This window comes from Dermacentor variabilis, chromosome 1, assembly GCF_050947875.1.
Source record: "Dermacentor variabilis isolate Ectoservices chromosome 1, ASM5094787v1, whole genome shotgun sequence".
Classification (NCBI taxonomy): Eukaryota; Metazoa; Arthropoda; class Arachnida; order Ixodida; family Ixodidae; genus Dermacentor; species Dermacentor variabilis.
This window is the reverse complement of record NC_134568.1, coordinates 38,201,390-38,273,478: the sequence shown is the minus strand read 5'-3', so window position 1 is coordinate 38,273,478 and position 72,089 is coordinate 38,201,390. Positions and strand designations below refer to the sequence as shown.

The window sequence follows — 72,089 nt, the reverse complement described above, 5'->3', positions numbered from 1 at the left end:
ACGCGTCTACAAAATTTGCCCGAACCGTTTCAGGGGCCCTTTAAGGCCTGTCAGTGGTGTTTCTTCTTCGAATAGTATTGGACGGTTTGCAAAAATACTGTCGCGCATGCGCAAACACGGCTGTCACGAGCGCCCTCTACATGGTTAGGTAGGAGAAGAAGACGAACAACCAACCAGCGCCCCTTGAGACGCCAGTTTGTGGTGGTTTTGATCGCGGTATTTTCGTGAAAAGGCCGGCTAGTTGTGTTGCGTATAGTGCACAAATTGCTTCGCTGGCAAACGGAGCATGAGTTTATTTCGGTTTCCATCCGAGAAGAGCTATCCGGAGAGGTAAGCAGCATGGATAAGCGACGGCAGGAGATGCCACCGCAGCACACAACTTGCTCGCCCCTCGTAGAGCCGGTTCTCATCGCGCTACTTGCGGTTACTGAATTGTCATATGTCATTGCCATTGTCATTGCCAGTGCCGCGAGCTTATTTCGGCCTGTACGCTTCGAGACGCCTTTAACGCAGCCGCATTTTGCCGGAATGTGGAAAGCTCGTGATGGGTGACGACGGACAGCGCTTGCCAAAGCGCAGTGGTGTCACTCAGTTGTCGCTGACATGTAATTATAATAAATGTAATTAAGTTATGTCGAAAGTTCGCCTCATATGACAATCAGTGTCCAGTCCTACGCCACTGAAGTGACCAAAACACACCATCCGAGAGCAGCTTGTGTCACCGACGGGCAGCGCGGAGCGACCACCGTGCGACGGAGTTCGCCTGGTTTGCTCGTTTCTGCCGACGGTGTACAGATATCCAAATGTATTTTTTTATTTAGCCTCTTAATATTCATGCATGCATTGCAGAGTTCGCAAAAGACTACGCGTTCAATCGCTAGCAGAAGTTTCTTCGTAACCGGCGAAACCCACGGCCAGCGAGCAAGACCTGCCGTTTTCATCGAAGGCCGTTAGTGCATACAGTCGAGAGAACGGCGCGCCGTTTGAGACTTTTCCGTATTTACAGTACGCGAAAATGGGCCGTCGAAATAAGGCAAACACCTTTGTGACACTTTGCCTTGTTGCAGATCGGCCATATTAGTACGGTAAACTCTCCTAAGCGGAGCATCACGTTCGGCGCGCTCACTTTGTCGGCAGCCGCCGATAGCTCGGGCCCGTAGGCCTAGCTCCCGGTTGTCGAAGCAGCAGCCGACGGCGCTTGTAATGAAAACGCCGCGAGTCATAAAGCGTTTATTTTCGTGAGCATTTTAGCGTATAGACAATTATGTCGCGGTTAAATGAACACAGAGTTAGTTCTCTCTATGCTATGTCGGCAGCAAAAAGCAAATAACGCGAGCTGTCTTCCACGGTGATCTGTCTTCCACGGTGAGACTGGCCGCGGCCAGTCTGCGAAACCAAGTGTGGACACTGGGCCACACATCGGCACTGTTTTTCGACGACGTGCATTCCGCTCTTTGTTGAAAGAGTGCATGTCGCTCGCACTGCAGTCCCGTACGTGCTGGCCGCAGCAGCCTCCGCATATTTTTTTAACGTAATTTTGAAACAGTGCCGAGCCTCGATGAACCTGACGAAAAGTGGCAGTAAGCAGATATAGTGCCACACGCGATCAGTTTGAATGATACGCTTCGAGAAGTCGGAGGTCCATGTCAGGTACGAAAATTGGAACGGAGTGACGGCGCCTTCAATTATTTTTGCCACAGTGAACATACGCGATTGCCGCGGCAGAGGCCATGCAGGCAGAAGCCGAGAAACGAAAGGCGCTTTATAGCCACATCATGGCCACATACTCTCGCACGCAGAGCGCTGCAGCTTTGCTTGTTGTGCGCCAGATGGCGCTCACTATTTTGCAAACCGTCCATTGGTGCTATAGCTAAGACTAGTTTGAACAGCTCTGAACTGCAACCCAAAACTGGCGATAGAGAAGCGACGTTCTTGTTTGTCTCCCTTTGTCCCCTGTTTCAGTTCAGCTTCTCATACTTGTCCTGGTCTTTCTTGTACTGTACATGCTTCTCGTGGTCCGTAGGTTTTGTGCACAACGGTAAGATGGTTTCAGCGGTTCTGGGACACGTTTTCGATAGTGGTGCTCGATGTTGTGAGGTACTCACCGTTCATGTATTGCTTTTGTTCTGCCTGCCGGTGGAGTTCTGTTGTAATAAGGGCTGTCTGTAGAGCTACGTGATATTTTGCACGGTTTGTTGGTCCTCTGTATGCTTACGTAGCTCCTGTGTATAGCGTGCAGTATTACATGCTTGTATCATTTGTAGGCACGAACCATGTACTTTCACGCGTTCTTGAACAGTAGATCTCTTTGCACATTATATAAAGCTTTGCTCTGCTCTACTGCTTGCAAGGACAAATTTTATTGTCAGTGCTACTATTTAAGCAGATGCCTTAGATCTGCCTCCATGATAAAGATGCTATAGGTATGGATTTATACTCTGGGATTTTAATCTAATCACTGAATTTAGAGAAGCTGAAAACTGATTACTTTGGGCAAGCTACCTTGTATGTCTTACCCATGCATTCAGAAATGTGCCTTAACTCGAAGCCCATGCTTGATTTGGTCACGATAAAGCTCGATGCGAACGCGCCCAAGGAGAGACAGTGAGGGTCTAGGGCACGTTCGTACCTGTCATTATAGTGACAGTCAAGCATGGGCTTCAAGTAAGGGCGAATATCTGAATGCGGGGTAAGTAATAAGCAATGTGGTTGCATAGTTGTAAAGGTTATGTCCTCTTTTTCAGGTTTAGGATGCTCAAGCCAGCCACCCAAGCAACCTTGGCCAACTGCCGCTGCTTGGCCGATCGTCGGGAAATGATCGTCAAACGACTATATTGGCCAGCGAAGGTTGGCGAGAGGTCGGTATGACAACGGCCGCCGCCTTTACCGGCGGGCAGTCGGCAGAGGGCGTCTTGCCAACCTCTCTGTCAGACTGACTCCCGACCCACCAGTTGGTCGCCGGCTCGGTACGATGGCAACGCGTCGGGCCAATGCCCGAGGCCGGTGAGTAGCATAATTTAATTTTTATATCAATTCCTGTCTGTCGGTCTATACTTATAAAATTATCACTATGGAAATTTATTATAGGTGAAGGTAATACATTGTTATGCTTACAGAATTTATACTTTTCGTGACTATTACATATACACAGCTGCATTATAGCGCAATGCGTTCAGAAACAGCGATATATGTGTGTGGGACCGTTTTCTGAAGCAATATGAAACTCGTCGAACGCGTACATATGTGAATTAACCTGCCATGCTTCTTTAAGGGAAATTCTCGGGATGCTTGCAAGGATTAATTCTGTAAACATGCGGAATTTCACGTGGGCTGTGGTATATATTATGAATTTTCGCTAATTCTTTTTTACTGTAATTTAAACACTAACCTTCTAGAAATATTTGGGGTTTAACAAAGCAAACGTCACTAAATTAAACTTGTACCTACCGCCCTAAACATGGCCTCCGAGATGCCATCATAGAGCGCCGACGAATCTCTGGGGCGGAGCGCTGAAGCGGTTAGTGCGACCAGACATCGCATCGCTCTGTTAGAGCTGCCCTCGGCGCGCTGCACGCGCTGCCACGTTCGCTGCACTGCTAGTTTTCCTCCTACTCCCTCCCACAAGCGTCTCCTCTCCACAAACGTCACCCCCCTCTTCCACCCGGACTCTCCGCCTCCGCGCCAAGAGCTGCAACACAGAGGCGCCTTCCCCACCCACTGCATTCAGCCACCACTAAAAAGAGACGCGTTTTACGATGATTGGCATCTTTCTTTGCCTCCCTCAAGCTCCTTTTTGCATCAACTAATAGCGCTTTCACTCGTGTGAACGACAAGTGCACCAGAACATACGTATGCTCAGCCTGAAGTTAACTTATGCGAATTATTACAGACTGTGGAGCTAGGAGTCCTTGAATTCCGCTCAGCAGGCAGTACCGAGCGGTGATGCTTTCATTCCCAAACAGAAAAAACTAATGTAGGCCTTGCTCCACAGTGAATTTTTTCTATTTCATTTATCACGGCAAGACTATTCGTATCCTCCTCTTTTGGATATTTGACGTAAGGAAAGTGTCAGAAAACTAGTTAAACATCTATTTACTACAGCTGGCGCAGATATATTGTTTACTCAAAATGAATTGGTCCGATATGAATTCACAATTTAAAATTTCGGAAGAACATGCGCGACGAGGTGATAACACTGAACGCACGCTGAGCATTTGCCAAAAGGCGAACGCGAATTGTATTGAACCAAGAATAGAACTACGGTTAGGAAAATGCATATTATGTGGAAACCGCTGGAAACAAAAAAACAGTGGCGCAAGAAAAAAAGAGGACTAGAAACAGAATGAGCCCTGTGTCCTCGTCTTTCACGCCATGATGTTTCCCATGAGCCAAATAGCCCAAGCAAACGTTATGCGACATACTAAGAATTAACTTCCCCTAATAAAAGTGCTGATGCCTTCATTTTGCAGGAGATGACTGGGGAGCGCCAGCGGTTTTCTGTTCCTGCTTTGCTACGGGACTGTGAAACGTAAATGCATCAATAGTATAACTTCGGTGTTGCACCTACAGCAACACAATCTCGAAATCTTCTCAGCCAATCTTTTCTTCCTTTTAGTAGAAATGATTTGGCTGCTACGACGGCGCAATTCATCTGCTACGGCACCGAGTCCCACTACCCATTCTCTAAATTTTTGTTTCTTCTTTCAAGAAATGGTTTGCCAAAGGCTCGAGGATCCCTTTTTACGAGTGCGTCCCAGCAAGACTTTCTCTGTTGCACGCTTCTGCAGCAGCACTTCGCGCTCGCCTAGGTTTTCTCGCATAGTTTCCGCGTGGGCGATTTTCAAATAGCAATGCAAGGTTTTCCCTCATGGTGCGGGCTGCCGATTTGACACTCGGCACGCCGCATGCCGGTTTTCCATTTGGGCTGGCAAGCGCTCTGTTAGGCACTCATACATAACAGACAACTGTATCCTCGCAGTAAGCGCGTTTCTCTTCGGTGCAACAAAAAATACGTTCCTTCATAAAAAATCTAACACGTATGATTTCGGCTCATATGTATATCTACAGCACACCGACCTCTTAATGGAATAGTGCTTTATGTTCAGATTCATGATTTATCATTCGCTATGTGCCACTGGCTGCGCGCAATTCAGTCTAATCCTTCAGACTGAGCATGTGCCATCTTCTTCGGGTGATTCGTGACGGACGGCGCGGCGCTGCTCAAGACTGTGAAGTCTCCTTTCGTTTCGAACTCGCGCTGCTGCTTGCGGACGGAATGCTTTTCTCCGGAGCCTAAGGGGACGAAACTTGTTCTGGCCTTTTTTTTTCTTTCTTTTTCAGCTTCTTCTTGGATCACTGGTAAAGAAAGTTGTGAGTTCGGCGGCAAGCGAACCGCCTGGTTTCCGCGACCCCGAATGTAAAGACGAACACAGCCCCCTCACTCCCCCCACCAACACGTCGCGCGAGAGCAGGCGGGGTCCATTCATGCCGTGCAGGCGGCGATCATGTTACAGCGGGGCTGGGGAGAGGAGCGGGCTCCCTGCCGCCGAAACGCGCCGGCGCGCGTATACTACTCCTTGCCCCGCAAAACACACAGTGGAAAGTGCGTGATATATCCTAAGAATTTGAAAAGGCGGTAGCGCAAGAAGACACGGACGGAGACGAGAGGACAAGGATGGGTGCTGAACTTCCAAAAACATTTATTGTGAATGAATCAAGAATATATACATGCTGTCCGAGCCCGGTGTAATCATCTGCGCATTCGTTAATATGCCAACTATTTGTCTGACAGCGTGATGGATGCCATGTTGACACATCCCCATGCTTACACAGCTTTTTTTTCTCTCCTCCATCGATGATGGAAATAAAGTTCAAGTTCACTTCTAGAAATCGGTTCAGATTCTGCGATTTCCCGTATAACACGAGTTTTACTCTTCTTAATAACGAAAGTGTTTACAAGGTCGGGCGAACAGTCCCTGCAAGTCAGACAATGACTTGCCAGAAAACCTTCGAAATCTTTTCCTTCACGCGGATTTTTTTACATTGTTTGCGTGCTTCCTTAACCTATCATTAACACATCTCCCAGTATGGCCAATGTACACTATTCCGCACCTTAAAAGAATTTCATAGACTACCCCTTATGCGTATTCAATAAAAGGCGGCCTGTGCTTTATGCCGCAGTCACGTTACTGGCTTGCTTCCGGGTCGGTCATTCTACAAAGCTTTTACAGCTTATGGGGAGCAGCGAACACTCGTAACGCTGAGCCACCTTTTCCAAACTGTGGGATAGTGTGTGAACGTAAGGTATCACAGCTACATTCTGCCTACGCTGTGCGCGGGTTTCGCACGTTTGTGGCTTTGTGCGCATATTTCTCAGCAGGTTCCCTGCAGTGTTCTTAGCAAAAAAAAAAAAGTAAAGCCCTCCTCCATTGCACCCTGTGAAAGTGGATGTACAACGAAACGATTGTCGACGTTAGACGACGTTACTCAGGAACCAACCACCACTACACCACAAGCGACGTACGTAACGCGGGCACGCATGTATACGGAAGTGCAGCATACATGGCCCCCGCCAAGCGCAAGAGCCTTATGGAACTAAATGAATCTTTGAGGGTAAATTGTCAGAAAATGCGTAAAATACAACTTAAGCACAAGCTTCAGACATGATAACTTCGGATTGCAAATCGAGTATGCGGGAAAACATAATTCTGTTGCGCGGAAACTGAAAGTCAAAGCCCTTTTCTAGCTGCCATTTGAGGTCTGTCTGAGTGGCCACGGCCGGTAGGTGGCGGTACCTCAGATTAGTACCACAGAGAAAGGTGGAAAAAAAATGCGAGCTCGCCATGCAATAGGCTGCATAAACATGCAGGGCGCCAGAAGAAAGGAAAAGCGCTTTTAAATTGAGGAGCAGTTAAATAGAGAACAAATCGGGGTGTATGCGATTATAAAAAACGCACCTTAGAGACTTAAAAGATGCACCAGTCATTGAGAATTATGTTTGGGAAGGTTGCAACAGAACTAAATCGAAAGGAAAGGGAGGGGGGCCGGAATGTTCAAATGGGAAAAAGCATATTCAAAGTGTCAAGGGCATCTTTGGTTTTCAGGCACAATGAGTGGAAATAAAACTTGGCTGGGCTTAACGTATTTATGAACGAGAAAACATTGCAGAGAGAAGAACCAAGGCTTAGCGGAATGCCTAAGTGCTGATATTAGGCGTTTTCCGAAATAATGCCGAAATTACCCTGTTAGATGACATGAATGCCCACATACAGGATCTAGACGTTTATACCGACAACAGGAAGTTATTGCTGGACCTTTGTGAGCAACGTAACCTCGTTATCGTAATTACGGGCCGTAAATCTGATGGTCAGATCAGATGGGAAGTTGGAAATAGGCAATCGACTATTGGTTACTGTCTGATAACGGAAGATATTTATGATAAGTTCAGATCAGTTGAGATAAGTTGAGCCATTGGCGAGTAAGACTGTAGTAACACAAGGACTGGCCATAAACGCACCATTTTGAAAATGGGATATGTAGTTGTGAAGGAGAGCACGGAGCGAAGAATGGCCAGTCCAACTTTGAACGCTCAACAAATAACAAATATAGTCGCGGCAGTCGAGAAAGAACACGGCAAATGGCCAAGCAAAAAGTGGGAATACAGTGAGCTTCTAAATGTAATGACGAGAGAAATTAGGAAGGAGAAGCAACACGTTTGTTGGAAAACAAAAAGGAAGTCAAAAAAGCTGGTGGAACAGCGTGATACCCGAAGCATGATGCATGATGCGCATGCATCATGCATCATGCTTGTGCGCATGCGCACTTCGTGTAATATATATATATATATATATATATATATATATATATATATATATATATATATATATATATATATATATATATATATATATATCGTTTTTTTTTTTGTGAGACCGAAAGTCCCCTCTCATGTTATATTAGTGGTCGCGTCATTTTGTGCATATACGCTAAGCGTTTAATTGGTTTTTTAGTGACGTGCCACAAGGGACCATGCACACTGTCCGACAGCCGCTGAGCCAATTCGTATATTTAAGAAGCTGTGTTGGTGCAGCTTAGTCTTGCAGAGGCCGCCAAATTTAATGTCTTGTCATCGGTCACAAGAAAAGCTAGCATAATAAAGTAACGGGGCACGAAAGGTCTTCACGAGTGGTTCAGGCAGCAATTGAACAACACTTTGAAATTGAACCTTCAGGCCATGCGTTCACACGCGCCAGTGCGTTCCGACAGGCTGCGCAGTGCTTCGAAGAAGTGAGAGGTAGCAATTTTTTTTTGTTGTTGCTTTTGCGTAACAAATGTTGAAGGACGAATATATATAATGACGGAATATATACCAGCTATACAAAAGCGATGACGGCGGTTCATCACACGGGGAAAAACAGCAACCATCACATACAGACGTTAGTGACAGTTCATCTGGCAGTTAGATCACCTTCCGGCTAAAGGATGGTTCTGTGTTTTCTTCTGGACTGATAGAACTCTAGTAATTAGAGTGAATAATGAAATCAGAATCAAATTTATTTTCGCCATATATGCGGGTGCGCATGCAACGACCACTATTATGAGAGCAAGAGTACGTGGAGACCAGTGTGCAAGTCGCAAGAAGAAGACATATCGCGTAAGTATTACATTTGCTTTATCAAAAAGCACAAGATTTCAATACTTCAAAAACGGATATGTTTGCAACACTATTGTGTCGTTCATTATTGCTTTCTTCTTTTGTAGTTAAACTATCGAGAAAATAACTATTTAACGGGGAACAAAATTTAATCAAGTGGATATTGCATTAGACAGTTCTCGTAATAGTCATCTGAACTGCAGAAAGAGTCAAGCAAAATTGTTCGCGAACGGCGCGTTAATTGTAAACGGCCCTGTCGCAGCACAGAAAAAATCTTCAAACGAACTAAGCGCAGGCGACTCGTGGACTGTACAGTTCTAGGAAACATTTCAGTTAGATGTTTTCTCTGGGAAGGGTGAAAGAAGCGATTATACGAAGGCGAATTGTGAAGAGATGTCAAAATCTGCAATTTTTCTAGCTATTGTCGATTCGTCTAAGAATAATTAAGGCTGCATGCCAATCAATGTAAATCATAAAATAGAGCATTTCTGCTGTCGACGTGGATTTGATTGGGAAGAACTAGAGTTAGATCAAATTCTTCCAATTTTCGCTCAATTAACTAATGACGTTCAACAATCAAGCAGTTAAGAATTAATAAATTCATGGTATATCATGAGTGTTTTTTCAAGCGCCGTCTCCTGTGAAGCATATCTACCATTTTCGTGCAAAGCTCTCTGGAAAGCGTATTGACTGTGTATGCATGCATGCACCTATCGAACTTCGTGCACATATAGACGTGATGCTTTGACGATAAATACTTATTAAAATTCAAATTATTTATTTCTGCCTTGTAAAGGTACAGACAGCAGAGGCGCAGAAAAAGCTGTCAGATACAGATTGACAAAGCCGCAGCCCCCTTTCGCTTGGCAGAGCCTTTACAGCGACACTTTTAAAACAAAGACAATTGCACCCGGTAATAACAGGTATACAATACTGAGCAAGTACGAAAGGAAACCAATCAAGATTATACGATATTTGTACAATACTCCCAAACAAGAAAACAGAACCTACATGCTAACGTACATAGCACCCAAAGTACTGTTCGACGCGTTGAAGAGGTCAAAATTATTGTTCACATAAGGTATATACATATTCGTATAGAGCTACCAATCCCTGCAAAATATAGAACGCAGATTTTCATTACACACACGCACGCACGCACGTGCACAGCACACACACCAAAAGGAAACGGCAACGCGCTCACAGGAAGCGCCTCAAAAAAGAAAAAAAAGGAAAAGTGTGGGGAACCGAGGTCGTCTTGGGCTGTCGCCTCTCCCAGAAGGAATGAAGAGGTTCTTGGAAAGCAGGGACGGGCGATTCTCTCTGTCAGCATCAGCTCCCACCAGCGAGGACGGGGCGAGAAAGCGAAACGGGGCTTTCCTTGCTGTCTATTTTTTCTTCGTCAGGCCAACGCCGCCTGCTCACAGGGGCGCAGGCGAGTTCCCGCCAAATGGCGCGGGGGCGCAAGCAGTTGCGTGAGTTGCCGCCAAATAGCTCTGGATGCCAGCTCGTTCCGCGTCTCTTGGTAGACTAGTTGGTGCATTTCTGCTATCATGGACTGCGCATATAAACGCAAACTACACAAAAGTGACAAGAACAGCGCAAGCCCTTTCCATGCAGTGGAGCCGCCGTATCTCGCCGTTCAAGATATGCGTACTCGTAAGTGGCATTTTAATTTCACGTTGTGTAATGCATGACTGTCTTTTTCAAGTGAACAAAGGTCGCTTTGTATTGTGTAAATGGTTTTGCAACGTATGATAAACTCCTTGTTTTTCGGGCTTATTTTTTCTGACAGGAAGAAAAAAAAAGAGGCTTTACATGAGAACGGATCAAGCGTTCGACAGTTGGGACAGGGAAATGTGAGACGTACTTTCATGTATATATTTCGAATATTATTTTTTCGTCTTGTATTCTCGTCAATTTTTCTCTAGGAAACACTGGAACGACAAAATTGAAGCACAGTGTGCGAATGACCTGCTACGCTCGGAACTGTTATCACCATTCGGGAAGAAATCGGGTAAGACGCTCGTCTGGTTATTATTGCGGAAAAGTCATAATTAATTAGAAGTTGCTTTCGTTCCTTCCCACAGATGAAAAAGCATAACTGTAAATACCTGTATGATATACGTCTGGTGCATTGCAGGTAAGAATGGATTGTGTGTGGCGCGCTTCACCGCATGTGGACTAGAGTAGATCTAGGAACATCAGACAAGAAGACACGTATGTGAAACCCTGCGGATAGCCCATATGTAAGTTCTTCCTCAATTTTTCTTTTGTTGCCTTTTCGTAGTTTACGTGTAATACTTTGTCACCGCGGTCTCGACGTTATGTATACCTATACATTTGTCTCGTGGCAGTCTGCGTGCTATTTTGTTTGTGCAACTGTGTGTTGTATTCATTTATCGCGCTGCCTGGATGGTTTTTTTTTCACTGATATTCCGACCAAAGTCGGTAAACCTATCCTTCCTGTCCTCATGTTTCCTTGGGCGGCTCTAAAGCGTATCTTAGAGGAATACTTAGCTTCAGATTCCCGCATGGAACAGATGGTGAATAACATGCTGTGTTTTCTTTTTAGAGAAACTATGTATTCATGTTTAATATTTGGTTTATTTTCATTTTGTCATTCATACAATACCGCAGCCATATGCCATTCTGTCATAGAACGTTGTTTCTAGATATATTTGTTTTATGTGGTTAAAACATTTAAAACGAGAGCGTTTCTTATCCTGGCCATTATTTTTTACAGACCACGATAACCACGTATTTGGATGTCTGGTTTAACTCTACGTGCGCTGGTTCGTGCAGGTGAACTTTTTTTCCAGATACGGAGGAACGGACACCGGTCGTGCCGTGAGCACTATTCTGCAGGGCATACTTACAAATGAAGCTGCACTGCAGTTCAGCTGGAAAGGGTCGCAGGGGAGGAAGCACGCCTTCGTGAAGCTCATGGCCATCACGAATATAAGTAAGAAATATGGCATAACAATCAGCTTTCTAGTGCACGTTGCGAACATCGGTACCAACTGCATGCTTAGTTTTTTTTTCTTCATTCAAACAAGCTGCTGCTTATTGCATCTTGCTGCGTCCAGTATTAGCATTTTCTTTAATAAAATAATGCCGTAATAAGTGAGTTCTACTTGCGGCGTCCATATTTTGCCACTGCTTTTGAGGAGTTTGTTTTGCTTCACCATATAATATATGCTGTATATGCTGTTTCTGCTTTAACCCATGTATGCTAACTGTTTTCTGCAAAACATAGACCTATCATCGTTGCCATCATGTCAGCAAGTATATGTATCATGCCATAAGCTTCCCCTCTTGCCTCTCCACATTTACCTATTCACCTCCTTGTGCCGCTTGGCGCGCTCCGGGCTCCGGCGCGTTCTTTGTCTCAGCGTTTCAACTCGGCTGTTTCATACAGTGCTCACGGGAAGCAACAAGACCTATCGTGGTGTAAATAGCCGCGCTACCTATAGACACAGTAGCCACTGTGTATGCGTGTTTTGCTATGGTTCCGTGTTCAGTTCCCGCTATTGCTAACGACATATAAATTACCAACTATCCGGTACTTACACGATTTGTGTCGTCCAGCCACTCTTCCTGACAGCTTCGATACTGATTTGCACGTCACTAATATTGCTTTGTTGTCGTTTCTTTAATGTTTCGTGAATATCTGACTTATGATCTTTTTGATTGTTTCACTTCTTCAAATGGAATGCGACTCACCAACTGAACTATAAAGCGGGGGCAGCTTTCTTATATGTGCCGCTTTTTTGCAGCATTTGTGAGGAGCACGTTCCCTGACGCTTCACTAGCATCAGTGGCTAGAGTCGCAAAACGCTGGTTGGTTGGAGCAGCTGACAGGGATGGAGGCCGGAATGAAAGAAGGCGCCGTGACCCTGCTTCAAGCCCACCAAATATGAACTAGTGTTTGAAACTTGTGAACGTGTCGGTGTACATATCCAATTTAAGACAATTACAAGAAATAAAGACCTGTATCAGAATCTTTTGCCTGGCATTTATGTGGCATGAAAAGTACAAAAAAGCGTTCGCTTTCGTGTGGTACTTCTATGACGGCCACCACACAAGCATGATGCATGATGCACATGCTGTTGTAAATGCATGATGCAAAAGCTACGATTATTCGGGGCGTCAAAAGCAACGTCGGCTTTCAGCACCGGGCCGGTGCAATGCCGACCATTATTGTCGTCAGGGCCATGGCTGGCCCGCGTGTGGCAAGCGCTCGGCTGCGTTGGCCAAATAGAATGGCCCTACGGCTGGCCGACTGACTACGAACCTAAAGCCTTGGTAGGCCCTCGTATGGGACGCCGTCGGCCAAGTCGGCCACAGTGGTCGGGCCTACATCGATTGCCGACGATCGGCCGACGTTAGGCCAATGTCAATCCCCAAAGCTGGGCCGCCCTTGGTTGCCGAGGTCGGGCCAACCGTTTTGCAGTCGGCCGGAGACGTCGGGCCGACTTTTTGCCACGGTCTTTTTGTTGCTTGGGCAGCAAGAGAGTGATTTTCCAAGTACGATTCGCCCTCCAGCCCCACATAGCATCGTACCGTGTGCCTTTAGGAGTGCTGACAAATTTTCTTCCTCTTTTGAAACTGGTAGCGGTCTAACCTGTAGTCACGGTAATGACTACAAGGCTAAACCTCACTATCTTCAGCGCCCAAAAATAATGTCTCCTTTGAAGTGGCAACCTTAAGATGACCACTAACTGCAACATGTTTCCTTGGTAGTACTGCTGCGGGGGCCAATGCAATTAACCACTGCTGCTATGTTGAGTCCAGTGTACGAACACCAACCAGATAATGCTACAGAGATGTAGATGTATTAGATCGTCTCCAGCATTGGCTGAATCAATGCTTTGGCCTTTCATGGCACTTGATTGCATTTTAAGTAGTGCTGTATATTTTCAAAATGTGACAAATGTAGAATCCTGTCACCTGGTGTCAGGCTGAGTGTACGGAAAGCAGCGAGACGGTTTAAAAGGTAAAGGCCGATTTGATACTGCTACAAGTGGCTCAGCACTCTCAGCAGCATGGTGTGGCCTGGTACCACTGCATTTGGTTGACTAGTGCATGCCAAGTGTGCTGTGGTACCAGGTAACCACTAACTGCAACTACATTGACATTCCTTATGATCCATGAACCTACACACGAATTCGCTGTAGTCTCACTCGTGTGGAAATATGGTATAGTTGTTCTACTCACGTAATTTATAGAGCATAGCATTTTTTGTACTTATACTGCATGCTTACTTATTCGAGGAAAATGACTTCCTCGTTATAACAGTCTTCATTTCTAAGAGTGAGAACAATATGTTAAGGCTATTTTTTTTATATACAGCAGCTGCGTTCCGAATTTTTCTCCTTTATGGAGAAGCTAATTTGGCACCCTTTTCCTGCAGGGGGTTGCCTGCTTCTCTTACAGAATTGTATCATTGTGCTAACATATTGGTGGTTTTCAGATTGTTTTTCCTATAGGATATATTGCTCTTTTGGGCCTTCAGTGGTTGCTCTGCTTTATGTTCCACTGCATTGTTTCTATTCTTTTTTTTTTCTTTTGCTGAATACAAGGCTAGTCAACTAGTGCTTTGATGTTTCCATATGTGAATTATGCTTTTGTTTTTGTTCATGAGAATTAGGTCTTGCAATGCATAATTTGTGTGTTATCTTACTGGAGAGAATGCAACTAACACTGCGCTTTGAGAAGTGTTCCTTTGCAAGCATTGCTTTTAATGTCTCATTTATCCTTTAGTATGTTTATGCTTAGCTGTTATGCATATGTGGTATTTTTTTATTTGTTTGTGCGTTAAGTGCTCATTGTGCCTTTCAGAAACCAAGAGATGGCATTATCTTGCATTTTTACTGTTCACTTTATTTTCATGAGTCAGCCATAGTCTGCCATTGTCTTTCACTGCAAATATTGTGTACATCATTACGTACCTGTCAAACGGTTGATACCAATAAGAAGTTCCACAATAAAGATACTGGTGGTGACAACGGAGTTTTTCTTCTATTATTAACAGTGGCACTTTGATTTGTTGTCCCAAACAGTCTAGGACTGTCTGAGAAGCTGCATACGCCAATAATCACTGACTGTAGTAGCGTCTCAAGCAGTCTGGGACTGCAAATTGAGAGGCCCAGTGCATGCATGCATAACGAATAAAATAAACGGCCAAAAATAGTACCAGGCACATTCAGTGGATGTATATTAGATGTTGCAGATGCAGCCATATGTAGTACAATGGATGTAAGTGGGGTTAATATGGGTATCTGTTAGATATAGTAAATATTTATTGGATGTTGTGGATATCTATTAGATGTAATCAATATATCTACAGAATGTTGTGGACGTCTATTAGATGTTGTATATATCCAGCCCTGACATCCCCACAACCTACCACTTACATTTGCGATGATCCATAGTACATCCATACAATGTTTTCTGGAAATATCTGGATGTCTAATGGATGTATTGAATGTCCAAGGTGTACGATATTATGCACATCTAATAGATGTGCCTGGCTATCCAGCTGGGAGAGAACGTGGCAGTCAGCAATTAAGTGGTGACACAGGTAAATGTAGTCCTGCAGCATATTTAGAATTTACACATGTTGCACAATTATGAATTGAAATCGAAAGTTCAGTTAAACCATCTCATTTTTTCAAAGCTTTTGAGCATGTAACTTAACAAAACAATGTTAGAAAAGCCAAAATACCTTGACCTGATGCAGATGTTTAATGAGCTAATAAAGAACTAAAGTGTTGCAATAACTGCTTACCACATGTCCATAATACTCAGCACTTGTATTTTTTCCAGCCTTTTGAAGTCTTCCTTTGTTTTATTGCCGCAGTAACTTTATTTGAGCTTTTCTAGGGTGGCCACTGACTTCGTCTTTTGCAATAATCAAACTTGAAGGAACGACTGTTACATCCTCACTGTCGTGAAGGTATACAATACTAATTTTCTTCCACCTGAATAAGATAAGAAAGAAAAATAGTCTACGACTAACATGCTTGGAAGTCAACACTTACAAAAATACAGTGTGGCTATATCTTCAGTCTCTACAAAAATTTTTTGCTCGGCAATGCTCTATACGCGTGAACAGTGTCAGCGTGCAATATATCAATATGCATCATTGTATGCATGTAGAAGTGAAAACATTGCGGAACTTCGCGGTCCATTCGGCAGGCGCACACACTTGTGCTGAATGGCTTCAACACTCCAGACTGAAAATTCTTGAGATAGTCCTTGCACAGAAAAAATAATCAATTCCGAATATGGCACAAATACAAGTTCTCCAATGTTGAGTAAAAGTGGCCGCAGACGGAAATTCCTGGCGAGCACATAAAATTTGGCATTAGCACAGCACGCCCGTTCTTCAATTTTACACAACTGTCAAGTTTATTAAGCTTCTGCACAGTGCCTTTCATTGCAAGTGGAGAGAACTGGTCACCATAAAAAAACCTGGTGGTACAGGTCCATCACAGTGGTGCCCAGAAAGCTCTGGGTGGTTTTGTGAGAGTGGTGCAACGTTGCCACTTAGACCTTGTTCCAGTGGTGCCCAGAAAGCTCTGGGTGGTTTTGTGAGAGTGGTGCAACGTTGCCACTTAGACCTTGTTCCCTTAAGACACCTAACAATTTGCTGAAGGGCTCGAGAAGGTGGCTTAATTAGCTTTTTTATTTAATACAAAAATTTTCAAAATGAAAGCTGGAAAGTCATTGAGTGAACTAAATTTTCTAGCGTCTCCAGCAAGATGCAGCAGAGAGTGCATGTTATGTGCACAGATGCCTCTGTCATACAGTGAGCCAGCTTCGGTAGCAAATCCTTAGAGACGCTCTGCAGTGTCCACGTCACGCATGGTGTAATTAGGGCAGACACGTATGGTAACCGCAGTGCTCAGCTTAAGAAATAATCGAAGAATTTGTCTTCTAGGTTTCATTTTAAGGCAAATGGTCAATAATAAAGCAAGACATTCCTGAGCTCCACTGCTTTCTAGTGCTTTAGAAATTGCAGTCCGCGAGTCCCACTTCATGTCACTCGAAGCTGCCTCTCTAACGGTCATAAGTTTTGCAGAGACGCGAAGCTTTGTCGCAACGGGCATTCCAAACCATCACAACCATCACCATCCAAGCATTCCAACCATCACAAAATAGCAAACTAATTGCTTTCGGAGCTGGGAATCAGATATTACAAATATTAGGATTATTTTCGCTTGGGTTTTAAATTCGCGGGTCGTTGCTTTAGTTGATGTTGTTCACCTTCTCCTTCCTAGGATTCTTAGATACAATTTTTCTCTCGCTTTGGCATGCTACTTTTTAGGTCGACGCCGTCCCATCTCGCCACCAAAGTCAACGACATCGCCCTTGACAACGCGGCCCTCGTCGCCTTTGATTGCGCACGTGACCGACCAAACCATAAAAAAAACGCCCTCGCTGCGATGACTAGGATTTATTTGTTGTGTAATTGTAGCTTTTAATTTCTTTCTTGTTTTTTCGTGTCTTCTAAAAACTCAAGTAACGTGAAAAAATGCTACCGGCCCTTTCGGAAGTGTAGCAGACGACGAATTCAAAGGAGCGGCGTCTCCAAGTCGGCAACAATCTCATGGCGTGAAGCCAAAGCCAAAGCGGCCAAAGGGCCAAATGTTGATAGCTGTCGTATCCAAAGACTCTTCGTTGCCGCCTGTTGCAAACTTTTGTGGTGCGACAGGGGTCTGCTTGCTCTCAAGTAACTGCAATTGTTGAATAGTAACTGTTGCTGTTAATCGTTCCTGAAGGCACGCAGCTATTTACACGTGCACTTTTGTTTTGATTTCCTTTCAGCAATCTGTCGCCGCGATCGAAGCCTAAAATCTTTAGACCGTTGACAGCGGCGACAATGAGACCGGTGGAGATCTTCGTGCTCGAGCATGCTCTCAAATACCAGATGGGCAATGCCGTGAAAGGTGACGCACCACGAGTTTTCATTCAGCTATAAGTCGGATGGTGTATGAAACTGGTGTTTTTATTTCTTTCCGCTTGGCAGCATTGGTACCCGCATGCTGTCGTGTTCTCGTTGCACCCCGTTTTACCAAGCGCGACTTACCTGAACGTTTTACTTCACCATGGCGGAAGCTTCGCGTTGTTGCTTTGCATCAGTGGAGTGCTCGTAGAGCGGGCTCGGTGTGCATTAGTCTTTAGCCTCGTCCGCTTGTACGACGGCGCCAGCACAAGGGAAAATAACGTTGATTACTTCAGACGGAGTATTTTGGTTCCACTAATCATGTATTGCTGAGGGAAGAAATCAGCAGTACCGTCGCTATGTCGGAAAACTTCGCAAAGTGCGTGTGACAAAAAAAAAAAAAAACTGAAAAATTCGTAAGAGCCCCACGATGACTGTCGACGGTGATGCAATTAGTGTTCAAGCACTGTAGCCACACACTGTATTGCAGGCGACACATACTTAATCTCTCGAGGTCGTTGTCAGACTCCTGTTGCTTCAGCTATATGCTCATATAATATCCCCCGGTATTTAGCTATGTTGCTATAACGCTTGTCAATGTCAGCCATGAGCATGATGGCATGACAACCACACCATGGCGATGGTAGAATGATGAGGAGCGTATGACAACAATGGTATGAAGACTGTACGATGGCTTGACAGCGGCTGTATCATGAAGCAACGCCGAGACGGCAAGATGAAAATCGGGTGACAAAGCTGGAGTGGTGACGATGCAACCACTACAATGGCAAAACAAGTACATACCTAGAGGCCCAAACTTTTAAACACCTTGCTTCACTGGACCAGCGGGACAATGGCGGCACCATGAGAGCCAGATGACGAAGCTGGAATGAGGACAATGGAATGACCACGATGTTGTCATGACGTCACAACAGCGAATGCATGACTATTACAAGGATGGTGCCATGACAAAAGTCGGCTGATAAAGTTGGCATTGCAACTACCAACTACCACCACGGCATCACAAGCACAGACCTAGTGGCCCAAGCTATTAGAGATCTTGGTCCACTTGGCGTAAAAGGTGTGGCAAGAATATAATTATGAAGCTGGAATAATGACAATGGGATGACCAAAATGGCTTCACAACGATGGTATGACAATGAATGCAGGGCAATTGCTGACAATGATGGTGTGATGACGAGAGCATTACGAAAATGGGATGGTGAAGCTGGAATCGCGATATTGTAACGACCACAAATGCCTCACAACCTTGAGTACACACCTAATGACCTAAGTAAGCTATTGTAGAACTTGGTCAACTCGGTCAGTGTAAAAGGTGTGATGATGACAGTATGGCGAGAGTCGGATGACGAAGCCGGAATGACAACAGTATGACAATGACAATGAATTCATGACGAATGTTGATGATGAGAGTCATATAACGAAGCTGAAATCTCGACGATGCAATGACCACGATGGCATCACAGCGATGAGCGCACACCTATTGGTTTAAGCTATTGGAGAACTTGGTTCGCTCTGTTACTGTGAAAAGTCTGACAATGGCAACATGATGAGAGTCGGATGACAAAGCTGGAATGACCATGATGGCATCATGACAATGGTATGACAAGCATAACTGTATAACGACAATGTCATGATGACAAGAGCATGACGAGAATCGGATGATAAAGTTAGAATCCCGAACATGCAATGACCACATCAGCGTCACAACCAAGAGCGCCCACTTAGTGGTCCAAGCTATTAGAGGAATTGATCCACTTGGTTGGTGTAGAAGGCATGACGAAAGCATGATGAGAGTCGGATGACGAAGCTTGAAGACGATAGAATGACCACAGTTGGATCCTGAATAGGAGCACATAACTAGTGGCCCAAGCTGGTAGTCAACTTCGGTCACTGGGTCGGCGTAAGAGGCTACATAGATTGATCGGCTCAAAATGCCTTGGCAAAAAGTGCTAATCACATTTAAAAAGACCGTGGAGGATGATGTGCACATAGATGTAAGCCCCATGCTGTTTTCTTGCTACTCATTTCAGTTATAATCGTAACACTGTATTGCAGTGCTTGCATTTTAGAAACCTACATTTTATAGCCGGCTTGGTGCATGCCGCGGCTGGCACTACAGCTCTGCATGTGCCACAGTTTCGCACTCCAGCCTGGGTCTGACGCTAGCAGAAAGAGCGCCAAGCAAGAACTGGCTGCCCGAGTCCGGCTGGAACTCGTCAGTCTTCTTGTTCATAAGTGCTCTTTGTTGTCTGCCACCCGCCATTGCTAATAACTGTTAGGCATTGTAGTTATCGGCTGGAATTTGCTTTTATGAAAATTCTAGCGTAAGAAGTTTTTGTGAATACTGGCCGAGCTTAAAAGCGAGCTCGCGGTGTTAGATAAGGCCTTAAACGGAAGTAGATACAGCAAACTGAACTCCAGTTTTTGCTTAGTGCACTTGCATGGAGTGGCTTGTGTTGTGATTCGTTACGCATTCACTAACAATAAGTGTATGCAATGGGCTCATTTATGTCCTAATAATATCTGAGAGAGTGAGCAGAAGTGAAGAAAAGATGTTTGTTTACCTTGTACCTCACACGATTTTCAGAAAAATCAATAAAATTACACTTTCGCCAGCTTCCAGGTGGTGTAATTATAGCCATTGTGACATTTATGCATCTAAACAGTAGACAGATGTTTTTTTTTCACTGCGTACACAGGTTTGCATCAGTAGTGGGCACCCTCACCCCTGAGGGGCAGCAAGCAGGGAACACAGATCTTTTGCCAGCATTTGTCACAGTTGCACTGCGTATCTGATTTGACGCGGCAGTGCACGAGACCTATAGCTGTATGGTGGTGTTTACAAGCTACTGCCATCATCGTTCTTGCCGATGCTGTTTCCACTGGCCTCGGCATCAAAGCATGAAACTTTGTCAACATTTTGGGCACACGTTCCTTTGATTTGATAGTTTATTGTACATAGTAAACACAGTGGAAGAACTAAGAGGGGATACGTGAGCGATGGGCATACAGGAGAAAGACTGGAGCCCACTGGAACGGGTGTGTGCTTGCCAAAAAAAAAAAAGATAAAGAAGTTTAATGAAATTAACGCGCATCTACCATCCAGGAATTGCAGTCAGAATGGGGTTGGATACAAAGTTGAGCTAGTCGGTGACGGGTTATTATGAAAAAAAATAAAAAATGTGATAATGGGACAAGAAAGACACAGAAGATGCGCTATGTCTGTGTTTGCTTTCTTGTCCCGTCTTTGGTCTGGTAATATATACACACGTATGTACTTACATACATACCGGGTGTCCCAGCTAATTTTAGCCAGAGTTTAAAAATATACAAATGCCACGTAGCTGGGCAAAACCGCGGTAATGTTGTTCGTTGTCGCTTGGAGATACTCAAATTATTTTTCATTCTGCCTAATTATATAATTCTTAATTAATCAACTTGAATATTATAATTAGATGAAAAGTGTCAAGGAGAAGATTGTAGAGCGACATGAAAAACTCCCGATAAAGCTCTCTGTTGCTCAATACGTGCTACATAAAAGTGTTTTACCGAGCGTAAAAGAAGCCCGCAAATGCAAGCAAAATTGCCACGTGACTGACCACTCGAGGCACTTTGCGTGTGTTCGCAGGCTTCTTTCACGCTCAGAAAAACGCTTTTATGTAGCACATATTGAGCAACAGAAAGCTGTATCGGGAGCTTTCTATGTTGCTGTACAATTTTCTTATTGACACTTTTCATACGATTATAATATTTGAGAAGTTGTTTAATTCAGACTAAGTAACGAGGTAGAATGAAAAAAATTTGAGTATCTCCAAGCTACGGCAAACAACATTACCTTGGTTCTGTCCAGCTACGTGGCATTGGCATACTTTTAACCTCTGGCTGAAGTTAGCTGGGACACCTTGTATATATAATAAATTGGAGTGTGACCTTTTGCTCACCTAAAGTTTGAATTTTACATGCATTGGCTAGTGCTGACGTAGCAGTGCTTATGCATTGCACACATAAAACAACCACTACATGGTCGTATTCACTTCAAATTGTACGACTTCCCATATGTTTAATAATATCGCACAAGCATCGCAAGGCATGTTAGCACCTTATAACAGCGAGTTTGGCGGTAGTATGTACGAGCACTCAAGGCACTCTCCGATGCAAGCATCGGCTGCTATGCTGTTCCCTTCAGGACGATGCGCACGCTGTCATGGTTATCTATGCAATCCCGTTTACGAAAAACCAGTGTGAAGACACGTGTATGACTTGGGACACGTGTATGATATGCTGTCACGAGGCCACTGCCGTAAACTTCAGGGATGCTCTTGGCAACTACAGATGCTACTTAGAGCTTTCTTTACTCAACCGTTGCTGTGGCTTGGCATTTGTGGTTCTTCCGGCTGTCTATTGTTGGCTCTAGTAGCCGTCAAGCCTTTCCTAGTCGGCTGTTGGTGGTACCATAAGCAGCAAATGAGTGCTGCTTATGGTAGCATGTGCTCTCGCTTTCTATTTTTTAGAGGTGGCGTGTGTATGTATGCATTCACAGTGTGAAAAATGTTCATGTTCCATTAGAGCGGAGCTTTGTTTTAGAGATATTTCGGCACCATCAAAGCTATTTTTTCATGCTTTTGGTGTGTCCGAAACCAATCATTCATTATTGATGTCTCCTACACAGCTCTACGTGGCCGGGGTAACAAGCAGACCATTGTGTACAATTTGAGCTCACCATACATCTGCCTCATGTACTTGGTGCACATCTTCAGTGGCTACCTGACCTCATCGTACCAAACAATCTCCACTTGGGATCCTGCAGTCCTCAAGGTGCTGGTAGATGTTTTCATGGACATGTACTCCCGAGAAAAGTTCACCTCCGAGAAGGTCCTTGTCCCTCTCATCTTGCGTGCCCGGTTGTTGGTATGTGGACCTCACATTCTTTTTGCTCTCTCTCTCTCTCTCGCTTTTCTTTTCACATCTTTTTATTACAAGATGCCAGTAGCTGACTTAGACCAGAAGGCTGCAGCCACTGCATCTTGATGGGGGTGGAATGCAAAAATGCCTGCATACCATGCTTTTGGTGAACATTAAAGAAGGCCATGTGGTTAAATCAGTTCAGAGCCCTCCACTACAGCGTCCCTCATAACATACTGTGCAGTTTTGGGATGTCAGGCCTCGCAATAAAATTTTTCAATACCAGAAAGCGCTTTGTGAGGTACGGGTGACTATAACTGGCCAAATGGCAGAAACTTCGTTTCTTTTGCAGAAAGCTTGTACTATGGTCATTTGTTTGGTCTTTTTAAGTATACATATCGTAGCTAGTATACCTATAGCCACATGGCCATTGATCCCCAGTGAGAGCTATCCAAGCAGTGTGCGTTGCAAGCGTTCTGTCACAGCACCAAGTGCGTCCAGTAAACGTAGGTGAACTAGGCATTTTGATGGATAAGCAGAGGCATAAAGTCCCTCCATACCATTGCTGCTGTGATGAAGGGGCTTTAGTGTAAACGTGACTGGCCTGAACGGCCTGCATGGTGCAGTCATCTGATGGCGCAGAGCTTAACCAACCAAATGCAAAGCTAATATTACTGTCACCAAATGTGAAATATTTTAAACATTTAAAAAGACAATGTTTTCACAGTTACGCTGCTGCCGAAAATATACACCAGCAGCAAAGTAAAATACACTTGGTTACTGCTGTAGTAACTGTACCCGCTGTGGTTGCTTAGTGGCTTTGGTGTTGCAGTGCTAAGCACAAGATCGCGGGATCAGATCCCAGCCACGGCGGCCGCGTTGTGATGGGGGCGAAATGCAAAAATATCCGTGTACTTAGATTTAGGTGCACGTTAAAGAACCCCAGGTGAGAAAAATTAATCCGGAGTCCCCCACATGGCGTGCCCCATAGTCATATTGTGGTTTTGGCACGTAAAACCCCATAATTTTTTTGTATTAGCTCTGTGTTTGTCTGGTTGAGCAGACAGCACTCTGCAGGCCGCTCACATTTGCACCTCCACCCATCTGGCAAAACGACTGGTCCTCCTGCGTGTAACGAAATGCCAGAGACGAGAGTTTTACTTTATTGTGGTAGGAATCCTCCAGTGTGAAGTGGCGGCCGCAAACATGTAGATCCTTGTGCTGATTGGATACAGACAGCCCGTTGCGCTGCAGCCACTCTGTTCACCTGTTGCCTTTCAGAGTTGCACGATTTCGCAGCTTAACATGTCGCCAATCACTAGGTTGGCAGCCTATAAAGCAACAAGGGAAATTCATGGTCCTCACGAAAAGAAACCTCGAGACCAACACTAGACTGCACAGCTCGTGTCAATGTGAAGCACATTGTAACATGAGCAAACTACACTTGCTCTGTGCCAGAAGTGCTTAAGCGTAGAGATAAAGTGTCCTTGTGTATTCTCTTTCTGTTAAGTTTTTTTTTTTATATAGAAACAATTTAACCAATGTTCCAGCTATTGCGAACAGTGTTCACCATAAAGTAGGAAAAATTATCGGGACACAACTCAGCCAATCGGGCAGCTCGCCCAACTAATGTCATGCTCGCCAGCTACATATATTGTAATGGGGCAGCTGAAAACTTAGGGGCACGGCAGTACTGCAATCATTAGTCATGCACGTTTTTAAAGCCTTATACTAAATTACGCGCTTTGCGTAAAGTGCAAAGTGCTTAAAGGTGCCACTTAATGATCAGAAGGACCTAGCCTAACTACTCAGTTCGTTTGACCAAAATCGTCAAAATTGTTTCAGGGTCCCTTTAATGGTGCACGAGATGAGACCAATGAAACTGCGTCGGCTTTAGTCATTGCCCAATGAAAGGATTTGATAGCTTGAGCTTGACATCTACTGCCTGTTCTGCTCGGACCAGTTTGTTTGCTGCCCTAGCTTTGCTGCCCAGGTGATTGAGCAGAGCGTGACAGTGCGTCCACTTGGCTTCGTCATTTTTGCAGCCAAGTGCACTCTGCATCATTTTGCATCTTAGAAAACCTAACCCTCTGCAAGCAGGTTGCACATGTGTCATGGATACCGTGACAGCTGGGCAACGGCTTGAACATGCCTCAAGTGCCCTTATAATTGCTTTCACAATATAATTTCACATCTCTCATAGCAAATGAACATGCTCAAATCAGGGCCTGCAAAACAGTCAAGGTCCTGAGTATGTTTCAATTTCTACAGTGGTGGATGAAAAGATGTGTTCTGTATTTTCAGTATTCCAAACTAAACTGTTCAGAAAGCCTGTGCTGTTATAATCCCATACCATGAAGTTCATACAGTAGCTTTTTGAACATTTTACGCTGCATCATTCGCACCACATGGCCTGCCCCATTGTCTACACAACTTGCATGTTCCAAGAATGCTAGTTTTTCCAGGAATCCATGAGGAAACTGTCCACCATATTTACTCACGTAAGGCCCTCTTTTTTTCATATTTATTATGGGGGTGGGCCTTACACGAGGCAGCTTTATAGTAGTTAGTCACTAAAGCCTCAAACTTCACTTAGACTGTCATGCAAAATATTGCAATTGCTGGCGGGACGATGAACTCATTTAAAGTTGCCAACCAATTTTTGGGACATGGACAGTGCCACGATAATGTCCGAATAACCAGCAGTCTGAAAAAACAAACTCTGATGTTAACATCAATTTTATTGCTTTTAGAAGGCCAGCACAATGGAAACATTGTTCACAGACTTTTGCGCAGTCTTGTGCCCCATTAAAATCAAATTTACTTGAAATTTCGTGATGGCCGAGGCTGTGGGTGCGTTTCGCATTCACCCATCATGCAGCCCTACGTATGTCGCAGATTATTGCGAGGTGCAAATGCTGCGCATACCGCCTTGACTCCTTTACACTGTCAGTTCGGGCCATGCTGCGCAAAATCAATTTTGAGTTTTATTGGTTCTGTACCCACGTGCAAACTTCAAGCTGTTTGCATCCAACAAGCACATGCACGAATTGGGTAGGCATTCACAGTAGTTGCTGGCTGGTTATTTGCAGACCCAAACTCTGCTTCAAGCATGTGGTCATCCAGCTCATTCGTGTGATCTCCAGCAATGGCTTGTTGCTGCTACATCTGCCTGCTAGGTCTAATCACCACAGCTTCAGTGAATTCTGCGAACAAAGTTGCGCTTTGGTGCAGAGTGCGGGATACGGCGATGAGGATAATCCAATCGTCGGTAGGACAACGGGTATAATCTGGTAGCCGCTTGAGCAAACCAACTGGTGGGACTCTTAGTGAAGCTTTTTTCTTTTCTTTTTTTCCCCCCCAGAATTTTCACGTTGCAAAGTTGTGGTTCGGGCTTTATACCTGTACGAGGGTGGGCCTTATGCGAGTAAATAAGGTACATCAACCAGTATCGCAATGCACGTGAGAAAGAATGTTCGACGATAACTGGACAGTTTAGCCAAGTGACAAGCTTTGCCTGCTACTGCAGGTCTAATCGATGATGAGGAATGAAAACAAGTGAGAAAAAACACACCCAAGTCCAATAGTGTGGGCAACAGGGAGTACCATGGAAAGAACGAATTGGAAAGTGGAGTTGTGGCAGCGGCAGTAAACAGAAGATTATCTATTATTGTCCTCTTGGTGGTGAAGGGGCGCATCCTGTAGGATAATACTGGAAATGGAGCAATTGCTTGGACACTCAAGGCGCATTTTTTGCCGTCACTGTCACTATGCAAGCCAATTTTTGGGACATGGACAGTGCCACGAAAATGTTCGAATAACCAGCAGTCCGAAAAAACAAATTCTGATGGTAAAATCAATTTTATTGCTTTTAGAAGGCCAGCACAATGGAAACATTGTTCACTGGAGTCCTAAGTGCAAGGAGAATGATGGCCTGCACACCACACTTGATAGCAGAGTTGCAGAGCAAAGCCCTCCACTCCATTTCCACTCCGTTCCCACTCCCTTCCAGAGAATAGAGATCCCCGTGATTCCTTTCCTTTTAACTCCTTGAAATGGGAAATTCGTCCATTTCAACTCTTCCAATTCCTGTTAACAATATGCTTTCTCTGTAATTATTAACTACTTGCACTTGCGTGGTAGCTAAAAACACTTTTTAAGTCTAACAACATTACAAATTATGTTACATGCTCTTTTTTTTTCATGCATGCAGGATTTGTCCGTAAATTAATGAGACTGGGTCTGGTAAAAAAATTGATCGATCCAATCAGTACATATTATTAAGATTTTTCAACATAGTCTCCTTGGGCATTGATACACTGCTGCCAACCTGATTCCCACGTTGCAGAGGCTTCCTGGAAGTCAGCCACCATAACCTCTTTCAGAGACTCTGTGACAGCCCTTTGGATGGCGGGAACACCGTCGAAATGGGGGCCTTTCAGGCTTCTCTTAAGCTTTGGGAACAGGAAAAAGTCTGCTGGGCTTACAACAGAGCTGTACGATGGCTGTGACAAGGTTGCAACCCCTATTCAGGCCAGGTAGACGGTCACGACGAACGCAGTGTGGGCTGGAGCATTGTCGTGGTGGAGCTTTCAGCAATCGGCAATCCCCTATCGTTTCCGTTTGACGGCTCTGTGAAGGTGCACAAGGACGTCTTTGCAGAACACGGCGTTGGTGGTTTGTCCTAGAGGTACAGATCCTTTGTGGACCACCCCACGCTTGTCAAAAAGGACAGAATGGTGCCTTTACCTTAAGCTTCAATATTCTCGCTTTCTTGGGGCGCGGGGAGCTTGCTGGTAGCTTGCGGTTTGTCACTCCAAACTATGATGCTTAATTTCGGGGTCATACTGGAACACCCATGGTTCCGTCGCCTGTTATTACGCCGTCTAAAAAGTTCTGTTCACTTTCTAACTGCACCATCATCTCATCGGAAACGTCAACTTGTCGTTTTTGTTCATCATTCAACACTTTTGGCACCAAGTTCGAACAAACCTGCCGCATGTTAGAATCTTCAGAAATAATTTTGTGAACTGTTTTCCACATGTGATCTTTGGGGATTAATCTGATACTCAAACAACGGTTAGCGTCCAGAAGATTTTTACTTTGGCTACATTTTCGTCCAAACCACTCATTGAAGGTGCCCAGATTGCTCCATGTTTTCAACAGTCTCCTGTCCATTCTGGAGCTCACTGAACCACTGGAAAACCTGGGTCCTTGGCAGGGCGTCGTCTTTGTAAGCCTCCTTAACCATGGCGAGTGTCTGGGAAACGATTTTGCCCAGGTGAAAACAACATTTAATCGCATACGACTGCTCCAGCGAATGCTCCATTTTTGACGTTTTCTGCAGTGACAAAAAACTCGGAAAACAGCTTTTCTGCCACTTCAGATCCTCACTGCATCAGAGCTCTGACGCGACTGCTGCCCGGAGCGTTACGTAGCTTGGAACCTCCACCACAAATCCCGCCCTTGGGGAGCGCGCTACCGGCGACTTCAGTGCCACGTGGCAGGCAGTCTCGTTACTTTACGGGCAAACCCTGTATAGTACTTATTCAGTCGCTTTGATGACCAAGCTAAGAAGTTGCCACGGTGGCTCGGCGGCTATGGTGTTGTGCTGTGAAGCGTGAGGCCACAGTATCAAATCGCAGTCGTGGCGACCACATTTTGATGAAGGTGAAATGCAAAAATGCCCGTGGCTTATGCATTTGGGGCATGTTAAAGGGCCCCTGAAACGGTTCGGACAAATTTTGTAGACGCGTAGGGTACAGCTTCAGTAGAACATTCGCACCCTAATTTAAGTGAAGCGTTACGTATTAATGGAGCTACAAGTGATTAGAAGTTACCCTCCTCCCTAGCCATGCTTTTCCTCCTCAACTCGTTCGCCGAGCGAGCGAGGCTAAGCTCCGCCTTCACTGGTTCAGCGTCACAACGTCACATCGTCACATCGTCCACTTCCGGTTGTTTTGGAGCCCGCCCACGCGAGACCTCTCCGCTAGCCGCTTGGCCGTCGACCCCAAACGAGAGCTATCGAAGCAGCGTGCGTTGCGAGCATTCTGTCGTTGCGCCGAACGTGTTTTGTATTCCGGTAACCACAGGCAAGCTGGTCATTTCGGCAAATAACTGGAAGCATAAACTCAAGCTGATGAAGGAACTTTAGCGTAGACGTATGTGAGCGGCCTGATCGGCCTGCACGGTCCATGCACTTGTTGGCGCAGCGCTTAACCAACCAAACAAAGCGCTAATATTGCTCTAACCAAGTGTGAAACATTTTAAACATTTATAAAAACAACGTGTTGATGATTACACTCCTGCGAAAAATACACACCAGCAGCAAAGAAGAATACACTTCGTTGCTGCTACTGTGTATGGTTGAGCTTTGTGCCACCAGGTGGCTGCACCGTGCAGACCATTCACATTTGCCCTTCTGCTCATCTCATGGCTCATCCTGTTACGGCACAGTTAAGCGGCCAGACTCTGTCCCCTTGCGCTTGCGTTCGCCCTAATACCGGACTCGCGAAACGCTATTGCGTTAGTAATCTTCTGATGTAAAGTGACGGCCACAAACGCGCAAATCCTGGCGCCGATCGGATAGCGGCAGTCCGATGTGCAGCAGCCAGTTCGCTCGTACGCTGCCTTGCAGAGGGACACGATGTCGCAGCTTGACATATTGCCAGTCGCTACGTTTGCAGTCCACAAGGCAACAAAGTCGAATCATAGTGTTCGCGAAAAGACTGAAACCGACTCTGACCGCGGAGCTCTCGTCAAAATGGAGTACGTTGTAACACAAGCAGACAACACTTGCTGTGTGCCGGAAGTGCTTAAGTGTATTGAAAAATTATTCTTGTGCATTCTCTTTGTTACTTTCTTTTCAGAAAAACAAATTAACTAACATTCCAACTATTACGAAGATCATTTGTTTACCATAAAGTTGGAAAAATTATCGATCACGCGCCCTTGTCAGCCAATCGGATAGCTCGCCCCACTGACGTCTTATGGGTGATTTCGGTCATATGGGTAGGGGCGACTTAAAATTCTGCCGAGAAGTGTGCTGCGATCGGCAGCGATGTGCATTTTTAAAACCTTATAATAAATTACACGCTTTACGCGGGGCACTTAGATGTGTCAATTAATGATCAGAAGGACCTACTCTAACGACTCAGTACGTTTGTAGAAAATCGCCAAAAGCGTTTCAGGGTCCCTTTAAAGATCCCCTGGTGGTGAAAACTAATCTGGAGTCCCTCGCTGCACCATGCCTCATAATCAAATTGTGATTTTGCCATGGAAAACCGCAGAATTCGTTTACTAACATAAGAGTGAAACGCATCGGTATGTTTTGCAGGACAGTCTATTGTTTCACATTTACCAGCATATAAATGGGCACCATTTTTTCCTGCACACCTCTCCGACTGCCTGTTACCACGCCTTGTGGATACTTGACAATAATATGAAAATACACTACATGTGTTCCAAATCGCTGTGGACTCGCGCAGGGTGCATTCGTTTGCAATGCCATTTGTGGCCTCCATTCTTGTGTCATAGGTAAAGCATGATCTTGTTAAATCAAATGATTTTTGACAACTATGTGTTGCTGTCTAAATGCATTTAAACCGTGGAACAGAGAAATGTTTCCAGATATTTGGAAGGTAGAATGTGTAGAACACTCAGAGGTCATCTTAAAGAGAGCCTACTGTATTTGGAATATGTCTTCCTTTTGTCATCCTTTAACTAAACACTGCAACCATCTGCAGCAGGCTTTTCTTTAAATGCTGTGCTCTCTTAAATAATAATAGGTGCACAAAAAGTGTGTTGTTTGTGAGTGTATTCACAGAGTGCACTGTTGGTTATTTTCACATATAAAGCAGGAGTCATACCTGCGCATTGAAGGAGTGCATAGCCCAGATTGTTTGTCTGTCTGTTTGTTTGCGTTGCGTTGCATTTGCTGGGGCCTAGCTCTCATCTTTAATCTTCCAACTTGTCTACTTTTTCCAGGAGATCATTGTCTACGCTGAAAAGGCAATGCCACCTGGCTATGTGCTGGAAAAGCTGGATGCATATTTTCCACAGCCCACAGACTCTACCTGGAAGGAGTTCGGTCAGACCTACTCTCTCAAGGTAGGAAGGCATTGATTGTGCCTGCACGCCTGCCTCAGGCCTGGCTGTTGTAGGTGGCCCGCAGCCATGGAGAAAAAAAAAAAGAAAGTTTGGGAGGGAGCACCATGGTGACCATCTTGAAGCCTAGTTATAAAGAACAAAGAGGAATCGTGGGAAAAGCACCTAAGCACGGGATATTATGTGGTGTCTTCTAGTCGCCCTGTGGGGCCGCACTCGGCTCATTGCTTGCTTGCCTGCTGCACCACTCGGAAGTTGTAACGGAAGAGAGTTAGCAGCACAGACTAGAGAAAGTGACGGCAACTTCCAGCTGCCAGAGGTACTAAAACCTACCACTAACCAAACATGCTGTTCTCAGGATTCAATGGGTCAGGCAGGCAGTTGGCGAGTGAAACTAGGGGGAGAACTACATCAAAGCGGGTTGCCTTGCAAATGCAGACTATCCACTGCTTATGAGCCCTTTTAAGTGTTTTTTTATTTATTTCCTCAATCATAGTCATAGCACATCTTTGACAGCCACCACAATACACTGGCTGACCAATAATTGGGGCATGTTTGATTATTCAGACAACTATGCAGCACCTTCACTAGCCCCATAGATGTAGCGTGCAGTAAAACCTCATTAACCCTTTCAGGGTCGATTTTCTTCACCATATGCGACTGCCCAGGGTCGATATTTTTTTATTGCAGATTCCAATTCTTCTGAGGGACTTATTAAAAAAAAATTAACCGTAACTTTTTTAGGGTGACCGTAAAGTGAGAAAAAAATATTTTGCATTGGTATATATGTACTGTTTATTCATGAATAACTACAATAAAAAAAGGAAATAAACTTCTAAGAACTAAAAATTTGATGCATTATTATACACATAGTTCAAAGGCTTAGAAAATGCGTGCACGAGAATATTTTGCAAGTGTCAAATGTTCCTGCTCTTACACTAATATTTACGTCCATAGTGTAATCGAACTGCGTAGGTGAGCGCACTCAAGAAAACTGTGTGGTTGTGTGCCCGCCAAAAAAGCACGGGTAACAAACTTCCTCCAATCTTCATCTTATCGCCAACCAGAGGCGGTCAGTTTTCGCGAGTCTCCGAATAAGAAAAAAAAGAAAAGGAAAAGCATGCACGGCAGCATCCTTCCTATGCGCAACCCTGTGAGCACTAAATGAACGAAAAACATGCGGTCGCCCTTTCAGCAATTAATAACGTGATAGCCATCAATTTTGCAAAGCACAAGAAGCCGAAACTGCCCGCGGAACAAAACCCAAACCGCCACCCGCCCGCGTGCGCGCCAATGCGCGAGCGGTAGTAGAGAGACTCGCCGGAGTAAACTAGCTTTAAAACAAACCTTGCAACGAAAACGGAGAGAGGGTGGCGTGGGAAAAAAATTCCCTGTATTCCTACATTGTGGCAGCACATGCCAGGAAAGAAAAAGTGAGGAAATTGGCTTGCTTTTTAAACGTACAGATGGCACCGTAAATATACGACCATTTTGGACTTGTTCGCATTGTCGTATATTTGCATCATTTACCCTGAAAGGGTTAATTCGAAGTCCACTGGACTGTGAGCAATTTTCAAGTGAAGCAGATTTTTTAATTGCCTTAAAAAACAAAAAAAAAGAACGGCAAATTTGAAGACCATGTCCTGTTTATTTTTCATGTAGGTGGACTACTTGATATACCGTATTTATTCGCATAATGATCGCATTCGCGTAATGACCACACCCCTGAATTTTGTTGTGAAAATTCAATTTTTTTTCTTTCCCATGTAATGACCGCACCCTGAACTTGTCGCAGCGATATGTAGTGTGCCAAGTCTGGCTAATGATGATCGCGCTTACCATGTGTCGAATGCTATGCGGACGACTCTTGAAAACATACCAAGCAGTCTGCAGGCACCCCACATTCTTAAGCAGATGCCCCATTTCATTCCTTTCATCACCTTCCGCACTTCCACGAAAAAAAAAAAGCTATAACCAAACTTGCCTCGGCTTTATTATTTGTAGGCTTCATAATAGTTTTGGTCAACAACAACATAAAGGGCGCCTGTCGATTCTTCTCGTCTGCACTCGTGGGCACGCAACAAATCGCCCAACAGTCCACGTCGTGTTAGTATTTTCCTTTAGTGTCCCTTTAAGTAGCCCGCAAAGCCTCGCCCCTGACTCCCATTACTCTCTTTGCTGAAGTTCGTGATGCGGTTGCACATCGCTTTTTCCTCGTCTTGATTGGAAGAGCCGTCTATAATATACTGAGCACAGCGAAGTGGCAAGCATGATCGGCAAAATCTGATCCACGGGTCAAGTGCATCAGCTATTTTTACATCGCTCATTCCAGCATAATTGCTGGTGTTCGCGCACATTCTAAAATTACCACCACTATCCACATAGCACATGCAATTTGATTACAGACAAGATTGGTGACAACATTTGAGAAGGTTCCCATACCTGAAGACTCATCTTGCACCAAGCAAAAATTTTAACAGTTGTTAGCAGGCGAAAAGTGGTCCCCGGAAAAAGGATGAACAAGTATACGCATGTCACATGGAAAAAGAACCTGAAATGGAAAAGCAAGCGTGCCACGCTTATTGATGATGATGTTGATGCTCTGACTTTCTTCTTATACACGTAGTGTGTGCCGATGGACGCGCCACTGGTGGCGGCCTTGTGCAGAACACACGGGAAAAGAGCCAGCCGCGCGCCGCAGTTGGTTGTGTCGTTGATAGTGCTTCGCTGTCTTATTCATGCTTTCAGCGCAAAATAGGCAACATCCTTCGCATGTGTGGGGTGGCCAAAGCTTCAAGGAATGTCGGAGAAGAATTGTTGCAGGGTGGGGGGCTCAAATACCGGCGAAAACGTGCTGGCGATACAGTTCTAATCATTCCCCACAAAGCCTTATCAGCGGGAGCAACGGTAGCAATGGATCGTCGCTTCGGCGGGAAATTTCTTGTTTTCGTCCTTTCCTTTGTCACTTTCGTGTTTTTTTTTTCCACTCGATCGTAGTTAGATGTGTAAGCGACGAAGTTCGTCTGCAGTGCAGCATGCGGTTTAAAGGCATTTCGCTAAAGTTCGGAATGCCGTTTGCCGGTTATATTGTTTTCTGCTTCTTTACCGCGTTGGGCTAGCTAGGCACCACGACTGCATGAGCGCATTGTGTTGTATGTTAAAGCTACAGACGTTTGCAAGAACTGAAATTGTTAGTTTTATGTGGTCCGGTAAATCGTCGCGCCAGCTGTCGCGCACTTCATGCTTTTACATTTATTTTATGCATGGCTTCGCACATGTTTAACTGTTGCTAGTTGCTTCATGCATAACTCTTGTTGATTCTTTTGAGCTGTAAGGTTTTCACCCTGCCTTGTTTGTAAGGGGTATAAATAATGCTGTGTCTTATCGGAATGACACCAAGCAAGTGCTTCTTTAAGAGCTTTATCCTTTTAGCCCGAGGGCATCTTAGATATTGTGTTTTTTTGTGAAATGGTGTTTAGAAAATAGGTAGTTCAGGGCTAGAATTGCTAATAGTTGCTGCATATGGTATTTTTGTTCCATTTTTGCTGAAAAGTTCGCGTCGCGTTTGGGAAGTCATCACACCTCGATGGTGTCTGAGCAGACTTAACACGCCGAGTGATTTGTTTGTTTCACAACGTAGTCGCTTCTTGCAAGTGAACTTTGTACTCAACTGAATTATTTCCTATTATGCTTAATGTCGCAGAGGACTAAACCCGGCCTTGCCGCCAGCGCTCATCTACTTTGACTGGCGCTGCTCTGCCTTTAAATGTATCACGTGGCATCTCTCTCTAGTAACAATAAAAAAAGTACTGAAAAGTTAGTCAGACTTTAGCTTTGTACGTTTCCAAGCAGCTCCCTTGGAGAATTTAAAATTGCAAGAACTGCAGCGGGAGCAGCAGTTCATCGGCGGTGCAGCGCTAAGATGCGCTTTTTTTAACCAGTGCGTTTGGTGCCTTCGTTGACTAGTGTACGCATTTCCATTAATAAATTCGCAATTACTCTTCTTCAGGTGACTTTGACTACACTTATTCGGCAATGCCACATGTATTCATTGGCAGAAAAATCACAACGGCATATGCAGACATCGCACCATGCAGATTTGTTTTATAAGTCTGCGCTAACGACAGGTGCCTATTATTGAGGTACAGAAGCAGCATTACGGCAAGGGTAGAATTAAAAAGAAATAATACGATTGAGACATCCCATTAGTCGATAAAATTTGTCGGCTAGTGAACATGAGCTCTTCATGTAAATGGTGTTCATGGCGTTTGTCTGCGGGATGCACCTGTCACGTATGTGGACCATATTGCCCCAAACACTGGTAACATCGTGTTCATACCCGCTCCCACACAGGTCAGTGTCTTCCCTACACCTGTTACCGCAGAAGAAGCAGTCTGGCGCCTGAACAAAGGAGAAATCGCAGCCACGAACTTCAGCCACCCTTGCTGCAAAGGGTTGTCGTCTGCTACTGCTCCTGCGCGTACTGTTAGAAGCGCCCGCTAGGTGGCGCCCATAGCCTATAGGCGCCACCTAACGGGTGGTGCTGTACGCGCCACCTGCTAGGCGCCACCTTGCAATGCAGGTGCCCGCTAGGTGGTGCCTGCACTGCCTATAGAGGGGCGCCTCTATAGGCAGTGCACGAAGCGTATAGTGGGCAGGTAGTCTGCTAGCCAGGTAAAAAATAAAGGGATAAGTATAATATGCACCACCACATGATGGTGGCACTTCATACAGCTGCACGGTCTATAAGTACCTACATTATCGAATCTAGTGTCTGCTCAATCAGTGGTGTCCGAATGGCAGCCCTAGTGATGGATTTCTCAGAGTTCAATTTTGAAGGCCATGGTTTTAATTCTCTGTGATTTGGCTGCATTTTCTGCACTACCGTTGTCGACCAGTAATTAGGACCCAACGGGGACTGCCCGAAAATTGACTTTAGTTCACAAATGGCCAAGAAAGGTGTGCTGCATTCTTGGATTGTCATTTCGGGGTTACCTTTAATTTTGCATGACGAGCACAAGACTCATCTATGCGAGCGAATACCCGCCGTGGTTGCTCAGTGGCTATGGTGTTGGGCTGCTGAGCACGAGGTCGTGGGATAGAATCCCAGCCTCGGCGGCTGCATTTCGATGGGGGCGACATGCGAAAACACCCGTGTACTTAGAGTTAGGTGCATGTTAAAGAACCCCAGGTGGTCGAAATTTCCGGAGTCCTCCACTATGGCGTGCCTCATAATCAGAAAGTGGTTTTGGCATGTTAAACCTTATAATATAATTTTTTTATGCGAGCGACGCCCTTCCTGGCACAGTGCCAAGCACGTGCGATCTTTTGTCACTTGATGCGATGTTTCCGTATGCCGCGTTGGATCACCGCAACCTCGACACAGCACACAACGCAAACATTACCACACCGTCACGCCGACACCATTTGCACAAACGAAAAGACGTGGCCTACTTGCAGCGTCGTGCACAAAGAAACAAATCAGCTGCTGGATTGTCTTGACATGGCTTACTAAGCTGAGACCGCAACTGCTGTGGCCACGAACCAGGCAGAAACGATGATGATGAGCGGCGATTTGCAGTAGCGCCACTTCGTGGGGCAAAAAGGAGGCTTCGTTCAAAACAAAAATGGCGTTCAGCAAGTCGAACCATGCACTGGTCAGAGTCGGTGCATGGTGCTCTCGATCGAGTTGGCTCAAGGAGTGTCCGAAAAATCAGACGAGAGGTTGCAAGGTGTCTGAGCTTTCGCCAGTTGTTATACATTACGGTCTATGGGGAGAATGGCGGTGCCGCGAAGCAGACCGAATAATCGAGCATGTCCGAATTTTTGGAGTCCGAAAAATCAGTCAGCGACTGTAAATACTTAGGTGTCACCCTGTGTAACGATTTGTCCTGGGCCCCGCACTTTACTAATCTAATTTCGTCTGCTAATAAGACGCTTGGATTCTTGCGTCATCTCCGCCATGCCCCTCAACACATAAAATTACTAGCATACAAAACTCTTCTCGTGTCGAAGTTAGAATGTGCATCACCCATTTGGGACCCGCATCACGCCTACCTTATTATTGCGCTGGAATCGCTTCAAAACGGAGCAGCCAGATTTATTCACTCTTCATATTCATACGACATTAGTGTATCATCCTTGAAAGCGGAATTGGGTTTATTACAACTTTTACTCCATCTCCGTATTGCCAGTCTTTGCTTATTTTACAAGTTTTTCCACAGTTCACCATGCTGCACCTCTACATTGTCCCGCCAGCCCGCATATCTTACCGTGCATGTTATCCATTTCAAGTTTCCTGGCCATGTGCCTGCACTGTCACTTTTGCCGTCTCATTTTTTTCCCGTGTTGCAGCAGACTGGAATGACCTATCCAACGACATTGCTGTCGTTACGTCCTCGTCCACTTTCGTGGAAATTATTACAAATCACTTTTCATTGTATTGAACACTGTAAGTCATCTTAATGTTTGTTGCCACCCCTTATGTAACACCCTTTGCGGGTCTTTAAGGTAATGAAGTGAAATGTACTGCATCAGAAGTGATTAAATAAACATTATTAACATGATCCAATGGCAGGATTCGAACACAGAACCTCTAACACAGAAGCCCGATATTGAAACCATTACCCTGTGGACGCATGCATGGACAAGCAGCATATAACGCTCTTATGGAAATTGCTCTTATAAATTTATCGCAGGCAAGTCGGTGCCTTTAGATGCTTGGTGCGTTTCTATTTGGCCAGCTCGACAAGCTGAACTGTTGCAATTAGTAGCGATTATGCATGTTTGCAGCATCTTCTGCACTCTTAAAAGTATAGATGGCTCTGAAATTTACAACAGTGAAGGCATACAAAGCATAATAAATGAATCCACAAGAATGTCTGAATCCACAAGCACCAAGATCAGACAAATCCATGTACTTCCCATCATTCCCGTGGTGGCTCAAGAATTGCAGCGCCAGAGTTTCCGCTAGTATATTTTAGGAAACTCTGTGGGTTGGCCAACATCTGGTGGTGCTGTTAACATGAGGAAGCAGATACTGAGCCACCAGGTTTGCCTATCTGAACATGTAAATCCGCAAGGCTGCTACATGACAATCTCGGGCATTCTACTGTAGGTCTCGCCAAAATCAGGTTCTCAAAATTGCGTCATCTGTTGCAGCTTGTCCCTCCAATAAAGTAACTAATAACATGTAATTGCTTGCTGAAAAAAAGTTAAAAAATGTAATAAATTACAAGTAATTAATTACATGTAATTTGTTGTGTACACGTCTACCTGCAGTGCATAATCAAGTGAACAAAGGCAAGAACAGACGACAAACTTTCGCAAAGCGAGCATGGAATTTGTCATCTGACCTTCAACATTAGAAACCTGCTGATACTTTTTACGTTTCACATAATTCTACATCCAAGCTCAAGTCCTCATATTAAAATAAAACACATTTTTGTGTAATATTTAAGTTAAAACTGCCTTTTACTTGCTGTTTTAATATAAAATGAGCCATTGTGACTGGCAGAATGGTGCATTGTCTGTTTTCTAATATGTATATTACCGACCCTGTTATTTTTGTACAATGCTTTAATGCTTGTATAAGATGTGTATACATTTTCCACTGTCTATTAATAATGTACGTCTATTACGTTTTGTTATATGCCCTGTATAATCTTTTAATCCTTCTGTAAGGCCCTCCTTACCCAATACCTCGTACGAGGCCTGTAAGGACATTTTAAATAAATAAATAAATAAAATAAATAGTGAGGTGCACCTTGAAGTTGTCCTGGCTCTTCGAGAACAATGCCGATTTGAAGCCACCACATCCAGCCATTCCTATGCATAAAACAGCGTTACTGTGCCACTTTTCCCTCTAGGCAGTATTGTGAGAAACTATGGTTGCTGTTGTGAACTTTTTAGTCGTCAAGTAGCTACAAATGGCACCAACACCACCGACAAGGTTAGCGATGAAGCGAGAAGTGCTAGACAATGACCGGGATCACTGAAATCTGCAATCATTCAGCTATTGAAACACAGTCAACCTCTGTTGACTGGGGCTGGATATTTGGTTCATGTACCATACTTTCGTCTGTATGTAGGGGCAGCAGGACAATGGTCAAAATACAGGTTGCATGCAGTGGATGTGCTTGCAGCCATGAATAAAAAATTTTTTTAGACACCTGCGAAACAAAGACGCCTATTATGTAGCAAATCTGCATACATGTGTGTAGCAAGGTGGTTGGCAAACTTTGTTTAGTCACTTGTGAACTTACGGCACTTATCTTGTGGTGAATTCGTTATTTTGATTACCCGATTATTTGGACCTTTACACAGTCTGCAGAGTCCGAATTATCGGTCAGCGACTCTTATTGTAGTGTAGTCGGTGAATACATTCGCTCACGCAGCCGAGCACCATGGCTCACAGTGCTACATAAAAGAAGGACGGAGGTGTTGAAGATTAACACAGTTCGCACAGCACGCATTGAGTTATTGGCAGCACATGCCGTGTGTCTGGAAAGCACCAGCTGGGTTCACAATTTTGAAAAGATGGATGCAGCCTGAATATTTTGTACCTGGTCATAAATAAAACTCACGTGTGCTATTTTCAGTAACAGACCTGTTTTGAGGGATGTATGACTACTGAATAGTAAATTTCAAATGAAATTTAATATTGAATCAAATGGAGAAAAAGAAAAGCTGAATATTGAATTGAAATCGGAAAATTTAGTGAGATTCTTAGTGCTTGCTAATTTTGTACAAAAGAAACAAGCTGCTGCACATGCCTGGAAGTCTGCCCTCATAGCGTCACAAGAATCTTGCTAGCTGTCTGTAACGTTAATACTTAGTAGTCGACACGCACACCAAATTAGTATGCCAGCACCAATTACAGCTCAGTTCTTACATGAAGGCCTGGAAAATTTTTTACCTTGAGAGCATCTTTTGAATAAAATCGAATACTTTTTGCTCTCTGAAGCTGAGGAAATTTATGTTGTGTTGTCTTGAATACCAATGAGGATTTCAGTTTAATAATGGACCACACTACTTCGTTGCAATCCTGTGTTGCTTAGGAAGTTTTGCTTCTCAGTTTTTCTCCAGGAAATCAACACCTTTTTGCATCTTTATGGCAGTTGAGTTATGTAGGTTATACTCAGCTCGTAAGGGGCCCCTGATCAGATTAAAACATTGCTAACCAATAAGCGAGGAATGTAGATAATGCGATTACAATCATGTCTGCCAAGTATCAAATCACTACATGGCACGGAAACATTTACCACTGCTGCTTTGTACAGGGCAAGTCCATGTCGTGGCTCCTGGACACTTGCAAGAAATCTCGCCAGTATGTAATGAACCTGGTGATGAAGAAAAAACGCTTGGACAGTGACTCGCGTGACCTTGAAGGATTTGTGGTGACTGTCAAGCGCCTTGTTGACCAGATTGCTGCAGACCTCTCTACAACCATCCCACGAACCGGCCTGGAAAAGGTACGTGACCTGAAAGAGAGCAATTTGTCATATTTTTTTGGAGACAGTGCCAGGCTGACACGATAGCTGGAGAAATCTCTGTCATTCCACTAGTAGCACATAAGCTTTTGCCAATGCACAAGTTTGAGCAGATGCAGGAGAGATTGTCCGCATTAGAAGTAAGAAAAAAAACCTTTGGACGTCCTCTCTGTTAGTACTTGGGTTTGGTGGCTCACGTGCCAGGGGGCAATCTTCTTGATGTGTTCTGTTTCCGGGATCTTCTTGTTTGTCTTGCTAGCTTGCAGCACACTAAACACACACCTGTTGCGAGTGGAAATGATAGAAGCGTCTTTGTAATGCAATATGTTCACTGACAAAGAAATTATATTAAAATTGATGAAATTTGTTTGATTTTTATCCCAAATGCCTTATTAATGTGCATAACGCCAGCTCCACTATAATTATTTTGTTAAAATTCGAGACAGATATGGAGTATAGGTGCGCATTGGACATTGTGCAAAAGGCGCTTGTTTCTGTGACAAATAAGCTATTTGACTATACCAAGACCTGTGCCAAAATGACACGCTATAGATAACACAGCGCATTTTGCTGGAAAGTTAGAAAACAAATGAAATTCCGGGGTTTTAAGTGCCAAAACCGCGATCTTATTATGAGGCACCACCTTAATTTTGCCCATCTGAGGTTGTTTAATGTGTACCCAATGCACGATACACGAGTGTTTTTGCATTTGATCCCCGTTGGAATGCCGCTGTTGTGTCCAGGATCGAACCTGCAGCTTCAAGCTCGGTAGCGCAGTGTCATAGCCACTAAAGCTACTGCAGTAGATATTGCTTGAGAGCTGCTTGCTTATGCTTGGCAAGAGCATTTGAACATGCAACAGTGCATGCAGAAAATAGTGAAACCTTGCTTAGCAGGCACCCGCCGTGGTTGCTCAGTGGCTATGGTGTTGGGCTGCTGAGCACGAGGTCGCGGGATCGAATCCCGGCCACGGCGGCCGCATTTCGATGGAGGCGAAATGCGAAAACACCCGTGTGCTTAGATTTAGGCGCACGTTAAAGAACCCCAGGTGGTCAAAATTTCCGGAGTCCTCCACTACGGCGTGCCTCATAATCAGAAAGTGGTTTTGGCACGTAAAACCCCAAATATTATTATTATTATTGCTTAGCAGGCAAAACCTTCCCCGCATATTAGTGGTTAATTATTATTTTGCTTGTTACGAAGGCATTAGTGTGTGTGTGTGTGTGTGCAATGTGCCAGGACTTAGAAACTAGCTTTGCAGATTCAAAAACTTAGTCAAGCTAATACAAGGCATTTTGTCTATAATAGACAGATTTGTGCAGCTACTTGTACTTAAAGTGCTGTATCTACTCGATTCTAATGTGCTCTCAGTTGTAATGCACTCCATCCCAATTTTCATAATCCACGAAATGCAAAATGCAATACTCTTGACTTCCTCACCAGATTTTTGTGGTAAGAAAGAGAAATAGTGATTTGTTCTCACTTAGACAACAAATTTTAAAATTAAATAAAGTAGAACCTCATTCATACGTTTTGGAAAAAGCCGCGAGAAAAATGTACCAACTGGGAAAACGTACGATCCGAAGTAACTAAAAAAATTTGACAGACTCAACTATTGTTGACATCTACATAATACGAAGCGTCGCGTGAATCTTTGCGGCACGAGACACCGACGCGCTCCAAGCTGGTGGTGCTCCAATGGCCGAAGACTCATTTTGTTGCTTTCCTATTGCGTAGTGGTTTAAGAGGGCGATGTGAAACCGAAGTGAAATTGAGCTGTTGGACAACGCCGGATGCCGCTGTAGCGAAATGTGGGGCCGACATTGCGCCGCCTGCAGCAGGGAACGGCGCTACGTTTGGATTATTACCTACTAAAAGCATGCAGTACACTACCAATGGCACTACGCACCATGCGCTGTAAAACAGATAGGTGAAGGTGCTTATCGCAGTAGCTTTGGTGGCGATAGCTGTGAATGCGGTGTGCGGCGACCCAGTCAGAGATTTGCTGGTACAGTCGACTCCCGTTAATACGAAGTTCACGGGGACCGCAAAAAACTTCAAATTAAACGAACTTCCAATTAAGCACAAAACACAAAAAACAGCACTTTATTTGTGGCGAAATCGAGTATTTTCTCTAAGAAAAATAGTCGGTCATCTTGCTTTGCTTCTTCTTGCCGAATCGCACTGCTGAAAGCAAGTTCTGCAGGCTGTAGATGTGGCGGAACAATTCTTCCGCGTTACCTTCAGCGGCAAAGAAGCGCTCCGCAAGAGCAAGGCCCGCAGCTACATTGGCAGCCTTAGGTTGCGGCTCGCTTTCAACGTCATCGTCGCTTTCCTGGGTCTCTTCCTGGGGCCGAATAATCTCTACAATTTCGCTATCCGTCAGCGCACCGCACGTTTCGACCGCCTTGTCTACAGCGGTGTAATCTTCAAAATTGACGTCCCCGAGAGCATCACCAAAATCAGTGCCGTCAAGCTCGCTTGTTGACGCTTCCTCCGCTGAAATTTCAGAGGCATCCTCCGAAGAAGCTGCCACAAAACCGCAAGCCCTGAAGCAATTTGCGATGGTTTCTTGCTTCACACGATCCCATGCTCGCGCCAACATGTGGATGGCACTAAGCAGGCTCACCTCGTACTTTGTGGAGCTATCCATACAGAAAGTCATGCGCTCGAGGAGGTGTTGCCTGTACAGGACTTTAACATTCTTGATGATGCCTTGGTCCATTGGCTGCAAAACAGCCGTTCTGTTTGCAGGAAAAAATGCGAGGCGTATTGCACTTAAGGCTGGCACATTCACGTGAGCACTGCAGTGATCAAGGAACAACACCTTGCGGTTCGAAGCAGCAAACTTGCGGTCCAATTTGCTTATCCAGCTCTTGAAGATTTCGGCCGTCATCCACGCTTTTTTCTCGCCTCATAGTCCACAGGCAGCATCTTCATGCCTTTAAAACATCTCGGCTTTGCGGCTTTCCCGATCACAAGTAACCGACATCGTTCCGTGCCAGTCATGTTTGCCGCGATCAGCACCGACACTCTCTCCTTGCTGCGTTTGCCCCCAGCACAGTCGTTGTCCTTGAATGTCAGGGTCTTCTCTGGTAGAAGCCGATAGAAGAGTGCAGTCTCATCTGCATTGATGTCTTCCGGTCTGTATTCGGCGAGATATTCACGCAGCTTTCCGTCCTTCCACGTGGCGCATGTTTCCTGGTTAACGGACGCCTTTTCACCACACACGCTCTTGAAAACCAGGTCATGGCGATCTTTAAAGCGCGTCAGCCATCCATCTGACGAAACGAAGTCATCGATCCCCAACATTGCTGCAAGCGTTCGGGCTTTCATCGCAACGATGTCTCCGCTGAGAGGAAGTTTGTTGCTCCTGGCCTCCCTAATCCAAACCAGCAGAGCCTTCTCCAACTCTGGGTAAGCGCCGGTGCGCATTCGCTTCCGAGAAGTCTTGAACTTGTCGTTCTCAAATGCATCCATTATTGTGCGCTTGTTCTTGATGTAGTTAGAGAGCGTGTTCGGCCTGATCCCGTACTTCCGCGCTATGTCTTGTTTGGCGGCACCTCCCTTCTCAACTTCCTTCAAAACCTCGACTTTCGTTGCCAGGTCGAGCGTGCGATAAGAGCCACGGTTTGCCATGGCTATAAACTGCGCGACTAGGTATAGTCAATTCTGAATCACTCGTGGAACAACCTAGCCTACGAGCTTCCTGCTCAAAGGCGCTCGACTAACACACACCTCGACATACGCTGCGCACGCTGCAAGACTAATCTCGCACAATCTCGCCACTGCCAGTATGCAGCGCTGCGTGCACCTATGGCACCCGCGTGGCCTCCGCAATCAGCTCCGGCGGGAGCCGCTTCGCCTCCCGCCGGAGTTGATTGCGGAGGCCACGGCAGCCGTAGCAATGAATAACCGCGCCACTCCAAGAAGGATGGCGTTGTGGGCGGCTGCGGTGGCGATGGCACCAACGCGGAGCACGGAACTGTTGCAACACTTGAAAAATTGCACATTCTACCAAAGAGTGACGGTCACCTCGAGGATCCCGGCTGAAAATTAACTTCCAATTAAACAATATTACTGGATGAGGACTTCGAATTATCGAGCAATTTCTTCTATAGGATTACATGCAAAACTGACGGGACCAGCACTTCACTTCTAATTAACCGAAAATTCCAATTAAGCGGCTTTGAATTATCGGGAGTCGACTGTACCGGAATAAGAAACTGTGCACACCTTCAGTTTCATGTGAGACGGGCAGCTATATGCTGTTCTTGATTGTGCGCGCCTCGCACCTTTTCTTGTTCACATGAGATCTAGCCGCCAGAAAACGTATACTGTACAATCGCAGTCTGCAGCAGGGAACAGCGATGTATTTCGGTTACCATCTATTGAAAGCCTGCTCTATGCTTCCGATGGCACCACGCGCTGTGAAACAGATAGGCGAAGGTGCTTATCGCAATAGGATTGGTGGTGGTAGCTGTGAATGCCATGTGCGATGACTCGAAAGATTTGCTGGTATTGAAATGAGAAACTGCGAGTGCACCGTGGTGAATTCACGTGAGATGGGCGGGCGAGTATTGTGGTGAAGCTTACGGGGGGGGGGGGGGAGCAGCTGTATACTGTTCTCGATAGCACGTACTTCGCACATTTCCTTGTTTACATGGGATCTAGCGGCCGGAAAACATATTACATGATCGCAGTTTGGCGACGTACTTGAACGTTGGCGCCACAAAATCCTGTTTTCCGGCAATTATGAAGCTGTAAAAAATGAGCGCGAAATGCAAAGGTTGTGGAATAGTTCCTCACCTGTGGCATGTTGTTTTTTCATCCACTTTCATTTCCATTAATTTATCGTTTCTTTATTTCATTTATTAAGCACAAGTAATTTCCCCTATGTTGTCCTTGGTGTCAGTGTTTGTTGGCTTCTTATGACGTAACTCTATTGGGTCATTTTTGATGTTCTTGATTGCGAATGTTGGTGCCGGGAAAACGTATGTAACGGGAACATATCAACGAGATCCTACTGTATAAACTGTGTGGTTTAGTGTCCCAAAACTGCTTAGCGGGATATGAGAAATGCTGTAGTGGAGGGTTCTCGATGAATATTGACCACCTGGGGTTAATTTACACACACCCACAGCACAGCACACAAATGTTTTTGCGTTCTAGCTCCATTGGAATGCAGTCATCATGGATAGGAATAGAAAAATGTGGCTTCGTACTCAGTAGCCCAATGCCGTAGCCACTGAATGCAAGTAGAAGAAAGTTTATTGCATTTCATTTCATTTCATTTTGTTACATTAACCTTTTGGGGGTCGATTTTTTTCGCCATATGCGACCGCCCAGGGTCAGTATTTTTTATTGCAGATTCCAATTCTTCTTAGGGACTTTTTTTGAAAAAAATTTACCGTAATTTTTCTAGGGTGACCGTGAAGTGAGAAAAGAATGTTTTCCATTGGTATATATGTACTTTTCATTCATGAATAAGAATATTGGGGAAGGAAATAAACTTATAAGAATAAAAAATTTGATGCATTGTTATACACATAGTTCAAGGCTTTGAAAATGTGCACACGAGAATATTGCGCAAGACTCAAATGTTCCTGCTCTTACACTAATATGTACATCCATAGTGTAATCAAACTGCGTAGGTGCACTCACACAAGAAAACTGTGTGGTTGTGTGGCCATCAAAAAAGCAAAACGTATGACAAACTTCCGCTAATCATCTTATTGCCAAACAGAGGCAATTAGTTATCGTGAGTTTCAAAAAAAAAAAAGCAACGGAAAGCATGCACGGCAGCGTCCTTCCTATACACATCCCTGTGAGCACTAAACGAGTGAGAAACAAGCGGTCGCCCTTTGAGCGATTAGTAATGAGTTATCGATCAGTTTTGCAAGCACAAGAAGCTGAAACCGCGTGCGAAACAAAACCAAAACTGCCGCCCGCCCGCCCGCCACTGCGCAAGCGGTAGTATATAGACGCACCGGAGCAAAGTAGCTTTAAAACAAACCATGCAACGAAAACCGAGAGAGGGAGGCGTGCGAAAAAAATTCCCTGTATTCCTACATAGTGACAGCACATGATGGAAAAGCAAAAGTTAGGAAATTGGCGTGCTTTTTAATCCTACAGACGGCGCCGTAAATATACAGCATCGACCATTTTGAACTTGGTCGCGGCGCCGTATATTTACGTCATTGACCCTGAAAGGGTTAAAGACCCCATTCGGGGTATTACATAAGGATTGGTTACCACGTATACACAAAAAGGCAGGCGTCACGGTGAAATACAAGTTTGAACAGTTTCAGGAAATTCGGAATGACATGTGATGTCAACGACATTGAAGGGAAGGTGGAGAGGGCTTCACTTGTCGCTTTTTGAGGCTTCCAACGTTGGATTTGACATTGAGGAAGGGGGAGGGCTTGGACGTCACCTATTGTAGTTTTGGTTTTGTACTCTTTTTCTAATGCGTATGTCATATTTTAGTGAATTTTTCCAGTAAAAAGGAAGTGCACGTTAGAACTAAGTACAGCAAATGTTGGTGGTGTTTTTACCTTCGTTACTAATAGAACAAACTGCTCTCAGTGCCTTCTAGACCCCCTTGTTCATGAAACATAAACTGACTAGCCTGCATGTACAAAAACAGGCCACCCGCTGTTCCTTCTGCTGAAGTCATTTACGGGGTTTAGTGGTGTACTGCCTAAGAGCTTTATTTTACTGACATAGGAAAAAAAAAGGTAAGTGTAACACATTATCACATGCCGTTCAAAGGGCATATCAGTTGGTCCAGATATGGCACATTTTATACTTTTAACACTGCTACAAATCGTCAGAATGGCTTAGGCTGTGGCTTCACAGTGCTTTTCTTTGTGTAGTAGGTCACTTTAGTTAACTCTGTGTAGCAATCCTTGCCTTTGTTGTGCTGCTGCATGGATCTAGAATGCAGCTCAAGCACAATGAGGAAAGCGAATATTTAAATGAATAGGCCAAAGTGTAGTGCATGGCCTTTCCACTTCATTGTAGTTTGTCCTGTGCTGTGCGTTGTCTTGACTAGACCAACGGTTTCCAGGCTTGTCGGTTTCCAGGCTTGTTGACCTATGGTCGAGTAAGAAGCACAGATGCACAGCTTTTAATAAACACCCACACATGCAGTGGTTGCTTAGTGGCTATGCTGTCAGGTTGCTAAGCACAAGGTCATGGGATCAAATCCTGGCCACAGCGGCCATATTTTGATGGGGGCGAAATGCGAAAACACCCGCGTGCTTAGATTTAGGTGCATGTTAAAGAACCCCAGGTGGTCCAAATTATTGCGGAGTCCCCCACTACGCCCTGCCTCATAATCATATTGTGGTTATGGCATGTAAAACGCCATAATTAATTAATCAAATAAATAATGAACACCCTTATTCTTTCATTGAGGTGGTCTGGCGATGTTTTTTCCACGGGAGTAAAGGCTAAAATGGCAAAGATATTGTGGAAAAGAGTGTTTCAAGTTTCTTTTAAGCAGGGATAGCTAATGACACTTTGGGCTGGTGGACGCAGATTAGCTCTTACTTTAACCCTTTCTGTAGGAAAAAATTAGCTCAGCTCCTCAGAGAAGCTTCGACTGTTGATATAGCCCTGAAGGTTGTCTGTTGCTCTACACTTCTCTACAGCAGCACCACATGGCATGAGGATTATGCTGAAAGGAAATTTCTCGAAAGGAGGTGTTTCTTTTACTGGCAACAGTGAGTTGTATGGAAGGTGGTCTGAGTGCACACTACTGGCAACAGTCGCACGGCATTGACCTTGAAATGGCTTCAGCAAAGGGCCACCACAGTTGCACATTCGCACGGTAGTCACTCGCACAGCAGAACACGGCTGTGGAAGCATGAAAAGTGAGTGGCAGCACTCACTCATCTTACTGCATTTGAAGCTAGTATGGAGGCTTTGTGATTCTGGTGATATCATGTGACAGCGAGAAAATTAAATTGACGTTTGTGACAATGTTTGTGTTTGTTTGTCTCCCGGGATATTCAAGCACTTGCTGATGACGAAAGCACACGTCAGTTAAGTTCTGTCACTAGTACTCAACCACTCATTGCAAAAAAGCATCCTCGTGTTGTATTATAAGATCATATCAAATGCTACTTGTCCAGTTCCATTTCATGTTTATAAAAAAGAACTCATTGAAATTACCGTTGAAAATGACGCAGGCGGTTGAAAGGTTTCGTTTTCATTCGACTCTGCACCGCCCACACTTTCGCGTTTCAGTACTTTCCTGATCGCGTATTGCTGCAGTGGTTTTGCTACCTCGCAAAACTTGCACAAACTGCAAGTAGCAAAGTATTCAACTTCCATGTCATGTCGCGGGATGCCTGAACGATCTGCGCCACTGGACCGAAAAGCAGCTGCGGCGGCGCATCTGCAGCTCTATCTTGGCTTGGTGCCGCCGTCTGTCGGGTGCTGTTTTACTCCCCGACGGCAGCAAAGGGTGGTGATGGCGTATGCTACGTCGCCATTCCCCGGATTGGGTGGCGGGAGATTTGAATTTCGGAAAAGGTATTCGGACCCTTCAGATACAATTTTTTCATAAACTAAGTCTTTTCTTGGCACGAAACAAGCTTTGTGAGGTTTCTGGAAAGGTCTTTAAACAATCTATGTTGACTTAGTATTGACTTTTAGTGTTCCTGTAAAGGGGCTCCGCAAACTTTTTGAACATAGTAAAGAAACGTTGCCAATCTGTGGCAGAGGCTCCTGTGACCATGTGAGCCAAATATTATTGCACTGCTTGCAGCAGAGAGTTTGCAATTGTGTCGAAAGCACTTGGTCCACCAACGCTATCGGCTGATTTCATGATCGCAAGAACATTCTCAATGATACATAATTGCTAATTTTGCATTAAATAAAAGAAAAATATGTGTCTGCGATCTCAAAAAGGCACAAAAATAATTTCATCTTTGTACGCGTATCTGCGCCTGCTGCACATGGCCTCCGAGAGGGCAGCGGCGCATACCACGGGGTGCCGAGACGAATCCTTTCACTCCTGCGACACTCAACTTTTGGCCGGGGCTTGGCTGGGGCTTGGCTGGGGCTTGGCCGGGGCTTGGCCGGGGCTTGGCCAGGGCTTTGCCCTCTTGACTTCTCTGCTGTGTAGCTTGCAGCGCAATAATAGCGGAGGCAAAAAGAGAGAGGAAGCCAGGTATTGGTGCGGTGACTCCATTTGTAGGTGGATTTTTAAAAAATTTGCGGCACGAGATTTATAGGTCAACATACTTCAAAAGCGAGGTCATTCTATGATTGAAATAATTGTTCTGCGGAAACCCGCAAGGTGGAGAGAAGCAAGTAATTAAGAGTAAATGAGTCCCGGACCAGGACAAATTTTTCTTCAACTGCCAAGCTTTTCTTTCGAGGAACGGTTTCCTTTATAGCAATTGCTATGATTGGGTGCATGTCTCATTTTCCCTTAATTAATTAATTCTATGATTAGTTAAAGAAGTGTTTCAGGGCCCCTTTAAAGTGCATTTCTTCACGAGTGTTTCACTATAAAAAGATTTTGGATGCATCTTGCATGAGTGGAATTGTGGTCACTGAAGTGCTGCCCCTGCCTTACCCTCATGGCCTTTTCGTTGCTCCTGTCACACTCTAGTATGTCACGCTTAGTGATGCTGTGCTCTGTCTATCATAGCACTGAGCTTTCGCCTGGCATGGCCTCCCAGGTTGGCTGGTGGCTCATTGGCCAAGTGGCATAGTTCTTTGCCTCTGGATGGGGCCTCATCAATGATGGCATTTCTGTTTTTTGCATCTACCGAACGCATTCTTTAATAATGACAACTAAAGAACTCCTATCAATCACTGTTGTGTGTTTTTAGGAATGCATGAAAAATGGCAGGGATTCCAAGAAGTTGATAGAACAGCCAGTCTCTTGGAACAGAATTATAATAGGCTCCCAACTCCATACACGGAGAGTATAATAATTAGCTCACATGTTTACGGCAGCATTGCCTAGCAACTAAGCGTGTTTGCTGTGTTCTAGTGGTATTGCAAGATGCCTTTAATCTTAAATTTCGCTGAGGCCAGGACTTTAAGCGTATCACATGCATACATTGTGGCAAAAGGAAGAAGCTCATTTACTGCTCCATTTTTGCGTCCCTTTGTATTCTCTTAGATCCCATAAAGGTTAGTCACACAACTTGTCTGTTCCATAGAAGACCAATTATGAAGCTGTATGTAATCCATGAAGGATGACACGCAGACTCACTAGTTAGATTTTTTTAATGCAGAATTCAGCATCTTAATTTACTTTTCTGTACTAATTTGGTTCAGAGAGGCACTTTGTAGTTTGTTGATGTCTTTTTCACGTGTAAGCTTCTTAAATCTATTTAATGTCATTCCCATGACATTTACAAGCTTTACTGGTCATACTCTCCATCTGTAGTCATGTTATGACATTCGTTTGGCTTGTTCCTATCCTGGGAAACAGATGAATTTTTTGCCACTACATTGGCGGTGTTGATCTTGAGGTGTATCCAATCGTCATTATCATACAAGCAGTGCCCTAGTATACCCAAAAAGGTGGGCCGAAGCATCATGCAAATAGTAGTTATCTTGTTACAGAAAGCAGTTTGCTTCACTGTGTTATTTAACGCAGAATAAGTGCAAAACAAACTTGGATATTGACAGTAACTCTCATAGCCTTGACTATGCATTTTGTACAGCGTTTATTGCAATTTTAAAGAAGATCAATCATTCAGTCATTCCAGAAGCATTCAAGTACGCCATCATTTTAATTATGGTCACCACCAGTCAGAGGGACACTAAAGACAAACACTAAATTCCTTCAGGCTGATAAAGAATTATGTCAAAAATATTTTTTAAAATTTCATTGTAATAGGCTGACTTTCTTTCTGCGAATAATACTCGTGTCACAGGCGAACAGAAAGTGACATTAACTTGCTGACGCCTTAAATTTTACTGCAGTTTGCATGATGCCATACGGGCAAACCTTAATGCATTCGCCAGAACTGAGAAATGCGTAATTTCGTCACCATAGTTCGTGCACTGCAGCACAGTTGAAGTACTACTTGAAACAGCCTCTATCATGTAAAAAATCATTTATACATAATTTTCAACTACACTGTGTTTGCCAGGAGTTGGAGTTGTACTTGGTGAACTTTCTTGGGTCGGCGTTGCAACGGCTTCGAAGTGGCAGGCGCCATTTTTTTAGATTTTGGATTTGACATGCAATGGCCGAAGTTGCTACGGTCGGCTTCAACCTTGTAACAGACAGCAACGAACTCAAGCTAATGGCATTATCGTGCAGCTATTTTTATATTTCACTATTAAACTTGTAAATACATAGTTAATTTTTAATTGCTACCCTAAAAGTGCTCACTTCGAAGGACGCTATCATCATCATGTCAAGTGTCATTAAATTTGTACATGTGACAGCTCGGTGAAAAAAAATGCCGTTAGGCAACAGTATTAGTGAATGAATGTAATTTTCTGCGTCTGTGTGGCATGGGTATAATTTTGCCCTGAAGCCCCAATCCTTTTAGTGTGACATCAGGGATTCCAAAGTATTTTCACATACTTGGGTCATTGTGACTCGGTAAGAGTGCCTGAAACTTGCCAAGTTCATGCTTTGGCTCTCTTAAAATACAGTGTAGTGCCCCCCTCCCCCTTATTTTTTTTGCCAGTAACAAATTAACTAGCCTCGAGCAGTTGTCGTCAGTATGCATGATGTCACATCGAGCTAATGTGAAAACTTCAAGGTGCGATTACTACTCTGTCATTTGTTTTCGCATCTCCTCTGGCTTATCAAGCATCCTGTCACGGTAAGGGTAGTTTTTTTGGTATATTGTAGATGGTTAATTTACTAATACGACTCTACCTTGAAGGCCCCTCGCCTTCGCTCAGGGGGTCCGCGAGCCGCGACCAGCACGACAAAGGGCCAAAGGCGCAAGGAACAAAAACCGCTTTAATTTACGATAGAATGTAACACTCCAACAATTACCGCAGCCTCGCGGCCAATAGCAGAAAAGAACAAGGCAAAGAAGCAAGCAGCAAAGAAGCAAAGCAGCAAAAAGGCAAAGGAGCAAAAAGCAGCAAAACCAAAGAAGCAAGCGGCAAAACAGCGAGGCAACAAAATATACAAGCCAAAGAGAGCGACGAAAGAACGGCCGTTACAAACCATCAACTAACACAATCTTTCGGTCGATAACAGAATGCATAAAGCGCAGAAAGCAAGCAAGCACCGAACCAGGCGCGCAGACACAGTTCCAAAAGCGAACTACAAGAGCACTCTTTCCGCGGACACAAAACGCTTTTTCCCCTGCTCTGCAGCACGCTCGGAAAGAAACCTAGACGGGCCACGCCCCACCAGCGCCTCCCCAGGCCCGCGCCCCGAAAGAAAGCCCTCAGTGCAGTCTCCGCTGCCTTCTTATCGGGCAGCCGCCTTCCCGGCAGTCCCCGCGCGAGTTCTTACGATACCGCGATCGATGCGCATGCTCCATGCGACGAGTGCCGTTGTGGCGCGCGTTTCAAAGGCTTCCCCCGTGCGCGCTGCAGAGAGGGCCAAGGGCCCGACAACCTATATTTCTCATTAATGTCTCTAATTTTCACGTCGAGAAAGAAAAAAATATCTTTTTGTTTCTTCCTCGTCAGTTTATGCCTTTTGCTTGTTATATAAACCTGCGCTGCATCCATGTAATCTATCCATCCGTGTGACAACATTTAAAAACTCCTCAGCACAGTTGGTTGCACAGTTCTTTTCCCTGATGTCATAAGGTGCAATGATACAGGCTATTCACAGGTGAACGCCAAATTTAGAATATTAATCTGGCATGCTTTCTTTGGTGTTCTTGCATTGCAACCATAAACGGTGAATGCGGCTTTTAGCTAAAACAACTGTTGACCTTCGGCTTCTTCCCTGCAGATTCTTGCGGGAGAGAAGCTTCAGCTCGACCTGGACACGGAGCAGATAATTCAGACAGTGATAAACAAGAACCAGCCAATCATGGAGAAGCATCTGCTTCATCTGCTTGAGCTTCAGGAGTCGGTGGAGCACCCTGTCGAGCTGAAATCCATCGCAGATGATGACCTCTGAGGCACTCCTCGAGCGGACTGGGCCATTGGCATATCGATGTGAGGAAATATCTGTGTGAAATTTCGGAAGTGGGAAGGGCAGTTCATAGTTATGAACTGCCATGTGGGTTTTCTTCTGGTGTGGAATTGTTACGAGTGGAGGTTCACCTCTGAACCCTCCCCCTCCGGTCAGATGTGCTTTTGCACCACGGAGGACGGAACATTTGAGGAGAGGTATCTCACCACCTGCACTGGCGGGCACGGGCTGCCCAGTCATGACATTTCTGGTGAAGAGAAAATGTAGGGTTTCTGTACAAAAACACCAACTTTTAGGCAAGCTAAACCTGTGTTCTCTGACCAGGTGTCTGTGCTTTTCGAAATCTTTGGCGGTACCTGCAGACTTCAAAGCTGAACATAATATATCTGCTATAACACAGCTTCAGTATATCTGCTGAACGAATAAGGGAAGATGAAGTTGCATTAAGAAATATGATTTAATGCACAAAATGAGCGCTTTTTATCACCTGCGCAGCTAAACCCCTCTTTGGAGGTATTGACTTCTTTCTTTTTTTTTGTTAGTTGCTGTGTAGCCAATGTGTTGATTTCACATGAGGTGAGGTGGAAAGCAGTGCCAGAGAAATAGCCAGGTATTGGGAGTTCTGTCCACATGTTTCTTTTCCCTATTCTTTCTTTTCCAATGTTTTCTCTCTTAACATGAAGGTGGACCATCGCAACCCTACATCATATGCAATGGGTCCTTCTGAAAAATGTCAAGCTTGCTTTGCAGCTGCCACATTGTTCTTGTTCTCAGCACTGGGCATTATTATCAGTACACAAGCTCTAATACACCACCACACGCAGTGGAGAACACCTCGACACTAGGCAAGACTCTGACTTTACACTGATGCAACAGAGACAAGTTTTGCCTTCTAGAGAACTCTTGTTTCATGTTTAGCACTACTTCTTTCTCATCGCACAGCTTTTCGCATTTTTTCTTCTGTACATTTACCATTATCATATTGGCACTGACCTGGATTGCTGCTTCATACGGCTTTGTTTGCCAGCAAACACACATTTAAGTGGGAAAAGGTACAGGTATGTTTCCTGGGCTCAATGTTGAAGTGCAGTCATTTTAATGTGTCCAGAACTCCAACCTTTGAACTCATTTAGTTTCTTTTAAGCTTTTCTTGCTCTGACACTGCTTTTAAAGATTATAAGTGACTCCTTTGAAAACGGTAAGCTGTGTGACTTGAAAGTGGAGAATTGGTAATGTAAATTGAATCGAGTGGCACAAAGGCAAGGAATCAAGACTATAAACATGTTTTTCATGCACATATGGAGCTAGTGGTATTCCATAGAACATGTGAAAAATTAATATTGACTAGCAGGGTGGGGTAGCGTTTTCTGCTCTTCTGAAGCTCTTGTCGCATCTAGGATGCCCCAAAAGACCGTACAAATCTTATTTGTGCCACATTGATGGATGTTATCATTTTGCTGTACATGTTGCCAGAATGAATACCATATGGCCAGACTATTATATAACTGGTACCAGTAGACCTAACCACACATCTCACAGATAACAACGGGCTTCCACGTGTGACATGCTCAGAGCATCCTTTAGGTGTGTGTTGTTGGGAGCCACTTTTTAGTTAACAGCTTTTGCAATGGCGAGTGGACATATCGTTTAAACTTATCGGTTTTAAGACTATAGCCTTTTTATGCTTTTTTATAGCTACTGGGAGTCATCTGAGTGTTCTATATGAAACCTTTGGCCAAATAGGGTGGGTCAAGGTCTTGCAGGTAGTTAAGCAAGACACCTGCCCTTGTGTTTTAACTGTTTTTGACGAAATTTCTCATGTAGAGCTTAGCAAGTTACCCATTGCATTGAATAGGGCGAAACAATGTGTACAGGGAGCATCATATTTGTACAGTTATAAATCTGCCAGTTGATCTCAATTGAGTGTTCCCAAGGCCTCGTGGCCTCTTTTATTTTTCTTTTGATTCATATGTGTAGACAATGTGTATTATTATGACAATATAAATTCTGCTGTTTGGTGTCTGCAACATTGAAAGTAAAGAACTGTCTGTAGAACCTCTTGCCAAACTCATTGTGTGCCTGACATCAACACCATGTAAATTTGCTCATCCAGGCTGCAGTGATCAAATTGAGACTGTACTTTGTTTCAGTAGTTGCTCGCAGCAGAGCCCAGGCTATGAGGCCTGCGAGCGCAGATTCTTGCGCAGCAAGAGGTAGTGCCATAGTCCAGAACCCGTTGCTTGACTAAATGACCTTGACAAGTGATCTTACCAGCAGTCGTTTACTTGGAAGCTTCTCTGCAGGTCACAGCTGCGGTTTATTGTGTGGCTTTGTTTTTTAATAATACATTTATTGCTGCTCTAGGATACTGAAAATAGAGTTCTCCACTTCTTTAAATAAAAACATGCAAACAAGAATATTGAAGGAGTCCTGAACCACCCCTCGGGCTTGGTGAAAAAAAACATACGCCACGGATAGCATATGCTGCTGTGAGCATCTCAACCAAATTTTGCAGTCGTGCGTGGCGTGTGCAGCTCGCAAGCAGTGCGTGACGCCGTCTTTTTCTCAAATGCTCTCTTTTCAACACAAGCCTGCTCCTCACTCTTTTCTGGACGCTTTATTTTGTAATATAGCAGATTCCCATACGCTGCTGCTATTGGCCAATGGCTGGCACCAGTCAAGAAGGGTGTTTGGATCAATGTGCTTTTTCCTACTGTTACTGTGTATATTTAATGACGAATTTTAACTGGCTGAAGTAAATGAAAATCTGCTTTCCAATTTCGATTATTACGTACTTCTGCAAGAAGCCAACTATCGTTTACACACGCTTGGCTGCAGCCTCCCGCGTAGGAATTGTACTTTGGCCATCCTGCCTATTGATGTCATGGCCGTCGCATCTTGCTAATTTCAACTAGTTTTGAACACTTGACTAGCCTTGAACCACGCGAAACTTAAGACTGCACACACCCCAGCGCGCGCTCACTCCCGGCTGCTCCTGGTTAGATGCCTTGGCAGACTTCATGCTTCAAAATGTGCCAGTTCGATGTGGCTACTATCCATCATCCAAATCAAGAAAAAGAAATGGGCGTGGGCAGGACTTGTAATGAGGAGGGAAGATAACCGATGGTCATTAAGGGTTACGGACTGGATTCCAAGGGAAGGGAAGCATAGCAGGGGGCGGCAGAAAGTTAGGTGGGCGGATGAGATTAAGAAGTTTGCAGGGACAACATGGCCACAATTGGCACCTGACCGGGGTGGTTGGAGAAGTATGGGAGAGGCCTTTGCCCTGCAGCGGGTGTAGCCAGGCTGATTATGATGACTATCCATCGGTCAAGTTTGTGCAGGACAACGCTGGTCTTTAGCACGGCCAGACTGGGGCATATGAGCTAAAGCACGCACTTAAGCCCTGTCATTCACGCAGCAAATGCTGCGCATACGCACTTCGCTTGCACATAGCTGTGGACTGCTACGTAGCGTAGATACGACGGGGTGCCGCAACAAGTTCGTAGCTGGGCACACTGCGGCTTACTGAGGACAACCGCATTTGGCTGGTGTTTGGCGCGTCGTAGGCACCAAAATTGGAAGTAGTGGCATCTACGTGAACATCCAAAATCAAATTTTATGTGCCCACCACAGTGACATTCAGTAGGCAGTGCGTTGTGGGCGCGCCCCACTCTGCCGTAGCCTTTGCAGTGCGAGGCACAGAAGGAGCATAAGCACCGCGAAGAGTTTTGAGTGCCAATAACTCGGCTTCTGCTGAATGCATTGAAGTATTTTTTGCAGCAAAGTATTTCTGAAGTAGCCTATTTTAACTTCAAAATGTATTTCTCCACTTCAATAAAAATGGTTGAGGGCCCCTCTAATGCAACACTGCCATGTAGGCATTAATGTTCACCTAAAATGTACAAACAATGAATAGCTTTGACAGTGGCTAAGTTAATACGTGTAGTCAGCACTGCCGCAACACTGCAGAGGACTCGTTCCTGAGCAGTGCTTCGCCTTTGGCAAAAATGGTGTCTGCAGACTTGCTTGTGTGGTATCGTTCCAAAGCTGCTCTTATGCATGAAAGGAACGAATAAGTCGGTGTCGAGCGTGCTTGGAACAGTGCAGTTGGAGTGCGGTAAACGTGCAGGAAGTCTAATTAAGAAAAGGGGCTGCACTTACAGATGTCGGGGAATGCGCTGCGTGCAAGTGGATGTTAGAAGAGGGGTAAAGAGACGGTGCCGCCATATTGAGCAACACACTTACCGAGTGCTCCTTCTGAATGTTCCTCTTGCTGTCTCTACAACCCCCTTTTTCCTCTGTATCTCAAAATATCTTAAAAACGCAGGCCTTTTCAATGTCAGAGCTAATATGGAGTGAATTTTCGACTGCTATCACAGCAGTTGATCTCACTACGCAGTTACAGTGTATTTGTAGATGCTGCTTCCACCTGCGCTGTAGCACTGGCCACTAGCAGGCAGTGCGTGGAAACACGTCTTTAAGATGTGTTCGCTCTCCTGATTGGTCGAAGAAGCCTGTAGCTTCCATAGCGCTGCATGGCACTACTGGAACAGAGTATAGTTAAATTAAGCATTGGTTGCTCAGCCAAGTGTGTGAATGCAGAATGGCTTAGATATCTTTTGCCTCATGCCAAATGGGTTAGCAAAGTCCAAGAAGGGCTGTTTTAGCGAGAAAGGAGAGCTCACCAGTAATAGAAAAATGGTGCAAGAACCTGTGCCCCTTGTAAGAACTTCATTCTGCGTACAAACTATCAGAAGAATGCATTTGTAATACCTGAGCGTTTGTAACAAGTGGAAACGCAGCAATAAGCCAGTGAAATAGCAAAAAACATTTAACGTTTTCCAGAATAATCTGTAAGCTTGCATTGCTTCTTCAATGCCGATCCAATGATTGGTGTTTCCAGATTGTTCAAAGCAGGCAAGGGCTCATGTTCGTTTTAGCTCGTGCTGCCATAGACTGCATGAAAATTATAGCTGTCATGCTATCTTCATTCAAAATAACCGAGCGTTTGATATACAAGTGTGCTCGGACTGTACTCACTTGGCCTTGTTGAAACAGCCCAGAATTGTCGCTTTCCTTACAAACTACTTTCCAATGTAAGAATTTTGAAACAAAGGGGGAGTATCTACTTGAGTGGCATTATATCAGAATTACTTCGGTGTAGGAGGGGTTGTAATCACCCATCACAATCCCGCCCCCACCACCACCGCTACCACTACAATCACCGTTCCTCTTTTGCTCATCTCTATCTCTCTCCCCACGTACTGTATTTACTAGCTTAATGCTCAGACATTCTTTTGGAGGAAATTGATGCGAAGTTGGGGCGTGCAATAATTATGCAGAGAAAATTTTCCAATGGAATGTTCTAGGTGGTAAATAGAAAAATTAAAAGTGGCCGTAAATCAGGTTTCTCATGCCTGCCACTGTAAATTCAAACTAAATATTACTTCCAAACTGCACTCATAAGATCACAGGTTCTACGCTAGCTGAACCTAGAGTCGCTAAACGGATAAATAAAGTGACTCTGGCCTGACCTATTCAGAGTCTGCATCAACACTGATGCCTTAACAAGCAGATGACTGTTGCTGCAGCAATTTTCAAGGGTGCAATGATTACTCGAGGGGGAAAAAGATGTTTTTCATGGCAAATGGGAGGGGGGGGCGCTATGCAAGTAAATACAATATAGTATATACGTATTAAGATAACCATGTGCTGGCAAAACAAATGACAAATAAATCACTGGGAAATCTAATTTATTGTTAAATTGTGTAATTAAATACATATTTAGGTTAAAATTTACCATAACATTCATATAAGGAAAAATCGAAGTGATAGAGAAGGCAGCTTTGCTGCCGTTCGGAGCTGAACCCATAACCTCTGCATGACGTTTGCTGTTCGCTCATATTCAGGGTTCCCAGCTAACTTTAGTCAATGTTTAAAAAGATCTGGAAACTTTCTAGGCAGAGGCGACCAAATGCATGTTACTGGCAGTTGCAGAAAATGTTGCACTGTTTTTGTTTTCTGCTGAATTGGTGGCACCGAGAAACACATGCTGCTGTGGTGCACTGGAGCATTCAATAGCATGACATAGCATTGCATTTGGATAACTGGTTCTGCAGGTGATCAGCAGGCATGGACTAGCAGTATTGTTCGAATTAGCTGCGACGCATTTTCCTGGTGCTTGAATTGCCAAGCTTTTACCTGTTCACAAGCATGATGCTGTGACGGTACTCAATAATCACTTCAAATTATGCAAGTTTGAACCATCCACTTCCACTGCAAACGCTTGCGAACACAAAAGGGCGCACATTGGCATTGACCCCCAGAGAATTTGGAGGCTGGCTCTGCCCACCTGTTGAATGTTTCCCGAAATGGTATCTACAGCACTATCTTAAGTTCTGCTTTTTATTTATTTTTTTCTGAATAGCAGTGCAATTCTGTATCAAGAAGGTGTGACTGGCACTTTGGGCTTAGTTGTGAGCATGTTCAAAACAAATGCCTTGAAAGGGTTCCAGTTTGTATGCAATGAGCACGGTAAAACTACGAAGTATACAACATTCTTTGGCCCTCTTGTTGGGACTGCACTACCACATACAAGCGCTGTCTTCTTTTCATTATGACAACTTTGCATGTGTCAGGCTCTGCAAAGCCATCCTCATTACAGTGTTCTTTATTTCTATTAAACAGTGGGGAAATGTTGTTCATGTGCTTTTCTTGCTGAATATGGCATGCATAAACTGAATTTTAATCCGGCTATTACAAACAGCTAAAGGGTATGATTTCACATTGTACTGATGATTTTTTGTGAAACAAAATGCTGCATTGCAGTTTTGTCTATTTTTTTCCCCAGACTTTGACCGTCAGTCACTTTGCTGCTGCTCTGTTACCTTGTTGCCAACAAAATTCAGTATTGACTAGTATGGTTACTGATGCACTTTGTTACAACAGCAAGTTAGATTGCTATGTCTAATCAGTCTAGTTTTTGTTAGGTTGAAGTAGTCTATATATCTAAACAAGAACATGTTACACCTAAAGCTCCTGCATTTTCTCTCCGCTGGCATAAGCTCTGACTTAACACATCTTTAAATACAGACCTTTTCTTCACTCAACAGTTTAACTGTTCTCCATTTCACATTGTGGAAGCATTTGAGGAGATATGGTCAAAAGCTGTGAAAAAAATGTTTACTTGCTCAAAAATATGTTGATGTACTAAGACAAGTGTTTCGGACACCAGCTTCAGGCCCTATTTTGTGCCCGAGAGGCTCGTGTTCCTGCGCTCCATGTAGGCATTTCCCTTCAACACTACCAAAGTGGTTAGGTATTAAACAGCTGCACAAGTCATTCTGCAACTGCACAAAGACATTTACAGTTGGCGTCAAAAAGTTTACGGGTATGGGGTGTGCATTTTATGAAAAAGCTGTACATCTGCTCAGATTGTGCCTGTGGTTAACCACGTGACTGCGCTATCGTATTGCAGAGCTCTCAACCGGGCATCGAGCCTATCGCTTATCAGGAATGACGGTGCTTCCATTCCATGTGGCACCACCAAAGGTGCTGGCACCCTGTGAAACCGATGACTAGAGCCGTGGCCGCCAACTTCGCTGCAGTCTGCGCATATGGTTCTTGCGCACGAAGCGTGGTTGAGAGCACTGTAATAAGATAGCACATGAGCGCAGTCACATGATTTTATTTCTTACTTTGCGGGCTTCCTTTAAACGCAAAAAAAAAAAAAATCGCCAAGCAGCATGTACATTGCCACAAAAAATTGCATTGGTTGTTTTTGAATCCCTTCTACAACACAACGAAACGCACTTGGCCCTAAAGTGAATATTACAAATTTTGCTTAATTCATCTTAGTTAATTAACTAAGTGAAATATAAAAAAAAAAATACTCTAAGGAGTGCCACATGACGGCAAACCATATGCCGTTGGTTTCATTCAGCCGTGGCTAACCACTTTTCTTCAAATCCTTCGTTCAGGTTACGTGAAACACCCTGTATAAGGATGAGAAGAAAGGGGGTTAACCGAGGGGCCCAAGTTTTATTAGGCATTTCGCGATGCGAAGGTTTTGGGTTCGGTTCCCACCTGCGGCAAGTTGTTTTTTCATCCACTTTAATTTCCATTAATTTGTCGTTTCTTTATTTCATTTATTAAGCACAAGTAATTTCCCCTATGTTGTCCTTGGTGTCAGTGTTTGTTGGCTTCTTGTGATAGGCCTGTATAAGGATGTGATATCTGTGGGGAAGTGATGCAAGGTTTGGGTACGGGCTAGTTGGTATTCCATGGTATCAATCGTCACTTACAGCGCATGCATAGACGAGTCGTCCTTTTTTGTCCCTCGTCTATGTATGCGCTGTAAGTGACGATTGATACCAGGGAAGTGATGACCATTTGTGCACTGAAGCATTAGTGGGTGCCATGAGATGTTGCACAGGCTGCGTACAGATGAATTCACGCAAACAACTGTCCATGCTGTTTATTGGCTGAAGCTGTTTGCAGCTTCCACAGTGCTACAGGGAATTGCATAGTGATGGAATATAGATGGAGGTGTTCGCCCATAACCACCGCTGTGCTTATTGTTAATCTATTTTTTAAACTTCTTCAGGTGAGCAAGCTGGTGGTAGAGTTGTAAAAATTATCATGTTAAAGCTCTCTCAGTGTTCAGTGTATCATTTTCTTGTTTTTTCTCTGTGAAGCAGCCATCATATGAATAAGGCCCTTCATTTTCAGGTAAAAAAGATTTTTGCACCCCTATTGGGCTTTATAAGCTGGTTTAAACCTGATTTCTACCGGAAAAGTGGCCTTTGGAATACATTGTTGTCAGATGGCCGAATTTCAACAAGAAAGCATTGCAAGCCCCAAATCGGGGGACATCGATCGCATATGTGCTTAAGCCTCTTTACAGTGGAGGAAACAGTTCAGAAAGCTCATATCTGCAGTGGACAATCTATGGGATCTCAATTATAATAGAGAAGTGCTGCTATACCAAGCAGCATCACATTATTGTTATAGGTTGCTTTGAAAACATTTGCTATAATGTAGACTACAAATTGGACGGTGTGGTATAATAGAAAGTAGAATATAAATTTGGTTTGTGAAATTATGAGCTTTCCTTTACCTACTCGAGACAGATCTAAGGCAGGCTTTGAATGATCATAATTCTTCCTCTTAGTTTCATATAAGTAGCTTTACTTTTGGGTGACTTCAAAGAGCACTTCTCTGTCTGATGATAGCTGCCAGAACACGCATGCCACCCTCAGTTGTGCACTACTCAACAGTGGGATAACTCCGCTGTAGCCTTCTTGAGCAATCAAAATTGGTGCTCTTACATTTGAGGATTATTTTCCCCAGTTAAAGTTGGGTGAAAAAAAAAAAAGGATAAGTCAAGTGTATGACTGAGTTGTGGGCAGTTTTGTTACAAATGAATAACACTGGGAAAGATGCAAGTTGCGAGACACTTCCTCAGAGCTACCTCTTGTTATTGGCTTGTCAAAATAGTATTGTTCTGGAAAAGGCAAGGGTTGCTTATTTCTCTAGTGTATATTTATTGATGGATATATGCAGAAACGAAACTCTGGGGTGGCATTGAGGAAAAACAATGTTTCTGGTTGTCAGCTCAAAATAAATGTTGGCATATATCTCAATTTTATAAAACCTATATATTGGAAACAATAATGTTTAATATATCACATAAGTTAATTGGTGCAAAACTTGCCCTGAACACCAACACTGAATGTGACATGCATCGTAAATGTCACATTTCACTTGAGTACACAGCAGGGTGCAACTGCATCTTTTGAGTGAGCACTTTGTAATTTGTACATAGCACTATTCAGAACATTTTGGTGGAATTTTCTTGTGAGAACTCATTTCCATTTGCCATCAGGAGGGCTGGGCTCAGAGGTGGACTTGTTTGAGGAAAGTGTTTCTCCTGCTGCGTTTGTCAGGGCAAAAAATGTTTCGTGGCGCCGATATTTTTAACAATGCCAGATGTGTTGTGAAAAGTGTAGTGCAGTTTCTTTCTCCACACTTTGGGGCCAGTGCAAGCTGTAAACCATGATACACGCTACCTAATGAAAGTTTATCAGCATGAATGAAACCTTAGTTTACAGAACCTTCTAGGTATGACTTCTGTAAAGTATTGAACACTAATACTATGCAAAAGTGAGTAGCTATGGCAAGTGCCATATGGCAAGCTCTGTATCATTTTACAAGATCAACAGTGCAAACTTTTTGTAGCATTGAACAGTTTCCTCTTGCCCAGCCCTGGTGTGCATGCAGCATGTCATGCTATTTTCACCACTCATTTCTTTAAGAATGCCTGCACATTGTTATTTTCATCCATTCACTGCACTTGTGACCATTGAAACGACAGTCACCTTGTTAACGAGGATGTGCCTTCCATTGTACCTTTGCTAGCCCACAGCATTGTGGGACAGCAATCATTCACACTTTACATTCTCCTCATGAGCAAGAGCTTTTTTTTTTTAAATAAAGTTGAGCCTGTACCCAGAGTGGACTCGTGTCTGTGCAATTTTTGTGGCCACCTGTGACATATCCAAAATACTATTTCTGAGGATATACTCTAGCATGCCTCATCACCAGCCCTCGTAGCAAAATGATGATAGGAAAAGAAATGGAGGGCGCTGCGCGAGCATAACTGGCTTTCTGCTGCTACCACTTGGCGATCCTAGTGTTCGATGTTTCTCCATTGCGCTAATTAAAGTTTACTCCTGACTAATGTAAAACTGCTATGTAAGTAGGGCATGTTGAGGAACACCTGGAAACATTTTCCTGATCATCTTGTTGACAGATAAAAGTTAAAGTTTGAGATTATCAATATTGGAGGCGACACAGCTTTGTAGAATTCTAATGAGCAGGTGCTTTGAATAACCTGGAATCAATCGAACAGGAAGTGATGCTTTCGAAGCCATACTGCCAAAGCCTGCTAGATAACAGCCCATCTGCATGCTCATGACTTTCATTCTGTATGCAACTTCATGCTTTGTGACAATCATTTGTCTCATTAAGTAACGTAGAGTCCTTGATTTTAAGAATGCAGTGGCAAATTCTTGTTCATCGTATCATCCTGGAATTAATACTTGTCATCTTTGTCTCCCTATTCCACAACAAGTTGCAGTGGGCATAGTTGTGATGGCTTCGAAAATATTTGAAGACTAAACTTGTAAATGTGTCCAGGGGAATATGTGTTTGTCAACAAAAGCAGAAAGTTAACGTAAGCTGTAGGGTTATTCCTTAAAAGTCTGAATGTCTTTAAACGTACTGGTACAGCTGCCCACATGGCAAAGTAACAGACAGCCCCATTAGGCCTTGAAACGCCCTTCTTCAGCTAATGCATAAAAGAAAGCGCAGAAACCGTTGACATCAAGTTGCGGCAGTCGAATGCAGGCTTTATAGAAAAAAAAATATCACGACGGTCACAAGTGTAACACGAATATTTAAGCATTGCCGAATTGCCGGGGGAGCGTCTAGAGGTCCTGCTTTCTCCATGACAGTTCATGGCATGACTGTGTTTCCACAATATTACAGTAACGATACTGCCGGTGCAATCTGGGTTCTGCCACCCATGATGCACAGAGTAGTGATGCGGAAGGCAACACCATCTGGTGATGTTGCAAGGAACTGAGCTTTGGGTCACATGACCGAACTCTCCTCTTAGTGGTGGAAGCGCACGCAATGCCGCATACGGATCCATTAATGAAAGCACCTGCTGCGCTACCAAGGTCTGAGCTTAAACATGCCTTTAAACAAAAGCCAACTAGCCCAGCTTGTTACCCTTACTGCTTTAAAACAAGTTCTCAACTATGTTCAGTAATAATATAGTTGACAAGGCTGCAATACCATAGCTCAGTTATCCCTTGGCTGTCACACCATATTCTCAGATTATGTCCACGGCCTGTTAGTGAAGTGACCTAAAAGTCGTGAGAACTTCGGTCTTTATTGACTGCTGAGAGGGGTCGACCCTTGGTCAACTAATTCCTGAATCTGCTCACAGTTCAAGGCTTGACATTTGGGAACAGCTGAGATGTGCATTGTATGTCTGAACAAGCACGCACATCTCGCCATCAGCCCATTAGGTCCACTGCAGGACAAAGGCCTCTTCCAGTGATCTTTTTGTCATGTGTCAGCTGACTCTCTCTCTCTGTATATATATATATATATATATACAAGGTGTCCCAGCTAACTTGGACCAAGATTATGAAAAAAAAACATGCATTCTTCAGAACAGAAATTGCGTGGATGTTGTTAGCATTTATCTAAATTTAGAGTACCATTTTTTTGCTCGTTTTTTTTTTAGTAGCTAGCCGAGATAAATTAACTTTTTAAATATAGATTGAAGCGTTCAGGTGTCAATAGGAAAGTTGTGGAGCTCCACAAATATTGCCCAACCCAGGCACTTTCAATGAGATAGACTTAGCATGGCCGTTTTTATTCAGGGAAAACGAAAGCCCGCGGAGTTTAAAAAATACCATGTGACAGTGCGCTCTGTGCACCCGAATGTGCCATGATTACAGCGCTATCAACCGTGCTTTGTAAAAAATATCGCTCGCCTCGCGCCTTTCGTGCTGCCCACGACAGAGCTTTGCATTGTGCTTGGTTCCGAGATAAACGCCAGTGGGTTCGGGCCGCAGTTGAAATACAGCGCTGCTCCCGTTTCTGCGGCGATAACTGTACTCTCACACTAGCAGAATGCATGCGGAGGAAAAATGACAAGGTCACGAGTTCGAATTTGGGAGCAAGACCCCAACAAGCAAACACACTTGATAACGTCATGTGAATTACGCTGGTTGTCACAAAAGGAAGAACTGTAAACTGACACGGAAGGTTGCGTTTTAGCTTCCTGTCGATTCCTTGTCGACTGAGAATTTGTAATTTCACATTACTTACGTGCCTTTTCCATGTCGTACAAAAGTTTCACACAGATGGCTCTTTTCATGGATAACGGTTGTAGAGATTTATTCGCTGTGAATTCTGTCTAAAAAATGTGTTCAAACAAGTCGCCCTCTGCCATAATGCAGTATTGGCACATTTTAAGCACGTCCGATGTAGCTTTTTTGATGACACAAGACGGTATCTTGCTGCAGGCCTCAGCAATCTCTGCCTTTAGCGCTTCTGGTGTAGTTGTAGGTTTGTGGTACACTCAGTTTTTCACATGTCCCCACAAGAAGTCAAGAGGCGTCAAGTCCGGTGACCTTGCAGGCCATGCCACTAGTCCATGCCGCCTGACCCACTGGTGTTTGAAGGCTTCATCAAGCCAGGCTCGGGCAAGGCTGCTGCTGTGAGCTGGTGCACCATCGTGCTGATACCAAGTTCGCTTTAAAAACGCAAGAGGAAGATCACAGCAAAAATCTTCGGCTGGGCCTTCCAAGATGTCGTTCACTACTGCTGAGCAGTGAGCATGTGGTCAAAAAATATGGGGCCAATTATTCTTCCGTCAAAGATGCCGCACCACACACTGAATGACCATTGGTACTGGGGTCTGGTCTGCGCCACCCAATGCGGATTCATATCGCTCCAGTAAAGCGCATTATGGATGTTGACTTGAGAACTTCTGGAGAAGGTTGCCTCATCTGTCCAGTGCACTTTGTCAACAAAATCCGGTATTTCGTCACTGTTCACAAGGATCGAATTTGAGAAATCAAGCCGCCATTGAAAGTCTCTTTCGTGCAGCTTTTGATGCAGTTGGAGGTGATACGGATGCATTTCAGCCTTCCTAAGAACTCTTGACGCTGAAGACTTTGAAATGCCGACCTGGCCACTCTCATCACACACGCTGGAATGAGGGTTTGCAGTCACGAAAGCCAAAATGCCTCCTTCAGCCTCTTCACTGATGGTCCCCTTTCTATGCTGCGTCTTCTTGAAGCTACCTGTTCCTTTCAGCATCAAGGAACTCCTCATAATTGTGTTTGCGCTAGGTCTTCCCCCAGATTGCCTATTTTGGTATAACTTGAAAGCTTTCCTCTTGTCGCCCCGTGCCGCTCCCAAGGCTAAGACCATGTTCACCTTCTGCTCGCTTGTGTAGGGCATGCTTTAGGCACTGCAAACAAATTCTTCAAAATGGTTGCGCGGCACGACAGTAATAGACAGTCGAGCTCACATGCATCTATCCGCTGGCACAGCTTGGAAGAAAAGCGGCATTGTAACAAGTGATGCTCTCTCTCGCACAGGTTCCAGATGTATGATGCATGTTTTGTGTGTATTTTTTCAATTCCGTATCGACTTGAACGCTGGAAAAAAAATTGCTCTTCTCGTCATATTGGAATAAACGGCTGCTGACAAAGTGCTTTTTCGGAGCTCCGTCGCCAGCCGCTGCCGGTAATGTCAGAGCTGAGCAAAGGTTGAAGCCCTTTCTCGTAAGTGAAGGTAAGGCGCGGCACTGGCGTTGTTTTTACAAATCACTCATGAGAGCACTGTAATAGCGGTGCATTCGGGCGTACTGAGCACGCTGTCACATGTTATTTTTTAAACTCTGTGGGCTTTCGTTTTTCCCGAATAAAAATGGCCACGCTAAGTCTAACTCGTTGGAAGTGCCTGGGTTGGGCAATATTTGTGAAGCTCCACAACTTTCCTATTGACGCGTGAACGTTTCTAGCTATATTTAAAAAGTTAATTTATCTCTGCTGATTACTCAAGAAAAGACAAGCACAAAAATGGTACTGTAAGTTTAGATAAATGCTAACAACATTCACACAATTCCTGTTCAGAAAAACGCATAGGTTTTTTTTTTAAATTTTGGTCCAAGTTTGCTGGGACACCCTGTATATATATCCTCACAGCACCTTTAGAGTTATCTGCCTTCCTCGACTACACTTCTCTTGGCATGCACCCATTCTGCAACTCTAATGGACCATCAATTATATCCTCTATATATTATATAGCCTGCCCAACACCATCTTTTTCCTCCTAAAAGGGCCCTGAAACTATTCTAACTAATGATAGCATGGCTTCACTATTGGAGGACGTTGTCTCGCGAATCTCATGCCGCAAAAATTTTTCGAATCTTTCAAATGGAGTCAAGTATAAGTGGAGTTATCACACCGATACACGGCATTCTCTCTCTTTTTGTCTTTGCTAGTACTCTGAAAGCTACACTACGGAAGCAAAGAGAACAAACTCCCGGCCAAACGTTGAGTGTTGGGGCAGCGAAGTAGCCAGTGCAGTCGGCAAAAAAACAGTCACTACAATATTTACAGCGAAAGGGCTCTTCACGGCACCGTGTGGCAGCTGTGATAGACTACACTATACTGTGGTGGCTAGCCAGCCACCATAACTATACGCAGCACGCCGCTGCCATCTCGGAGGCCAAGGGCAGCTGAGGCAGCTATGCGGAGGGCAGTGATGAAATTTTCCTGTCTTTTTGATATCGCAGGCATATTTTTCCTTTTATTGCGATAGCAATTATATTGTTACGGGGAGAAGAGACGCTTCACAATATATTTACAAGGTATATACAACGGGCAGGAGACAGGCATACAAGATGGAGCCCGTGCACATGACTGTTGGCGATCTTCGTCTTCGTCAGTCCTCTTGGTCCTCTCGTCATCGTTCGCTCCTGCAGTGCCTCGTAGCATGGCCCCCGGCGGCGAAGGAGCCATCCCGGTGCTCGGTAGGTTTGAATGATATCGCTTCAGTCGAGCGATGTGAATGATATCAGAGGAGGATCGAGGTGTGGAGGTATGCCGAGGTTGTAACTCGTAGATCACGTCTGTCACTTGACGCAAGACACAGTAGGGGCTTGAGTAGGGTGAAATCAGCTTCTCGCAAAGACCAACTCGGCGTGCTGGTTTCCATAGAAGCACGATGTCACCAGGCTTAAATTGGGCATCGGGTTGACCATTGTCATATATGCATCGTTGTTTTTCTTGGGAAGTGGTCAGACGCAGGCGTGCAATCTCACGTGCCTCGGTCACTCTAGATATGGCACCTCGGACATATTCTGACGTATCCAGAACGGCTGGGAGCATCGTGTCAAACGGTAGTGTAGGGTCTCGTCCATACAAGAGAAAAAATGGAGAGAAACAAGCAGAATCATGGCAGGACGTATTGTAGGCAATGTGACGAACGGCAGAGCGGCATTCCAATCATGGTGGTCGGTGGAGACGTACATAGCGAGCATTTCTGTGATCTATTGTGACGCTCTATGAGGCTGTTGGTCTGAAGGTGATACGCCATTGTAAACTTGTGCTTTATAGCACAGGTGTGCAAGATGTCCTGGGCAACCTGTGAGAGAAAGTAGCAGCCCCGGTTGGTAAGGAGTTGTCAGGGAGCGCTGTGTTGAAGTATCACTGCGTTGAAAAGGAAGTCAGCGACGTCGGTTGCACAACTGGTAGGGAAAGCCCGCGTGATTGCGTACCGGGTGGTGTAGTCGGTAGGCAACTGCTATCCACTTGTTCCCACTAAGCGATAGAGGAAAGGGGCCAGGAGATCAAGACCAACTTGAAAGAAAGGCAAAGATGGTATTTCAATGGGCTGAAGACGGCCAGCTGGTAGGGCTGCGCGAGCGCAGTCTCACACATATGCTAGGGAATGACCAAGAGCAGTTCAGAGCCAGCAGGGTGCATATTGTAATGGTACAATATGCCATCTTGCAGCACAAACATACATGAAGAGGGTGAAATTGGCATGTCCGTCAGGCAGAGAATGACTCTTGGGTAAAGGTTGCGTCGTTGCTAATCGACGATGTTGCCAAACGCAGTAAGCGCGAGGACGCAAGTTGACATGTCAGTCTCAGGCTGGTCTGGTTGATCTACTGGATGACGTGACAACTAGTCAGCGTCCTCATGGAAGCGGCTTGTCTTATACACCACTGTGTAAGAGTACTCTTGGAGCCGTAGAGCCCACCGACCGAGACGTCCAGCTGGATCTTTTGAAGACGAAAGCCAGCATAGGGCACGGTCATCGGTGATAACTGTGAAAGGCCATCCGTAGAGGTAGGGGCGAAATTTACCCACTGCCCAAACGAGGGTGAGGCATTCACATTTGGTGATTGAGTAATTGCATTCGGCTGGTGACAGAAGACGGATACCGTATGCAAGGACACGGTTGCAACTGTGCTGTCGTGCCAAAACAGCGCCAATACCATGGCCGCTGGCGTTGGTGCGAACCTCTGTAGGGGTGGACACGTCAAAGTGGCCAAGAATCAGTGGCGACTTGAGTCGCGTCATCAGCGCGGCGAATACACTAGCTTGGTCGGGACCCCAGACAAAAGTCGTGTCTTTCTTAAGAATTTCTGTTAGAGGGCGTGCTATGTCAGCAATATTTTGCACGAATCTGCGGAAGTATGAGCAGAGCTGCAGACATCGGTTGCACTGGTGGGCACAGGGAAACTCTTGACTGCGCGAACTTCCTCCGAATTGGAATGAACACCAGAAGAGTCGACGAGGTGTCTCAGCACAGTAAGTTGCCGGCGGCTGAAGTGACATTTCGTCGAATTGAGCTGGAGTCTTGCCTTGCAGAACACTGAAGGAACTGTCGAGAGACGCTCGAGGTGTGTGTCAAAAGTCGGCGAAAAGACAATGACATCATCGAGGTAGCACAAGCAGATTGACCATATTAAGCTGTGAAGGAGGGCATCCGTCATTCTTTCTAATGTGGCGGAAGCATTGCATGAGCCCGAACGGCATCACCTTAAACTGATAGAGCCCATCAGGTGTAATAAGCGCCACCTTTTCACGATCTATATCAGCTACACTGCCAATACCTGGAACGTAGGTCTATTGAAGAAAAATACTTGGAACCACTGAGACACTGAAGGGTGTCATCTATGCGAGGTAAGGGGTACACGTCATTTTTTGTTACTTGGTTAAGATTCCGGTAGTCGATACAGAAGTGCCAGCTGTTGTCCTTCTTTCTAACAAGCATGACAGGAGATGCCCATGGGCTTGAAGAAGGTTCGATGATATTGTCACGTGGTGGTGACGTTGAAGAACACAGTAGCAATACTGTGAAAGACAAAACTAACTTTTATTGGGCAAACCTGTGCCCACAAAAACAGGCTACACTTATAGCTCAACGATAGCGGCGAACACGGTCGGCGATCGTCGAAAATCTGACCAGCGGGTGAAGCGTGTTGGCTTTTATACATCAGTCGTCGAATGTTCCAGAGTAATCGCTGGGACCCGCGTGCCTTCCACAAAGTTCTACATTATTCGCGTCGCGCACACATGCGATCAGATTACACAAGGTTCGGTCAGAGACAGCGGATAGAAGCATTGATAACATTCCAGAAACTTCCGATACATGCAGGCGCGTCCTGCGCTGTGCGACAACATTTTTTAGGCGGTAAAACGTGTCGCCCGATAAAGACAAACAAGTACACGTGTCAATATCATGGGCGAGCATTTTGTCGACTTCATTTTGTATAACTTGGCGCTCAATGGAGGAGACATGAAGGGACGTCGGTGTATGGGTTTGACGTCGCCGGTGTGAATCTGATGCTTGACTACTGTGGTTTGGCCCAGTGGTCGGTCATTGAGATCAAAAATGACCTGGTACAACATGAGCAGGCCCCGAAGCGCGTGTACATGTTTGGCCCGAAAGTCAATGGCGATCATCTTCATTATGTCGCACCAACATTGTGGGGTTCTAATCAATAGCAGCAGGAGGGGGTGCAGCAGGCTCAGTTAAAACGGAAACGTGATAGTCGTCGGCTGGAGCTAGGGTTGCAAGAGAGATACCCCGGGGTATCACTTGAGGGCATAGTCCAAAATTCAACATAGAGAGGCATCCGGCATTGCCTTTTATACTGTTGACCGAATGCGAGAACATGACATTCTGCAAACAGAGGACAGTAGCGTTGGTCGACACGATGTAATCACCGTCGTTCAGAGG

The 72,089-nt window shown here is 44.6% G+C and overlaps 2 protein-coding genes across 3 annotated transcripts; both read left to right on the top strand.

The window, feature by feature from the left end:
* Positions 1-10,585: 10,585 nt before the first annotated feature.
* LOC142576589 (uncharacterized) lies at positions 10,586-13,005 on the top strand. 2 transcript variants are annotated; one of them, XR_012826879.1, is made up of 4 exons: positions 10,586-10,670; positions 10,797-10,902; positions 11,459-11,618; positions 12,433-13,002. XR_012826879.1 is itself a non-coding variant. In XM_075686779.1 (3 exons), the coding sequence occupies exons 1-3, from the start codon at positions 11,128-11,130 to the stop codon at positions 12,579-12,581; spliced, it is 381 nt and encodes a 126-aa protein (XP_075542894.1). In that variant the 5' UTR covers positions 11,101-11,127; the 3' UTR covers positions 12,582-13,005. The 2 variants fall into 2 exon arrangements, 1 of the variants encoding a protein (XP_075542894.1); XM_075686779.1 differs by lacking the exons at positions 10,586-10,670; positions 10,797-10,902 and adding an exon at positions 11,101-11,199 and having other exon boundaries at positions 12,433-13,005.
* Positions 13,006-17,299: 4,294 nt separating this feature from the next.
* LOC142576582 (uncharacterized) lies at positions 17,300-55,289 on the top strand. Its single transcript, XM_075686770.1, has 6 exons — positions 17,300-17,393; positions 17,489-17,610; positions 22,300-22,538; positions 30,519-30,641; positions 39,920-40,111; positions 53,049-55,289. Exons 2-6 carry the CDS (start codon positions 17,544-17,546, stop codon positions 53,217-53,219), a joined length of 792 nt encoding a protein of 263 aa, XP_075542885.1. The 5' UTR covers positions 17,300-17,393; positions 17,489-17,543; the 3' UTR covers positions 53,220-55,289.
* Positions 55,290-72,089: the final 16,800 nt, after the last annotated feature.

What these genes read in the sequence shown, in the direction of transcription:
- LOC142576589 (XM_075686779.1), top strand. Translation starts at nt 11,128, where the DNA reads ATGTTTCCTTGGGCGGCTCTAAAGCGTATCTTAGAGGAATACTTAGCT. An exon ending in ATTCCCGCATGGAACAGATG is followed by an intron (nt 11,200 to 11,458) that starts GTGAATAACATG and finishes TGGTTCGTGCAG; the next exon opens with GTGAACTTTTTTTCCAGATA. An exon ending in CATGGCCATCACGAATATAA is followed by an intron (nt 11,619 to 12,432) that starts GTAAGAAATATG and finishes GCTTTTTTGCAG; the next exon opens with CATTTGTGAGGAGCACGTTC.
- LOC142576582 (XM_075686770.1), top strand. Translation starts at nt 17,544, where the DNA reads ATGAGACCGGTGGAGATCTTCGTGCTCGAGCATGCTCTCAAATACCAG. An exon ending in TCTTGCGTGCCCGGTTGTTG is followed by an intron (nt 22,539 to 30,518) that starts GTATGTGGACCT and finishes TACTTTTTCCAG; the next exon opens with GAGATCATTGTCTACGCTGA. An exon ending in GTCAGACCTACTCTCTCAAG is followed by an intron (nt 30,642 to 39,919) that starts GTAGGAAGGCAT and finishes TGCTTTGTACAG; the next exon opens with GGCAAGTCCATGTCGTGGCT.